The sequence below is a fragment of the Emys orbicularis genome, chromosome 13 (genome assembly GCF_028017835.1).
Source record: "Emys orbicularis isolate rEmyOrb1 chromosome 13, rEmyOrb1.hap1, whole genome shotgun sequence".
Lineage (NCBI taxonomy): Eukaryota > Metazoa > Chordata > Testudines > Emydidae > Emys > Emys orbicularis.
This window is the reverse complement of record NC_088695.1, coordinates 45,462,715-45,534,803: the sequence shown is the minus strand read 5'-3', so window position 1 is coordinate 45,534,803 and position 72,089 is coordinate 45,462,715. Positions and strand designations below refer to the sequence as shown.

The window sequence follows — 72,089 nt, the reverse complement described above, 5'->3', positions numbered from 1 at the left end:
AACAGGTTTCTAAAAGCCTAAAATTTCTCAGGCAGAAGTGCGCGCTGCTGATGTGTTTGAGGATTTTCAGAGAGCAGCACTAAGGTGTATTTTATTATAATGGCTACAGGTGGGACTTTCTTTTGTCTCAGGTGTCTTTCTTTTAAATAGACTCAAATGCAACATAAATGGAAAGAAAATGCACGCACGCACACACACACACACCCCTCTATGCACCTATCCAAGAAAACAAATGGAAGAGCTACAGTCCAGTGAGTTTCTAGGTGCCTAAAAGTTAGGCGTTGCAACACCTGAATGTGAATGCTGGCCAGGTTGAATCCTGGATTCGGATTTACCAAGCCATAATGAAATTGGAATAGCAGATAATAGTTTAAAATAGCCAAATAAATATAGGAGAAGCAGTATCATTGCTGCGTGGCTATTTCATCCTGGAGGTGGAGTCTGCAATGGCATGCCCCTCCTCATTAGACACAGACACCCAGGAAATAACATTGGGGGAACATGTCACCACCAGTATCCCGGTATTTGGGGTAAGGAGGTAAGTTTTCCCAGTTCAGTGGCAGCCTAAGCGATAGCCTACAAATGATGTGCTCCTTATTCCTGCACTCATCTTTGTTCAGAATGAAGGTCAGGCATATTTCTTCTAACAAATGGCTTTTGGTGACCACAGTGAAATTGGATGCAGATTTAGCCAGCTATATACCTAATTTTTTCACTGTTCCATTTACCATGAAGGAAGGAAGTGGTGAGAAAGTGTGTCCAGCATATAAACTCTGTGCCCAGCCGCACAGTCCCAACGGTTTTACAGCATTCTCTATCATGAGCGGATACTTGGCAGACAGCTGTGTGTCAAGCCACTGCTGGTGGCAGTCCCACTGCAAAGTGCTCTGACTGCAGTCAAGCCCTTCATCATATGGTAGATTGCATCAAAGAGGCCAGAGTATCCACAAACAATATGCAATGTCTGACTGCAAAATTGACCAGCCTGTAACCATATAATCCTCATCAACAGTTTCACTCTCCGTGGGCATGTGAATCCAATGCTTTTTGGCTCTTCCATGTTGTGCATGGCCAGACCTCAAAGTGACCTGAAGTAACAACTCCTTGTTTGTCTTCCTCCTTCACGTCCCTTTCCAACAACAACAATAATAATAATTTTGGGCCTGATTCCTGACTCCATTTCACTAGTTCCATGCCAGTATAAATCTGGTGCAGTGGAGGAGAGGACCAGATCCTCTGCTTATTAATAGTGCCCCACTGAAGTGGTCACATCTGCTCAGATGTACATCTGGGTCTACATCTATTTTATTTTTAAGCGGGAAGCCAGATTTTTAAAAGAGAGCAAATTCCACGCCCTGGAATCGCTCCATCACCCACTGACTAGCACCTTGCCAATTTGTTTCATTGTATTTTGAAACCACTCACACATCGTGGGTTTGAAAGTTGGATGCTCCCAAGTCACTGAAGGGCTGTTGAGAATCCCACCCTCGACCGTTATGGGGTTATTGCATTCTGTGAAAAATAGGTGAGAGAACTGGTAGAATGGGGAATGTACATAGAGATGTTGGGGAATAAAGGAGCAGAGGGTGAGAAGAATTTCCAGTGAAAAGATAAACAGTGTATTTAACATACAGAGAGTTCCCACAGCTCAAACTAGCTTCAACTCCACCACACTCAGCTAAACCTACTGCTAATCTAATGTGCCATGATAGGATTCTCCAAGGGGGTGGTCGGGTACACTCTAGGATGAGGCTCCAGGAAAACAGTTCTCTTCCCATTGAGGGCCGAATTATATGATGAATGCACAGCTCCATGTTGCAGGTGGAGTGGAAGTATGCCTTCCCCATTCCCCAGGGATTGTCTCCTGGACCCGGAGGAGATAGCAGAATGCCATAACATTTGCAGGTGACACACCGATTGGTGGAATGGTCAGTACTGGTGAGGACAGGGCAGTCATACTGAGCAATCTGGATCAGTTGGGAAGCTGGGCCCATTCAAACAAAATGCATTTTAATACAGCTAAAGGCAAAATTATACAGCTAGGAACAAGGGTTCTTCATAGCTTGATGCCTTGAAATCAAGACTGCCTTTCTGGAAATTATGTTTTAGCCAAATACAAGTTTTGGACTCAATAGAGGAGTATCTGGGTGAAATGTAATGACCTGTGCTATACAGGAGGTCAGACTAAATAATCGAATGGTCCCTTCTGGCCCTAAACTCTGTGAATGACTCTATGAAAACTTTCTGGTTCCTATGGACCTTAAAACCAGTAAATCCCAGACACCACTTTATCGGCAGCCAACTTATAAAGAATGCAGGGTAAGCATAGTGTGATCAAGAGAATGCATTTCAGTGAAGAGACATGCTTCTGCGCTCTACACAAGCGGTAGTCCTGCTCTGCTGGGAGAACTACAGATAAGAGAGTGAAGCTTTGTGTTTCATTCAGCTCTGTCCAATTCAGTGCCTTATTCTTCACCATCACCACCCCCCATAGGAGTAAATATGAAAGAAGTTGGGTTATAAGCAGAGATGGGGAAGTGGCAGAAGTCAGATCAAGATACAGATTTTGACCCCTTGCCCACCTCCCATCACATTACCCCTCAATATTTCAGAAGACTTGTGATCTGGGCCTGATTCACAGCTGGTACACCAACATAACCCTAGTGACATCAGTGGAAAGAGAATGGAGACAATGAAAGATGCATTCAGCTCATGGGCTGCTGGTCATTAGCCAAGATCACTAGGTTTGTTGCTTCAACAATAGAAGAGGAAGCAAAATAAAATGACTTTGCTATGATTTCAAGAGATAAATACTACATAAAACCATAAGAACAGCCATACTGGGTCAGATCAATGGTCCATCTAGCTCAGTAGCCCATCTTCTGACAATGGCCAGTGCCAGATACTTCTCAGGGAATGAATAGAACAGGGCATTTATTGAGTGATCCACCTCCTGTGGTCCAGTCCCAGCTTCTGGCAATTAGAGATTTAGGGACATCTAGAGCACTGGATTGCTTCCCTGACCATCTTGGCTAATAGTCACTGATGGAACGATCCTCCATGACTTTATCTAATTCCTTTTTGAACACAGGTCTACTTTTGGACTTCAGACATCCCCTGGCAATGAGTTCCACAGGTTGACCATAAGTTGCATGAAGAAGTACTTCCTTATGTTTTTTTTAAACCTGCTAGCTATTAATATCGTTGGGTGACTCCTGGTTTTTGTTTTACGTGAAGGGGTAAATAACTCTTCCTTATTCACTTTCTCCACACTATGTCCTATTGATTAGTGCAGGCAGCCTGGCAGGGGAAAAAGAACACACAGATGTCCATTCCCATCTGCAATCTTCAAATTTTGGGGCAGGCTTAGAAGGGTAAAATGGAGAGTGCTCAGGTTCCACTACCTTATCTGGTATGTGGATTTAATTTTTAATATTTTATTGATCCTATTGACAAGTGTTGCACTGCATGCATTCTCAGTGCAAATTATAGATGGGCAAGACGTAATTGGTCATCGAGTCCCCCCTCCTCACCCTCCCCACTCTGGCAGAATGTGAGATAGTCCCTCCAGTTGATTATTTGCAAGAGTTTTGAGTAGAGAGATGGGTGTCAGCTGTCACATTTACTGGATTAACTGCCCCTGCCCCCTCTTGGACTCTGTCTCAGGTTTCAGGCCTCCCCATCACCTGTCTCAGGGTGGAATCATGTGATTCACCCACTCTCAGAGCAGCCCCAGGCAGCAGTCCCCTGTGATCAACCATGATTACCTCAGCAGGCCTGACTTGTCTTCAATGCCTCCAGTTCTGTTCCCTCTGGGAGCAATGACATTGGTATCCAGCAGCCAGACAGCCTTCTTCAAGCAAAATATGATTTTTCTCTTAAATGCTTTGGTTCTAAATAACAGATCCTAAAAACAATAAGCCGGACTATACACACATCTCTCTGTCTAGAGCTTACCACCCCTTAGTGTTAGTCTGGGAGGTCCAATTTCTTTAGTGTCCTCTGCAGAGTCTCTCTTTGTGTCACTCTGTCTCCATGGACAGCCCCTGACAACTGACATCCCCTCCTTTCCTTAGCTGTTTAGTGTCCTTAGAGCCCAGCATTGGCAAAATAGCAGTGTCACTTCAGCCGGGGGCCTGGATGTATGCCATTATCTTGTAATTGCCTCCCCAATGTTTGCTGGGAGGTTGCTTACCTATAAGTATTGAGTCGCTTCCCTTCTTGTTTTCCCCACAATCCCCTATTAAGTTAGATCAACACAGTCATGCAAGAAAGACTTACAGGCCAATATACAATACGTTCACGTCATTGACCAGGTCACATACAATGCTCATAAAAGTATTACACCTCAATATTCTTAGGTTACGCCTACACTATGAGCTAGGGGGTTGATTCCCAGCTCACGCGGACATACATATGCTTGCTCCCATCTGAGCCAGTATGCTAAAAACAGTAGTGTAGCTGTAGTACCCTGGGCAGCAGCAAGCGGCAGCATGAGCTAGCTATCCTGAGTATAAATCCGGCTGAGTCCCCTGGGTACGTACTCCAGGCTGCTAGCACGTGCTGCTACTGTCCGCACTAGCATGGCTCCGCTACTCTTTTTAGCACACTCACTCAGAGAAGAGCAAGTACTCGGCTCATAGTGTAGACGTAGGTTATTAGGTTATTACATAGCACCTCCACGGCTTTTGCAAAAGCCACAAAACTGGGATTTAGATATTGTGCTTCTCCCCCCGGCCTGCCCCCGTCTTTGGAAGTATTTGGAATTGAGGTTTTGGTTTGGATCCGTCTGGATTCCAGAAATTCAGAGCAAAGCTCAGCTTGAACTCTAGGATTTGGTTTGGTGTCACATAGAAACCACGCAGCAGCACCAGTTTGACATGTTTTCCACCCAACCCCTATAAATCAGTCCATGTTCTGTTGAAACTCAGCCCAATTTTGCCATGCGGCTCATAAACCATGGAGGCTGTGAATCCAAGTTTCATCACAAAAGACTCACACAGCTCTAGCCAGGACTCCTACTTGCAATTCCTGGCTCTGCTACTGACTTGCTGCATGTTCCTGTCAAGTCGCTTAACCTCACTTTGTCACAAATTAGTCATCATTCATGTGGCTATAAAAAAATCTTGCCTATCTCTCTGGGGTGTTTTGAAGTCTAATTCATGTTTATAAAGCTTGGCATTCTCATGTCAAAGGTGCCACATAGCTGCAAAGGACAGAATCATTCACATTCTTTGCGCCAATCTGAGCCATCCTTTCCTCCTTGTATTATTTTAGAGTCTGTTCTGGGAAAATGGGGAATGGGGTGATCATGCAGCATGCACCACATCTCCAGAGCTTGGGGAGAGTCATAGCAAAAATAAAAGCCGAGAGAAGGAAGAATTTAGGAAGCACTAAATACCACACAAGCGATGGGCCAAACTCTGGTGCAGCTCCATGAGCTCTGGTGATGTTATACCACCAGAGATAATACTCAGCTGCTCCTCTAATTGTCAGCAGGTAATGAGTCAAATCTGTCAGCACTTACAGTTAATAAGCGATGGGGTTTTTTTCTATTCACAGCACTCCAATGAGTATGATCACACATTCCCCAAAGGAATATAAGGAAATAACACAACACTTCAACAATGAGGGTAATTAACCATTGGAACTATTTACCAAGGGTCGTGGTGGATAATCACTGGCAATTTTTAAATCAAGACTGAATGTTTGCTCTACAAGATCTGTTCTAATTCAAACAGGATTAATTCAGGGAATTCCTACGGCCTGCGTTATACAGGTCAGACTCGATGTTCTCTGGGGTCTCTTTGGGGCTGGTGATCTGTGAATCTATGAATAATGAACTCATCCCAGCTGACCCTACAAAGAAAGTTTTGGCTCTCTTTACAATCATTGGTCAGCAAGTGCTCACTTATCAGAGCCCTTGCAGAATTCCCTGCTGATGCTCATCTTTGTCTTGCACTGGTTACCCACAAGAATTTCCACACAGATGAATGTACAGTATTATACCTGGTATATGATGCTGTTTTTCCACAGCTCTGTTCCACAGACACATGACACTGTGTATGTATGCCAGTATTGTAAAGCCTTAAAATCATCCAGCTACTTTGGATCTAGGGATCAGTAATTACCCATTGTCTGGGGAGCAAATTCAAAATTTACTCTGGATCCGTGGAGCTGTAATTACGCAATAGACTGTATGACTAACTGATTACTACCAGGCTTTTTTTTTTCAGTCAGAAGGTGTAATGTAATCCTCACTGCCACTGAATGTTTTGCTATGTTCAGGAAGCGGCTGTGATAATTTGGGGGCTGGACATCAGTCAGTCACGGTAACTTCAGGTAGTGCAAGAGAGACTAGGCCAAATTCTCTGCTGGAGTAAATTAGTGGAGCTCTATTGACTACAGTGGAGCTGAGCCAGTTTATACTAGAAGAGAATTTGGCCAATTTTCTTTAGGCAAAATTGAGTACAGGAGAGAGAGTTTCAAACAGCCGTCACTCTTGCAACCACAATGCCCAGATTCACTTCCTTTGCTCCAACTAATCTCTCATATTAAGTATAGAGTGTATCACAAAAGAGAGAGGGCTCCATCACAAAGTGTGTCATTTCCCTCCGCAGACTGAGGGATTTTTGCAGATTTGGGGTGACTTTCTTTTCTGATGGTAGGTCCCAGATTCCATGGTAGGGACCAAATTTTTGGACTAACCCACAACAAACCCCAACAACTACCGGTGTTCCTCTGCAGCCTCAACCCTGTCTAAAAAAGAAAAGTAGCAGGGGTGGAAGGATAAGCAGGCTTACAACCAGCACTAGTGCGAGAAACTTTCTGAGGAGAGAAAATAATTTATCCTGATTTAACTGAATGCCACAGCACGTAAGCAAAATAGATGCAATTTTTAGCTATGGTAGCTGAAGCCTAGCTAAAATTCTGATCTTGGAGGCTACCAGTCAAATCTCACATTGGGTAAGATTTCTACACGCTGTCTTTCAAAACATCAAGAGTTAATTCAGCAAAACAGCTGACTGCACTGCTGTTTCACTGGCAGAAGATCCACCTTGAGAAGTGATGAGAGAGAGAGTTCGGAGTATTCTGTTTGAGCATATGCACACAATGTCCTTGGCAAAACCGTTAGATCCCTATTTTAATTTTCTTTTGTGTAACTTCAACCATGCTAATAATTTGCAAAATGTGCAAGGATAACAAAATACACAAGAGGGAAGAACTTCACTATAAAATGAACTGCGGAAGATAGAACAGTAGAGGATGCCGGCAAGGAGAAGAAAGGAGAGCGTAATGAATAGAAAGTCCTACATTTGACGAGGATACAAACAGCATAACAGGAAGACATAACCAAGCAGCTAAATAAATACACTACATTAATTTTCATTTTATCTCCTTCAGATTATCTGATGACTACCTTGTTTATGGAGCAAAGAAAATTCATTGCTGCAGGGAAGTTGTGGAATTGAGATTGACAATTTAGATGAGCAGACAATCTCTAGCTTAAGTAATAGTCCATAACTTGAGAACCACTGTTGAAGGAAGAATATTGGCTTAAGTATTAGTGCAATGAGTGAGAAAACAATTATATTTTTTTGGCTGGTTGAGGTGTGAGTGGATGGGTGATTGCTTGTTTGTTGTTTGTTGTTTTGGTTTGTTTATTTTGTTTGAAAGAAGATGAGGATATTGTGACTTGATATGCACCACTCGTCAGATTTCTCTAACCAGCCATGACAACTACATTGAAAGGAAAACTTTAGTTGATCATCCCTGCAATGAAATTCAAAGGTGTTGAGGGCAGGACATTGCCAGTAGTGAAAGACTTTGCCTCTGAAATTGATTCCTTTTTGTAATACCTTAGAGCCCAAATCTGGACATATTCTTAACAAGATGCATGATACATTCATATCAAGCCTTGAACAAATATCTGCAGATTCTAGAATCCCCTATTAGATAGATTTTCCTAGTGTTTAGCTAGTTCAATGGTACAGGGTCTCTCAGATTATACATTCCAGATTTGGGGCAATATTGTTTCATATGGTTCTGAAAATTTGTAATATACACCAAGTTGGATGCTCTATCGAGTGCTTGTAACAATAATTATAATTAATTTAATTGCCCAATATATCTAGCCTGCATACAGAGTATAATTGCAGGCTATATAGTCCTGAATTAATTTGCTATGGTAAATATATCTAGTGTGAAATAGTTGTTATGCCTGGAAATGAATTCTGAGCATTTTCCAGACAATTTGCAAGGGCCTGTATCATACCAGTTGTCACTCTAACTCTAAACTTGAGATAAACCTTGCTCGCTGGCATCAGTTCATAATAGGATGGTTAGGCTTATCCTTATTAGAACTTTTCCTGGAAAAACTACAATAGAAATGGCGTTGAAGGTGGAATAAGATTGCTAAATTCCTGTCCAGTGTCCAGTTGAGATACAGTCAAGATTTTCAAAGCAAGCTCAAGTGTTTTGATACATTTTCCATACATTTTAATAAAAATATGTGCCTAAAGATCCTCTAGACAGTTTTGGAAATCTCAACGTTCATTCGCAATTTATCATAACTCAGCTCCAGTTCTTCCTGTGCTGATCATGCCTACTAGAACACAAGCCAAGGGAGCACTGAAGAATTATGTTCTTTTCACTAATCAGATAGAGCAATTTGAACAAGACTGTTTACAGTGCAAACCCAACCACCATTGCATGAGGAAGCAGTTATAACATTAGACTGAGTGTGGCTTACATATTTTTACTATAAATTTATGGCATATTTTAATTTTTGTTTTATTTACACTAGCTTTATCTTCAGTGGGGCATAACACCCACAGAAAGCAAGAAGATGGGAAGATGCACCAGTGGTGCAAGGGAATGTCAAATTTCACAGTAAATGTCTGTGTTTTTCCTATGATCACTTATTGCAAATTGAATTTGTTCCTTCTCTCTCTCTTTTTTAGTCTTTGGTGTGTTTTTTTAGATTTCAGCAGTGATGCAACCCCAAACCTGCAAAATTTCTCCAAGGCTTTCTCATGCTGTCTTCAGCTTTACTGGGCCCATACATCATGAGAAAGGAAAGCCATTCATACATCTTAATAAGGGAATGAAATTTCACTACTGCCAGGCCAAATTATATACAAATCTACAAGCTTCACTTCAGGATTCCAGCATTGTATATATCCCCGAATCTCTGATTTTTAAGGACAGTTTTTGCAAGGGTCTCACTTATTGGAATAATCAAGATGACTTTGAGTTGTTTTTTTCTGCTTGATGGAATGCACTGCCAGATGCAGTCCAGGCATAGGTGCTGGAACTAGGGGTGCTACTGCACCCCCTGGCTTGAAATGGGGTTTACAGTTTGATTCGATGGCTCTCAGCACCCCCACTATACAAATTGTTCCAGCACCCCTGAGTCCAGGTTCTTTTCTTCAGCCTCTCTCCTTACAACATTCTAGTCTCACTTCCCAGGCCAGCAAAAACTGGGAGGGGTTGCAGAGACATCCTTTTCCTCTGTCATTACTGTCACTGGCTGTATTCGAGCCGGAGTTGCAGTGTCAAACAGTTCTATGTGCCATTCTTACTGTCCTAAACATTATACAGTTTTCCAAATGTATGCTTCTTTATATGATACACAAATAGTAAAAAAGAAACAAAAGCATGCATGCATAAATAAATAAATAAATAAATACATTGTGTCACTAACAAATTTTATCATGGGTCCATGTGCATATGGAAAGTGTGATCTTGGCATAAGAACAGACATGAACACCTTCATGACATTCATTCATATTGGTCTTTACCTGTGGCCCACTGAAAGCAAAGGAAAGATTCCGGTGGCATTCAAAGAGGTTTGGATAGGGCCCATTGTGCATGCTATATATTTATATTTTGCTGATGAAAAGAGCATATGTGCCTTAGTTTTATATATATGTGTATTTAAGGCACTGATGCTCTTTTCATCAGCAAAATATAGATAGATAGATAGATAGATAGATAGATGTAATGTGAACAGGGTTCTTTTCTATGTTGTTGGTGGGATTAGGAAAACATTTTCTATTTCTAATTTTGGAAAGGAAATAAGTAATTATTGTCTTAAAAAATGAATGTCTTGAGGTTCCAAACTCCATTAGTTTCTGATAAATATCTTGCAACTTCTGACAGAGGTTGCTGGAAATCTTTCTTACTAGCAGTGCCATGTTGGCCAAGAAATGGTTAATCTGAGCTTTTGACTTTCCGTGGTGTGGGTTGGAGAGGTCTATAGTCAGACACAAATCATCTGTTTGTTTGTTTGTTTGTTTCAATTTTTTTTTTCAATGACTTTGAGCCAGTCGGTTTGAACTTTACAACAGCTACCCCAGCTATGCAAAGAAGTCGTTACAACTAAAAATGGGCCTGGATTAGAATGCCATATCTGCCCATTACTGAACATTGTGGTGCACGTTTGCAATCTTGAGCTACACCTGGGTCTTATATCTGTGGCTTGGACCCAATTCTACTTAATACACAAGAAGGCTTGGGTGTACAGTATGTACTGAGCTGTATGCATGTAAGTTGAGGCAGATCAGTGCTATTTCTATACTTTACTGGGGCTTTCATTGAGACACCTCAAGGCCAAACTGTGAATAGGCTTGGCCCTTTTTTTTTTTTAACTAAAATAATAAATGCAGAGTTTAAGGCCATAAGGGACCACCAGAACTTCAAGTCTGACTTCCTATATATCACCAGCCACCAACACCACCAAGCACGCACACATTACACCCAACAACTGAAATTAGACCAAAGTATTACAGCCCATAAGAGACCAGACCATTGTGTGCTATGGGTAGAGAATAGAAGAGACCAAGGTGCACCAGTGCCCGAGACCCCTGCAATGGCAGGGAATTGATTAAATGAGATATACCCAGATGACCCCAGCAAGTGACTCGCACTCCATGCATAAATGTGAGTACAAAGAACATCAACGTGGCTATAGTGGATCCATCTATCTTAAGAAATCTGTCTTGAATACTTATGTTGGTCATAATTCTATGGCATGTGAGAGCTTCACAATCTTTAATATATTTATTCTCATAGAATCTCTGTGAGGGATAGCGCTATTATTGACACTTTATAGATGGGGGACTGATGCACAGAGAGACTCATGGGTAACATTTTCCAAAGTGCCTAAGTAACTTAGGAGCCTAGGTCTAATTTTGAAAAGTGACTTAAGAGTCTAAAATAGGTCTAGTGAGACCTATCCAGTTTTTGGATATAGGAATAAGGGGACTTTATTCTTCAACTTCTCAGTTGAGAAGTGGGAAGAAGTTCCAGCCCACCTTACTCTTAGCAATCCAGCCTTGAGGTCTAAAGATGTGGTTGGGAACAGCTAATGGGCTTATCTGGAAGCACCATATTACTACCCATTCCAGCACTCTTAGGGCTGGTCTAAACTACCGTGGTAAATTGATCTAACTTACACAACTTCAGTTACGTGAATAACGTAACTGAAGTTGATGTAGTTAGATCCACTTACCATGGTGGCTACACTGCACTGTGTTGATGGGAGAGCATCTCCCGTCAACTTCCCTTACGCTTCTTGGGGAGGCGGCGTACTCTCCTATCAATTTAGCGTGTCTTCACCAGACCCGCTAAATCGACCAGCAGTGCTGATGTACCAGTAAATGTAGACATGCCCTGAGTCATTCACCTCAGTCACGATGCGTCCTTCTACATGCAGCTTGGGACACATCCTTGCCCCTACTCTTTGCAGTATGCACTAGCATAGAAGATCCCAGACACAGCAGAACAACAAGCAGGTGAATTCTAAGGGCCAGGGCAGGATTTCTAGAATCCACCCAGGAAGTATGTATCCTGGCTAGTGCTTGTGACTGCCGCTGCAGCTTGCCTGAGGCAACTAGACTTAATTACGCATCATAAGAAGATAATTTGATAATAGAATTGAAAATATTCCCATCCATCTCCCTTCTGTTGGATTGCACAGAAAATGTCTACTGTTCATAAAGTACTATGCAATCTGAGATTACACAGTAATTAGAGGGACATTGCTTCAGGACTCTGTAGCGTAGGCTTCATGAGGTCATGTATGAACTGGCTTCAAGGGGAAAAAAAGCAAGACCCAAGGTATTAATGTGGTTGGCTTTCTTATCCAGATTTCATTCTGTTCAGTGTGTTCTGGTATGTCATTACAGGATGTGTAAGTGCTAGCACAGCAGATTTTTTTTTTATTTTTTTTTGCTCCAAAGTCCCTGTGAAAGATGACTGCAGAAAATATTGGCAATTGTCACTGGTTCTTGAGAAACAGCGGACAAGGGGGACAATGTGACCCCTTTTATTGCACCATAAAATAAGGAATAATGCGCAATCATAGGTCTAAAACCTTACCTTGGTGGATATGCTCTCTTGTTGTTCCCAGAGGAGTGAAGTCATGTAAGTGCAAGCTTCAGCATGGACTAGCCTTGCAAGTAATTACCCAGGGGTCCAGACAGGTTTGTACAGCCCACGCTGAAGAATGCACTGCCATCGCTTCAACTCTTCTGGGACCTGAGCAAGCTAGATTGAAGTTAGCTTGAATACGTCGGCTTGAGCTGAAATCATACCCCGTGATAGCAGTCTAGACACATCCATAGTTGACATCACAACTGGGTGTGAGCTAGAATCGACGTACCAAGCACTTGTTATAATCCTGAAAGCCCACCCTAACTGTGAAGCCCTCGTACTCAGAGACCTTATCTATACTAGGCTTCTATTGCCCCAAATTTCCCACCACTGCTACTCCAGATCCTGCTCCAAAAGTAGTAGCAATGGTAAGTACACTCATTTAGATACAGGCCAGTGACTGCTGGCATTTTTAGACCTGTGTCATTTAGCCTCTCTCTGCTAGGAAAGTCAAGTGGCTGCCTAGAACCCAGTTTATACAAGAGCTTCCATTGATGGAGCAAGTAATTTGATTCCTTTGAACCTCAGTTACCTGACTGTAAAATGGAGATAAGAATCTTTCCTTTGCCTACCTTGTCTATTTTGGGTGTAAGCAATTCAAGGCGGGAATTGTCTCTTATTATGTGTTTTTATTATGTGTACAGTTATGTGTACAGTTACTAACACAATAGAACCCTGATCTCAGTTGTGTCTTCTAGGCACTAACGTAATTCAAAAACTACTACTAATAAATGTGTCTGGCCTAACAGTTCCTACTTCTTAAACATACCCCTCTGTTCATGTAAATATATTAATTACTCAAAGGCATGTTCAGATGGATGAACTAGACAAATAGTTGAAGTTCCGACCTGAATCACCACCTTATTTTAAGCCATTGGGATATGAAGGGATATGTGTTCTACAGGAATTAATATGTTTTATAGATACATGTTTGCTAGAAAAACCTGAGTGGTGAAAAATCTTTCCTTCAGAATGTAGGGACTACATTTTAGTTTTACTGCAGAATAGAGCCATCACAGTTTACAAAGCAGTTTTCATGCAGGTTTATGGATGTTTTGCCTGGAAGTGCACATCATTCTCTTACTGCTTAAGCAGCTTTAGATAAGAAACTATGGTTTCAGAAAGATTAAGAGCATAAGAAAGCTCTCAGGGCTAAGAGGAAGTCAAGGGAGTCAGCAGGCATTTGGGAAGAAATGCAGCCACATGGGAAGGCTGGAGAGTCATCAGAATAGTTTTAGGGGTTCAGAAGAGAGAGTGATTTGGGGGATTACTGTACTTTCAGATGGTAATCATGAAGCCAGGATAAGTGTACAAACTTTCAGCTGAAGAGTTTAATGGCTTGAGACTGCTGTCTGGAAATAAATCAGGGATTATGTTCCTACTGTTATTATATTACAGTAGGTTTGAATTGAGAATTAGATGCTGTACAAACACATAGAGAGAGGCAGTCCCTATCTTAAAGAGCTTACAAGCAAAATAGGCAAGCCAGACAAAGGATGGGAGGGAAAACAGAAGCATAAAGAGGTGATGTGACTTACCCATGGTCAGACAGCAGAGCTGGCTTTCAAACCTGTCTTACACCCTAGCTCTTTCTACCAGAGTTCTTTCTTCTCCCACGTCCCTTATTTTCTGGATAGAATGTAATGCTCCAATGAGTCGGCAGTAATGAACCTAAAATCCCGGCTCACAGAATGGTGTAACAGGAAAAGCCTGCCCTTGTTGCAATGTGGTCAGATGGGGAATATTTCACACACATTCCTGGGCTGTAAAATGGCCTGGAACAAAATTGTGATAATTTTTTTAATTTTTGTTCATCACAGAGACACTACAGCCAAAAATCACCAAGGTCAAGGCATGTTACTATTTGAGTGCTAACATCTGGGGAGGGAAGGGGGTATTAGAGAGATTTGCATTTTTAAGGTGCAAAAGTAACATTATAGCCATAGTTTATTTAGAAGGTGTTTTTGCTTGTTTACTATTTTGTTCCTTGCTTTCAAGTAATTTTAAATCTCTCTGCTTTGATTACCACAATTGTGTGATGTTTTACCACCACCAATCCCTTTCCTTGCTTGATTTTTTAAGGGAAAAAATATTTCCTTAGGAATCTTTTTTTTTATTATTTTAATAACAAGTGTTGTTACTATGACCTGATGTGATGTAGAGATGCATAGACAGTAGAAAACTAGTCAGTGGAAACTCCTGTATTTGAATGACATGGAAAAATCCCTCAGGCTTTCAGTCAGCTAAAAGTAGAAGAAGGTCAAATGCAGTCAGGGCTATAATCCTGTCAATGGATCTTAAATCCAGTATTTAATATCGATCTTCACCTTCATAAATAGTGTATCGATACCAGTGACATAAGTATTGACATCAACATGATGAAATATAGCCAGTAAATATAAAGGTGACTGGTGCAGTCAAACTTCATCCCAGCAAACCACTGGAATGAAACTGAGTGACAGAAATGGACCTTTGGTAAATTGTATTAATTGTTATTAATGACGAACTGCAGGAGGGAGGTCTACATGTAAGCTGGAAGATTCTTCTTTGCTCTCCATCTCTCTGGCAAACTTATCTTACATTATGTGCTTATGGAGCAGTGGACATGTTTTATTTTCTAATAGGGAGGTATTGTTAATATTAACCATATTTTTCAGTAGTTATGGTAGGGCAGTTCTGGCCTCATTTAGTGCCTCTCCCACCTTTCCCCCTCACCAGGACTGTACAATATCGGTTTCTCAAAGCTTTTTTCACCATGTGGCCCACATGATATCTGGTGCACAACCTTCTCACTCATGCATGATTGCATAGCAGCCCCGTGGCACCTCAACAAATTGCCTACCTGAAAAAAAAACAAAATTAGGAAAGTACTGAATGTGTTTCAAGATGTATTTTAATACAGATTAACCACTAGAGATGAGGAAGAGAGCCAGTAACACATGGCCAGACAGCTGCCTGCTAACAATCAGGAATGTTCCATGGGCCACCAATAAGCCAGGGGTGACATTTCGAGAACCTCTGCCATATGGTCTGAAGTTCCCCTATCAATGGGGAAAAAACCACTATAGAAGGGGTACTGTGACAATCTTCTTGAAGGTATTTTCTCAGAATGTTCCACTGAATTGGCAGGGTTTCACTGTGAAGGGCCCGTGCGTCCAAATGTTTCATGCCCCCATACAATATTGTAATATAATACTATACAAACACACATACACATCTATGCACAGAACGAGAGCTGGCCAAGAATTTTTTGATGAAATAATTATTTGGCAGAAAATTGAGATTTGCTGAAACTGGAATTTTTTGTGGGAATGTATCATTTTTGACAAAATTTTTGTTGGGAAGTTTTCTCGGGTCCAAGATTGAATTTCTGGACAAAACCAGAGAGTGAGAGAAAAAACCACAGAATAGTCAGTAGTCAATAAATACCCTGGTGGTTAGGGCATTCACCTGGCTCTCCCACATTCCAGGTGAGAGACGTGCCAATGGACTAGTGGTTATTCAGGTTTTACACAGAAAATTTTGAAAGGTCTTGGTTTCCTCCCAAAGCAGAATGGGAATTCTATTATTTAAATTTCCATAGGACAAGAAAACTACTCCTGCCCAGCTATGTATATATAAATTAAAATCAAGGAACAGTTCTATTAAATCACATAAAGACCACTGGAAAATGTTGCAAAACCTGTTGTAAAAGTTTGCAAATGTCCCCAGTAACATTTAGGGAAACAACCATGAATTGGCAAAATTTCACATCCCAATTATTTTCAATAAATTTGTTGTTGAGGGAGAAGGGTTTAGTCTTGCCCTGAAAATTTTACAAAACTGGTTTTTAAAGAGCTCAGTTAATTGTCACTGGGTTCATGATGTTTACTGAAAATCTATGCCTGCAAAAAGATTCCATAAGAGCCAATAAAATTATAATGGCATAGCTCTTCGCGGCGCTGACTTACACCGGCTGATGATCTGACACCCAAGTAGAGGATATCTCTTTTTATGCTGTGATTTATGGTCACCCATTATAGCCTGTTCAGGAATAGGCCCTTTGTTATAGACAATTGGGCAGCAAAGGAGAGAATTGTGCCTTAAAGTGAAGATAGTTCAAAGCACTGCCCTGTTACTTTGACCCTTGTATAGATCAGAAACTCTCCTTGATTTAATTACATTATCAGTCTCCAGACTAGACAGCTCCTAAACTCATTTATGTCCTAATCTATTTTCTGGTGCACTTTGTGATGATTTACAATACAACCAACGGATTCTTCAAGCAACAGATGAGAATTGTTCAGAGAAACTTGCAGTGTGTGTGCAATTACGTGTTCCTTTGAAACAAAATCAAAGTTCATTTCTGAGACTACAAAAGTCTCTTCTTTCTTCCCCAGCACAAAGAATAAACAACTTGCTCTTTTAAGTCTGGAGGAGCAAAAGCTTCAGGCATAGAATTAAGGGAATTTAAATTATTATAGACAATACACAGCACATGTCTAAAAAAAATTTCTATTTAAAAGTGGAGGCTTGAATGTTACACAGCATACAGCAGAAGAATGTCTTTTCGTTCTGTATTTGTACAACATCCAGCACAATGGGATTCTGGTCCATGACTGGGACTTCTAGGCACTATAATCATACAAATAAATAATAATAACAATAAATGACAGAATTGTCCTGGTACAAATATCTCATCTTGATGGGGCTTGTTTTTGTTAACCCAGGTGCTAAAATAATGGTAACGATAGAATATTCCCTTGCACTTACAAATATCACCTTTCATCTGAGTATCTCAAGCTGTCTTACAATCAGTGGATAATTAAGGGTCAGAACACCCCATAAACTAATGATATACCTTGCCAGCAAATATTCATTTTTACTGGGGCAACCTTGTGACTGGGTGCACAGAAGAGGGGCTTTTCTCACTTAATCATCTTTGGGCTCCATAAACATTGATGGAAAATCTGCATGTGGATAGCTTCGGGATGACTGGAACAATGGCAGCACAAGTGGAAGGGGCGGGTGGGAGGAAGAAGTCATTAATTCATGTATCAATACAAGCCACTGAAGGAAAATGATCCTTGGTAACTGGCTTCTGAATATGAAACACTGGTTTATTAGCCTTTAAATAAAGCATATAATGCTCTTTTCCCCATCCAGTACAGCATAAGCATTCTTAAGAATGTAGCCCTCTGTTAGCAGGCTCTATAAATGCATTTTATTGTGAGGTAAGATTTAGAGACACGTTTAGAAGAATTCGCTGCAATACACTTGACTTGGGGCGGCTCTTGGACAATACCCAGGAGCTCCAGCTAGCGCAGAGTACAGCAGCCCGGTCCTTAAGCAGGTAGAAGTGTTATGATCACACAACACCAGTGCTGCGTGCTACGGAGTGGACCACCTATTTGCTTTTGAGTGCAACTCAAGAAGCTGGTTGGGAATTTTCTGACAAAAGGGGGTTTGGATGGATAATAGCAATTCATCAAAACCAAACTGTTTTGCGGAAATGTTTCGGTTTCAACAAACATGCTGAAAGACAGGAGTCAGGGGAGCCCAGGAATCCCCATGAGATAAGGCAGCTTGCTGCTCTGTTGTATTAAAAAATATCAAACCAGAACACTTTGATTTTTCCAAAACAAAAATAATCAACATTTCTCACCTTTTTTTTTAACCGTAACATTTTGGTCAAACGTTTGGAATTTCCCATGGAACGAATATTCCAAGTTTCAGACAGCTCTACTGGTTACACACGCTAGAAAGTCCTACACTGTGTGGGAGTCAGGCCCTGAGATATTGCCTTTCCCTCCATTCCCTAATGGAGTTATGACCCACTAGATCTCTTCTTGCTGTGTGTTCCTGGGAGCTAAATTCTCTATACTTAATGGGAAGGCGTTCTCCATGGAGAGGCTATATCTCTGGAACTCCAGCAGACCAAGTTTAGCAGTCTTCATGGTCTATCATAAGAGTTTTCTTCGTTTCCTCAACACACTCAGAGATGGTCAGAGGCCACCTGCCTACCCTTTATGCCTTTGAAAATTTCCCCCTTAGGCCTCTAACTGTACTCTAAGGTTATGTCTACACTGCTTGTGCTAGTGACCTACCAACACATGTGCAGACATGGCTTTGATATTGCAGTTTTGGGCTCCAGTTTGGGGCTGGAGCTTTTTCCTCTACTTCAGGACCTCTTTTGCCTTTTCTCTTCCCATTTCATGTGCCCGCTTCCTGTTCCTCCTCTCAATCTTTTTTCTGTATTATTTTTTTGCAGTGGGTACTTGTTGAGAATCTTCCTTTCCCCTTTTGGTCACTTTTTGCTGTCCTCTGCCCTCAGGACAAAACCACATGACATCTCTCCATTCGGTAGCACTGTTCAGATGCTATGATCTGACTGAATTCATGTCAAGAATCACAAATATATATTTGCTCTTTTTTGGGGTGCTTCTGCTTCACAGATTTAAAAATATACTCCTCCATGAAGTTAAACCTTTTATTTGTCACTTTTAATATATGCTATAAATAAATTTGCACACTGAACTTAAAAGAAACTTTTTCTATCCAAATACAATATTACAGTTCTCTAAACTGAAAATACATTTAAATGGCACATCAATCAGCCTTAACTGCTTCATCCAATGAATTACAAAAAATACCCCTAATTGAACTGCAGTTAAAGTTGTTAGAAAAATTCTGTTTTGCTGGTGATAGAACAGATCTCTAAAATACTTTCAATCTCAAAAGTCTCTTTTAATAAGACACCAAAGCATTGCATTGACATATAAGATTGCTTTATAATGAATCAAGTGCCTTACTAGAGCTAATTAATATATATCTCAACATATACACATACATGCATGCTATTGGGGCAGTATAACAAGGGAACTGACTCAAGGGTAAAGTGAAACACTGAGGATATGGGCCAAGATTTTCAAAAGGTAATTTGGGGTGTTTCTATTTGTTGGTACATTGCTTGAGAGACCTTAAAGGGCTGGCTTTTCAGAAGGTAGATGCTCAGCACTTTCTTCTCATTCAGACCGCTTTAAAATGGCTCGGCATGGCCAGGCAAAGTCACTAGTCCCTTTGGAAAATGTTGGCCACATATCGTTTCCAAAATAGGACTTTACAAATTCCGTTAATGTTTTGTACCCAAGATTTTCCACAGCAAGTGCCCAAAGTTAGGATCCTAAGTCCCCATTTAGGGACCTCAATAAATGGCCTGATTTTCAAATGCACTGAGTAAAAATGGTTTAAAAAAAAAAGGATTTGTTTTTAATGTAAGGGACAAAAATTTCATCACACAATTACAATACAATGTGTCCTTTTTTCAGCAAGCTCGTTGACTTGGGATATATGAGGTGCACGATGCTTTAGATGCAGGCCAATGATTTAGGCACTTTAATGTAGTCTGAGGAGCTGAAATTTAGGCTCATCTTTTTTAAAATATTGGCCTGAGAGGATAATGATAGCTCTAAAGTCTTTTTTCCTAGTATCTAAAGAATTTAATTAGATGACATTATAGTCTAATTTGACAGTACCTATGCAATTTAATTAAAGTACATCACATTGCTCTTTATGTGAGCGTTCACCCTTGGAAAAGCAGGGTCCTTAAAGAAGTTTCAATTTGGACAGCAAAATGCGGAGACATCCAAAATTCCCCACACTACTTTTGAAAATGGAAGCCTTTATTTTAAGTAATGAAAGGAGTGAGGTAGAACACAGGATTTTTTTTTTTTTTTTGCCCATTAAAATTATTTGTCTCCACTAATAGGCTCATGAAAGAAAAGAAAGAATAATTTGGAGATTGTAATGATTCTGCTGTTTCATAAAATTGATATGTTAAGAAGGAAATAAAATGACGGAGCCATAAGATCACTCCGACAGCTAAATTAAGTTAAAAGAGATAAAATACAAAGTCCTGCAGCACTGCAAATTGGGTATCTGCCTACTGATATGATCATCATGTTGAGTCACACTACAGATGTATTAAATAAATAAAACAAAGGCCCAATTCTGATCTTACACTGGCTTTACAAACTCCATTGATGGGGTGTGTGTAAAACTGGCATTAACATCAGGCCCTAAATGCTTGAAATAAATCAGTGCTCTTCAAAGACAAATCTGCTTCTGCAATTTAGAAGGAGGGATTCAGTTCTGAGGCAAATTTCCCACTGAAGCTGGGATTGGTGCCAATAGATATTGTTATGAAAGTTTTCACCTCCACCTGATGGTTCAAATAGAGTTCCAATTCTCTGTTCCAGTCACGAACAACCAGAGTGTAGAAGCACTCTCTGATCTTATATGTTACACAGACAGAACAGTGTAGAGTTGTTATGCCAGCTCCATGCCACCTGGACATAAGGGGCTGATTCTCCACTCTTTTATAAAGTACCTACTCTGGTGTAACTCTACTGACTTCAGTGAAGTTTAGGACACTCAGCAGCTGGCAAGATTGAATGGTGTAAAAGTGGTGTAAGCAAAAGGAGAATTATGCCCATCGTCTTATGTTTCCTCTTTTGAATGAAATAGGTCTTGCCCCACCCAGGAAACAGACCGTCCGTGTCCCCAAAACCTCTTGTTCTAATACTTTCTATTTGTTCAACACCTAACATGATGGGGTACTGGTTCATGACTATGGCTCATAGACACTACTGTAATGCAAGTAATAAAATAATAATGATAATGAGGAGGTACAATTAGCATGCAGGGAAGGCTATACACAAATAGTACATCTAGAAAAGCATTCAATATTAATAGATTATTTTACTGTCAATTGATTTCAAACACCTTCTCTGTTGTACTCCATTCTGGTCTCCTGATTCAACTGGCAGTTAGTCAGCTCATGGGCTTTGCATTTCTCCCAAACAACAGAGATCAACACCCATTACTTGATATTTTCCTGAAAGGAAAAATCAAAATGATTTTTGTTTGAACAGATACTAATTATTAAACTATGTTAGGAACAAATTCCAAGAAAATATTGCATTTCTGAAAAGTCTCTCACAGAAGACGGGCCCAGCCCTTCAAGCATTCACATCAAATTGCCGTTTATTAGGTTATAGCCCAAAGCCGGTTATTGACCCAGGGAAGGACCTATTGATAACACAATTACTACAGTAGCCAGATGGGAAATAGGTTGTTGTTTGAAAAAAGACAGATCCTCAACATTAATGGCATGGAGAAATATAAAGTATGGGAGATCTTTTCAATAGAAAAAATGGCAGAGAGCCGTATGTTATTATCAAGTTGATAATCTAATATAGGGTTACCAATTTTTTTGGAATTTGAACAAAAATTAAATAAACAGTTAATGATATGGGGTTGATCAAGCACCATTGGGTCTTTTAAAGGTAACAATTCAGGTTATAATTAAGATTCGCTAATGTATCCTAATAATGATAAAAAATGACATTGAAATGAATGGGAGCACTAGACTACACACAACTGGATAAAGCCAGAACAAGATCTACACATCATGTAAGTCCCACTGAAGCCCTCAAAATCAACATAAGTCGAGTGTAGGTTTGTTGGAGCGATTGGAACACCTGAGCTCTTCTAGCTATGAAGAAAAGCCACCTTGAGTCTGAACAGACATAACACACTGATATTTGTTTTACCACTAAGAACCAGATCCTCAGCTGGTGTGACACTCTACTGAAGTCAGTGGAGTGACACTGATTTACATCACCCGAGGATCTGGCTCCAGATTTTAATTGGAAATGAACCTTAGCCACACAGCCCCCTGGGGAATACAGCATAACAGCAAAATAACTCAATAAGAAAAGAAAAAAAGACCCCCACCCCAACAACACTATTAAACCCTCTGAAGTATCAAATGGCTGAAAATGTTTCAGGCAAATCCAATGTATTAGCTGGAAAATATGATTAAAATTATATCCATAAGCCTCTTAAGAAAACAGATATTCTCTGTATGGAAGTTGTGTGTGTTCAAGAGCTTCCCTGCATCTCTTAGCTGGAGTTTGCCATTTTCTTTCACAAACAACTTTAATCGTGTGTAATCATGATCAGAGCTAGGCTAGCTTTGCGCTGCTGTATTCCCCCATTCCCTGGGCTACCCACTTGTAATCTAAATGAGTGACAATTTCAACATTTTATTTAAGCTTGAGCTCCAATCCATTTGGCAAAGCTTCTCTTTAGAGATTAAAGGGACTGATTTTGCAGCTGCTCAGGGTACAGAACTCCCTCTGAAGTCCGCAGGAGTTCCATGCATGGAGCAGCTATAGAAACAGGCCAAAATCATGAAAATATTCATACATATTAATCAAATACATCCCAACTAATGCTAAAAAACCTGTACTCCTCAGGAAAAGAGAGACAATACAATGTAACTGAAAAGAATTCAAAACAAAGATGCCACAACAAATTTGCACTTAAACTCCAAATTGTTGATGGCTTTCTCTTGAGCTTCCCCAGTCTAAAACACATTCTCTTTGACGTGACCTATTTATTACAGGTCAAGTCAGGACCTTTTTGGTGGGGGAGTGTCTCTAAAGTGTTGCTGATGAACAGAAAGTTTCCTGCTGTTCCCCAAAGGAAAAATCTAAAGGTGACATTGCATCTGCCAAAAACTGTGCTAGAGGCCATGAAGACTTTGTCATTTTCATATATTTGTCTTCTTCTACTTGCACATCAAACCTCCATCTAGTCACTCACTTTAAAGAGAAAAAACATGCTCTCCACAACACTGCAGTTTCCTTAACCTGAGGGCACCTAACACTAGACATCTCAAAAACCATTTATTTTGTAATGTTTCTGTCCCTCATTTTGGATAAAATAAAATTTGGTAGGCAACTGTGATCGTTTGCAACGATGTCTTAGCACCTGCTTGTGGAAAGACTTAATACTTATAACAGATCTTACTGTTGTGAGTAGTCTTGTTGACTCAGTGAATTTTCTCATTGTAGAAGGCACTATGCTTGACTGTAAGTCTTTAACTCTCAACATGAGATCCTACAGAGTTGGATCTTCAATGGGTATAAGTCAGCATAACCCCTTTGAAGTCAAATCTGTGCTGATTATACCAGGTAAGGCTCTAGCATAAAAAGAGAGTTCTGCAAAACAGGGACAAGGATAAACCTGCTGAAGTAAACTTGGCTTACATCATTGCCTGTAAGTAAAGGCAGGTAGCCCGCGGATCCAGGTTCTGATCTCACGTACATGGGTGTAAATGAGGAATCACTGAAGCTACTCCATATTTACTCCTGTGTGAGATCAGGATAGGGCCAAGGAATCTGGTGAGCCTACCTCCAGGAGAGATCTCCATGATAACAATAAGGCTGAGTACTTATATAGCGCTTTCATCTCCAAGGAGCTTTATAAGCAGTAACTAATTAAGCCCAATTGCCTATTAAACCTAAGATATGAATGAACTTTTTTAAAAAAACAGAATTCTTGCCCAGGTCAAGTCCATTTCAGCTCTTCTGCACGGAGGGCAGAATCCCACAGGCAATCTGGTCCTTCACAACAGCAGTTCAGCTAAGACAGCTATTATGATTTTGCTTGGTGCCAAGTCAAACGACTGGCGGCGGTATTTGTTCAGTCTCTGAAGCCTGTTGATCATAAGGGAAGGAAGCATTGCAAGGAGAGCATTACTGTGGTCCATGTGCCAAGAGGCCAGCGCTCACAGCTCAGCTTCCGCCTCAGCCTGAGAAAGGTACGGGCAAACATTCCCAATACGTTACAGTGGAGGATAAATGGTACTCAGGGGGGACAGGAGCAAGACTGTCCAAACAAAGGCCCTCTCTCAACTCCGGTTAGCCAGCTTGCAGTGCTAGGAGGTGAAGGGACAGACCTGCTGTTGAACACCACAGCACGGAAGCTGGTGTTCAGAGGTGGCAGCCAAGCTCAATGACAAGTTACCCCAGTACCAATACATCAGAGGGGCCCCACACGTATCTTGGAAAATATAAATGATGTCTTTCCTTCCTTGAGCTGAAAGGAGTCTCAGGAGACACCCACAAGCAAAGGCTACCCAGACATGCAGACAAGCACAGAGTACACACAAGGGAGCCAAATTTAAAATACACTTGTAAAGCACCAGTAGCTCTGTTCCTATGACTAACGTATCCCAAAGGTGCCATAACATATGCCAATGCCGTACGCATTCTAACCACTGAATTCTGGAGCACTAGAATAAGTACAGTGAGAGGAGAAGTGGGGGGGAGAGCCCAGGGGATATTTTTCCACAATTTATCATGCTACTTTTATGCTGCATGTTATCCTTTCCTTAGAGTCCAGAGATGAAAAGTTGCACAATTCCAAAATGAATTAAGCCTGCCAAGAAAAAGAGAAGCAGCTTTCTCTGCTCCCTGTGATATAAATTATGTCTGTATGTTACCATTTTTGAAATGTGTAGCTGCTTAACCTCAAGGAAAGAACATGAAATTCTCAAGGCTGCATCTAAGTCTCCCATTTTGGATAGGGACAAACGTGTGTCCAGTTAGACAAGTGCATGGATGATAATCCCCTAAAGCATGGTTTTAGGATTATTCCACATTCAGGATGAATAATAAATAATGTCCTATCCTTGCTAAGGAAAATTCCCTGGCTGACTGTTGTAATCAGTAGATTGTGGAGGTGATAGGTAGCAGGTCCATACTCAGGGTCTCCTCACAGTATGGAAACACCCCTACGAAGTAGAAGATTTGTGCCTGTACAAAGTCCATATCTGATGGCGTCAATGAAACCTTGTCACCAGGAAGGTGTCACTGATAGTTTTAAAAGCCCAGAGAAATCATGATAAAGCTGGACGGGAATGTTTTGATGAACTCTTCATTCACCAAAAAAATACCAATTTGTCAAAACCAAAACCGTTTGCAAAACATGGTCAATTTTTATGAGTCTCCACTGCAAAAAAATTTGAAATTGTTTTGATTGAAATTATCTAAAAGTTCCATTTTGACATTTTCAAATCAGCAAGTGTTGGGTTTTTTAAGCTGAAACGACCTTTCATTTAGAAATTTTAGTAAATTAAGACTAATAAAGGGTTTAAAAAAAGAAAAGATCAAAATCAAAACATTCTGAAATTATTGAAATGAAATGTTTTGATTCTGAGGATTTTCAATTCAAGTCAATGTCCATGGGATGGGAAAACTGTTTCTTATCCAGCTATAATATGTTATCAGTTTACAGAGCAAAACATGGACTCCCTTGGTGAGATTTCTAATTGTCCTGAGTTGGGTTGAATTTTTATGATATGCACAATCACATCCATAGGTACACACAGAGGAGATGAAGGGTGTCTGGGAAATTCGACTTACCAGGGTCTCCCATCAGGAGGAGAGCTAGACTCTAGATAAGATAGACAGGTGTGCAGACCTTTTTTTAATGTTAACAATTCTTTTCCTTTTATGTTATGCTTTCTTTCTACTGTTAAGATTAAACAATATTTTGGTTTGAAAAGGCTGTCTGGTCACTGTACTTACTAATAGTCATAGCTCCCAAAGGAAAGAACTGCAGGTACCAAATCCAGTAGGATCTGCTACATAAGCTTAGTTAATGCACAGGACCCAGTCTAAGGATGGGAGAATCACAAGATTTCATCCCAAGAGCAGTAAAAGCACAGGACCTGTGAAGGTGCACTCAGAGGGTATGTATACACGGTTTGAGCCTAGCCCCTTCTGTGTACACTAACCCAGTGCTTCAACCCAGGGTCCCAGGACCCCACAGGGATGGAGGTTCTGAGCCTGAGTCAAGCCAAGACCTAAGGTTCAAGCTCCATTGCTTTGCAGTGTAGATGCAGCCCCACTGGACGCGTGCTCTGGGAGTCCGCCAAATATATCACACAATTCCAAGGATCAACTTTCTTTGTCCTCTGGACGGTCAAGTTTTCCCACATTGCACCACAAACAAAAGACTAGAGTGGCCACATCTGGAAGGGCACTAGGAAGTCTGGGATATGAGTGGTTGGAGTTGGGCCTGCATAATGCAATATAGATGCTGGAGCTTTAGGTTGGGACCCAGTGTTCAACAATTCCTAACCTGGGGTTACAAATAAGGCCTACTTTAACAAACCCAGGATCTGCTAACTCTAATTCTATTAACCGTGGGCTTACATTGCAGTGTAGACATATCCAGAGAGACCAAAGAAGGGTTCAGATATGCAGCTACTCCTATAACTGTGACAACCGTGCAATCATTTCAACTTTGAACCGGAGTGCATTTAAAGGTCATAAACTAATGGAGAAAGGTTTTGTATCATGACCAGTTACCTCCCCAATTCTGCCTCGCAGCTGTATACCAAAATAGCCCTAAACTAAACTGCCATGGAAATTCTCCGCTAGGTTAAACAGTTACAATTTTAAAATCCAACCAAAAGGCCATGAATCCCCATGAATGCTTGAGATCTGAACCCATGTCAGAATTGTGGAATTATTTATTTATGTATTTATTTTTTACTGGGGAGGGTGAGGGGAAATAGATCTCAGATTTGTGGTGAACTGCTTCTGAAAACACAAGCGAAATGGCTCCAGTCCTGGGATAGATAAGGGTGGAATTTTCAAACTCCCACTGCCCTCAGTCCCTTAGACTCCTTTGTAAATTTGAGCCTCTGTGCACAAGCTCTAAAGCAGTAGTTCTCAATCTTTTGTACTGGTGACCCCTTTCACATAGCAAACCTCTGAGTGCGACCCCCCTTAAATATATAAAAAAATGTTTTTAATGTATAACACCATTATAAATGCTGGAGGCAAAGCGGGGTTTAGGGTAGAGGCTGACAGCTCGCGACCCCCGGAGGGGTCCCGACCCCCAGTTTTGAGAACCCCTGCTCTAAAGGCATAGCTCAGCATGCCCGGCACAACTAAGCAAATCCTTGAAAGGTGATATCAGCCAGAAGTGTTTTTAGTGTGTTGTACCTTTGGTGCACAATCTTAATGCAATACCAGATTTGCTTGTGGGCCAGGTATAAAAGAACCAGGAAGTGTTCCTGGTCCTTGATAGCACCTATTACAATCAATGTAGATTCAGCAAAACAAGATGCAGATGACGCAGGGTTTCTTCTCTTTAATTAAAATCTTTTCCTTCTCCAGCTGTTGCTATAGCAATTGTCCCTAATATATGCAGCAATATACAGGTAGTCTGTCTGTGGGTGGAGCACTTGATCAGCATGTAGGTTTCTTAGCCTCTCCAGCATGTCCCTTTGCCTAATCTATGCAAATAGGGATTTTACTTTGAACTGTGTTACATACATTTCATCTGTTCCATAATTTCAGTCATATTTGTTTAGCCTTCCCATCTGGAATTCTTTACTGGGGTGATTAATGGGGGAGGATCCACCAATTTAGATGTGAAAATAAAGAGATGCATCTGTCCTTTTCCATTTTTTTAGAGCACAGCAGTACCTTAAATAAAAGTGGTGTAGCCAAAGCGTTTTTGCCTAAGGTGTAAATAGAGACAATACTAACTTTTGAACTACTTGTTCTGCCTTCCCTGTAAAGGTACAGTCACTACAGGTATCAACATGAAAAAGTGATTTACTGGCCCGGTCTCTTTACTTCTCCTTGGATGTTTGTGTGTATGCTGTTACCCAAATCATACAAAGGAATCATAAATGTATACCGCTGCAAAGACTTGAAGGTATGAATTACATCTGGCTATAGGTTGAACTTCACCCCTGCCACAGGACTAAGACCTGAACATCACTTGAGAGAATGACTAAAGCCCACAAAATAAGGCTTAAACACTGCATTGGCCATGGGTGATTTTAATCCATGAACATAAAGGTCCCATGTCACTAACCTGTAGCCTTCAAACCCAGCCTTTGCTGGTACCAGCCTATTGTATAACAATTTAATAAAAGCCTGGATAAGGCCTAATAATGATTTAAGTTGAAGAGAGATATTTCAATTTATGGTTAGACTCAGAGGCAAGTAAAAACTGCACATTTTTATAGCTGTTTAATCATGAAAACACAGCTTGTTAGATAGCTATCTCTAAGCATCCTGGTTTAGTTTTTTTCTTTATTTTCATTTGACTAACTATTTAAAACTTGATAGCAATGTTCGTGGTGCTTCCTGGTTTCCATGGTAACCATAAAAGGCGTGCACTTCACTATTCCAGTAAACTGTGCTGCCAGGGACTCTGGCCACCAAGAACCTCACCCCACCCTTCCCAGAGCGTGTATGAAACACCGGCATGACTGTGCAGCACCATGCATGACATATTACGCAAAATATTTAATAAACCAATTTGTGTATTCAAATATGATTGGCACATAACCATATGTTTCACCTTAAGAAAATTGCATGTTGGTGAAGGCCTATTTGACAGCCCTGAAGAATAAAGCCCTCTGGTTTTCTCCAGGGCAGCAGTAAAACGAGCTTCATGCACACTCTGTCCAAACAGCATGGATTGATTTATTTAGGGCGACCAGATAGAAAATGTGAAAAAATCGGGACAGGAGATGAAGGGTAATAGGAGTCGATATAAGGAAAAGCCCCAAATATCGGGACTGTCCCTATAAAATCGGGATATCTGGTCACCCTAGACTTATTTGACTTATGCCTCTTTATTCCATTCAAAATACAGGTCACTGTATTCACCACTGCCTTCCATCTTGGCCGATCTCTTGCTGCAGTCTTAGCTTCTTCCCAGGTCCTTTTGATGACTTTCAGTTCTGCTTCTGTTGTGCATTTCCAAATTGTCCTTAGTCTATCTCGTCACCTCTTGCCCCGGGGATTCCAGTCCAGCGCCTGTCTTGTTATGTTGTTCAGTTCTTTCCTCCATTTGTGTCCTAGCCACCTCCATTTTCATTCCATAATTAGCTGTCCTATCAGTTTCTGTTTTGGCCTCTACCAAAGCTCTTCTTCTGGCTATCTGAGGTTAAGGATTTGTCTACGGCTGCTGTTTATTTAAACTTGGAGTTTAGACAGTAGGATGCCCTAGCAGCATGCTTTGCTCCTAATCTGGGAGAGGGCAAGGGGCAATTCCCTCTAGGAGTAACAGGGACAGGGTAGCAAGAGACTTGGGGCAAGTGGGGGTTGTTTAGGATATGAGTTGGCAGACTCTATTTTTCCCCATCCCTCATTAGTTTCCCCTATTCCTATCTGTTTCTGATCCTGCTCGTTCTCAACTCCCTCTTCAGTCCCATGCCAGGGGATCTGGAGAGATAGCGCAAGCCCTTCCCCTCAACAGATTCAATACTGTATGTTACATTTCTATAGCATGCTTCAGCCCAAGGGATCCTGTACTGCATATAGTGGAATCACGTCCCCACAATGATGTAGACACTTCTCCACACCTTTGGGGAAGGAGGAGGAGGAGGATCACTGCCCAGCCAGAGCAAACCAAACACCTGCTATTCATAGAGAGGCCTGTATGCATGACAGCAGTTCCCCAGAGAGACATTATCTCCGCCAGGACTGCTCCTTGCCCTATTGGTCCCCTTTGATGCACCAGTCTGTGCAGAGGTGGGGCAGGACAGGGCTATAGCCCTGCCTCTTCCCCACTCTTCATCAACCCCTTTTCCACATCCTGTTTCCTGGGGGAAGAAGAAGACTATTGTGTGACCAGCTGTCAGAGGTAAAGGGAGCTTCTTGCTCACCCCTCTGGCGCCATACAATGGTCTTACCTCATCTGGCCCTAAGTAACTTGCTCAAGGCTACAGAGGAGAGTGCAACTCAAAAAGAAAATTGTGGAACTGGAAAAGGTTCTGAAAAGGGCAACAAAGATGATGAAGGGTATTGAATGGCTTCCATATGAGGAGAGACTTAAAAGATTAGGTCTGTTAGCTTAGAAAAGAGACAACTCATGGCGGGGGGTGGGGGTGGGAGGGAGAGAGGTATGATAGGGTTCTATAAAACCATGACAGGTGTGGAGAAAGTGAATAGAGAAGCGATATTTACCCTTTCAAACAGTACAAAAACCAGGTGTCATCCAATGAAATTAATAGGCAGCAGGTTTAATACAAACAAGAGGAAGTACCTTTTCACACAATGCACAAATAACCTGTGGAACTCATTGCCATGGGATGTTGTGATGGCTAAAAGGGTTCAAAGAAGAACTAGATAAGTTCAGGCAGGATAGGTCTATCAATGTCTATTAGCCAAGATGGTCAGGGGGGCAACCCCATGCTCGAGGCGACCCTAAACCTCTGATAACCAGAAGCCAGGAGTGGAAGACAGGAGTGGATCGCTCCATAATTGCCCTATTCTTTACACCCCCTGGTGTAAGGAAGCTCCCATGTGGATCACTGTAGAGGAGAGGATAGTGGGCAAATTGAACCATGGTTTGACCCAGAACGGCAGCTCTTATGGTCTTATATTCTTATGTCAGAGCCGGGATTAGAGATCATGACTTTCTTCTGCACAGGCTACATTGAAACCAGAAGATCCCACCTCTTTTCCTAAGGGCCTGATTCTCCAGTTCTTTCTCAGCCCAGAATCACGCTGAAGCCAAACCCACTTTGTTTTGCCTGAGTCATTCAGGGTCAGGCCTTAAGTGTGGTTTTTGTCTCTCCAGAAAGAAAGCAGAAGGAGCATGAAATGAGCAATAAAATGCCCACCATCCCAGTAACCATTTCATAATTCACTGCGTCTAACTTGTATGAGTCTCCACGAGGCTCTTTAAAAAGCGTATTGCTTTACCTCTGTCCTTCCTCATTGACTGCATTTCAGCCCACAAGCTTAGGGAACTTATTTTTTAAAGAATAAAATAAAACTTATGAGCTGCTTAAAGAGGTGGGTTTTCCCCAGGCTGCCCAGCCCTACAAAATACATTTGCTTGCCAGGCGATATGTTGGATTTGTACCTTTGGTAAGACTATAAACTGCATTGCTGGAATGAAGCCTATAGTTAGGGAAACCCTTGAAAGAATTGCCATTGCCTTCAAGGCTTGTATTTTATTTTTATACTATTGAGCTTTCTGTAATATTCATTTTCTTTACTTTTGTGTTCTCCTCTTCCTCCCCCCCCCCCCACCCATGCGCACACACACCAACATCTGCAAATAACTATCCAAATTTCAAGATAAAGTGTTATTACAAGTCCACTGCAGAAAAGGAAAAAGCCAAAGGAAGGCATCAAAACTTGTCTAGTCGTAAGCTAAAGTGCAAATGGGAGGAATTGCAAATTCTCACTCCTCAAGAACTTGCATTAAGGTGAACGTGCTGGATTTTAGGTAACAGCGAGGGTTTACAAAAGAAAATCTACCCTGCATACAAGAGAAATGTAGGGATTTAGGAATGGATTTGGGCGCCTATTGGAGACTTGCCAAATGCACTGAAAACGCTTGCCCATGGTCTTTGGTCACAGTTCTGGCCTATGTTGCATGTCTCTTTTCTGACTGCCATGCTGGAAGTGATATGAATAGTTCACAAAATATCCCTGGTGTTCCCCTGGCAGCATTATATCCATTACAACATTCCTTCCTGTTTTCCTAATGGGAAACAATATAGATATGCCATCATCTGTGATCTACCCTAGTGAATCTCCCACCTCTCATAAGGTGTAGTTCTCAATACATAAAGGGGAACTGCCCTAAGTATTTTATAGGAGATTCCTCCTGCTCCTTCACCCCAAGCCAAATTCTGATTTCAACCGCCTTCTATAAATCAAGAGTAACTCTATTGATTTTACTTATCTCCTGATTTCAACTGAGTTACTTTGGATTTGTACCCATGTGGGTGAGATGAGAATTTGGTCTTCTGGCTGTAAATATTTTGTTGATTAATAAGCACTGAAAGATTCTTACTCTCGTTTTTGGGGTGACTTCTCCAGCTAGAATGCCTGGCTTTCATGTTCTGTAGCACTGGCAGTTTTGTCTAGACCCACATTGCTAGGTTTTTTAACTAAATACAGGTCTAAAATTCAGCATAAGTGCAATTAACTGGAAAAGTTTGAAATGCTTTCAAATGCCATCCAACCTACCCGTCACTGGAGACAGATCTTCAGCAAGTCAGGTACTTTTGATTCTTCTGAGCAAGAAATTCTCCAGCTATTAAATAAACAATAGCATCTTAGAGATTGTAGATAACCCCTTATGCACTGATGGCCAAATTCAGAGGTGAATTGAAGTAAGACTTGAGAGACAGTTATTGTAACTCAACTGTTGTTCCTCCCCTCAACTTCTCAAAAATATATGTTATGCCCCTCCCCTTCTCAAAACGTATATGTTATTTCAACTTAGACTCCAATTCACTGTATACTAGGGTTTATATTGCAGTGCAAATCCTCGTTGTAGATATGCTTCACTGTTGTAAGACCAGGCGCACCCTGATGTGATTTAAACCAGTATATTACCAGGAAAGTGTCCCCACTGTAGTGCATCTACAATATGATTTGTGCTGTTCTAGCCACATCAATGTATTATTACTAATATTTATTATTGGCATTGCAATAGCACCTAGGAGCCTCAGGCACGGACCAAGACCCCATTGCGCTAGGCGCTGTACAAAACCAAGAAGACCATCCTTGCCCCAAAGAGCTTACTGTCTAAATAGTTACACCAGTGCAAACTCGTTATTCTAGACAAGCCCTTTTAAAATGCTCTGACCCACTTGCTAATATGAAACTGACCCCAACACTGCCACCCTTAAAATGTTCAAAAGTCATGACTCCGACCCTCCACAATCATTAGACTGGCTGAAAAATGCTATGTTTTTTTAAAAAAAATAAGTTTAAATTCTTTTTAGTGTTTTTCTGGCTTTTGAGCCTTTAGGTTACAGTCAGGTCACATGTTCAGGCTTTACTCCGCAACCATGAAGTCTCTATATTTTTTTTTTTAAATAAAAGCTGAGATCCTCACATCATTACATTACTCTAGGAACTCATGATTAAAATGAAAAAAAGGATTGTGAGACATTCACTACAATCATGAGAGTTTGGAATACTGGTGCTGTTACTTCCACATTTCCTCTCTGAATGTGGCCTACAGAGTCTCACTTAACTTAACCTATGGGAGGCTGCACCAGGATAATGCATGCAGAGGGACCAGAAGAGGGCAGCACAGTAAGAGAAGCCAATAACAGGAAGGCAGGCTAAAGTGTCATTTAAAATAAGCCTCTCCATACTTTGAGCCAGATTCTCAGCTAATGTATTTCAGAATGTCTCCATTGTCTGGCTTTTTCACATACACTTTCTGCTGACCTTCTCTGCATAAATAACACTGATTAGAGAAATCAGTAAGTTCTAGTTCTAAAAGAGTTTAACTTTGGGTAAGGCAGTCTGATTGCAAGGTGGTCCCTTATGCGTTAGCTCTGAATTTGACCCTGTTTAAAAACAAAACCGTGGATATGCATGAGTTTCAATGCATCACGTAAACTACCTTTCTAAGAAACAGATTTTGGAAAGGGAAGCTGAATTTACAACAGGGGTCCTTACAGAGGACAAGGTTCTGTCTTGAAGCATCATACTAGAGATTCATTTATATACCATTAAGGACCTGTAAAAGCCAGAAATCCAGTGCAAAACACAATTTGAAACTCTTCATACCGTGCTTGGATATCACAATATATTTAAATCTTGATTACGTTGGCCTAATCTTCTTGAGCCGAGTAGGAGTTCTGCAGTGCTTATGCTGGCAATATTGGATAGTTGGTAAAATCTTCCACTTTTTCCAGCTCCTTGTATATGAAGGCACAAAACCTGAAATCTGTTTGCTATTGTGTCTTTGTCAGTCATAGCATTATAGCAAAACTAGCGGGTATCACTATAGTGGTATGGATTAGACATCCACTTGTACCATTGAATTTAAGTTTTCAAATCAGTGGGGGGGGGGGCACACCTCTCAACCCTAAATGATCAAATGCAGGACAGAGACCAGATCAGAGCTTGTACCTTGCTTTACAAAAAGGGACACGCATTTTGGTCTTCATATCATGGACAGGAGAACTGATGCATGGAGAGTTGAAGCTACTTGCCCAAGGTCACATAGGGAGTTGAGTGGCAAAGCCCAGAATAGAAGTCAGATTGAAGGACACACACACACAATGGTGCAAGAAGTGCATTCGGGTCTTCAGTCTATTTATTCGAGGCACAGATTCTATTCCCAGATACTCAAACATACCTCCAGCTGACATCCAGAGGCACACATCAGAGTATCCTGAGGACAGAATTTGGCCTATTGTGACATCAGGTTCATGATTCAGAATGATCTAAGAAGTTCATGATCATTAAACCAAGTCTATTTGGAATAGAGGTAAATGTGGAACATCCCTTTGGGATGATACATGGGCATTTGGCATTGTGGCTCCCATTTTATTTTGAAATCCGTGCCCAAACCTCAGTTTATGCCCTGAATGTCCATTTTCCCACCTGCTACGCTATATTTCTTGGTGAATACATGCACACTTTTTTCAAGGCCCCTTGTAATCCGTTATCTCATCACCATTTTGATTAATGTGATCTCTATTTTGTGTACAAACACTTTGTACTTAAGAGAAGAAGGATAGTCACGTGCAATGCTTAATTTGTGCCGGAGTTTGCCAGGGCCGAGCCCCGGCACCTCTAGAGTTGGTAGTTCATAGCCCCAGCACCTCTGGGCTTGATGCATCAGTTATGAAAGTAAAAAAATAGCTTGAGTCCCAGCCCCTAATTGCTTGAGGCCCGACACCTCTTTCATTACAAATTAAGCACTGGTCATGGCTCTGGAGTAGGACTCTGAAGGGTTGAGTTTAATTCTCAGTTCTACCACAGTCTTCCTGGGTGACTTTAAGAAAGTCACTTAATCACTCTGGGGCAGATCCTCATCTGGTGTAAATTGCCATAGGAGACAATGAGGCTCTCTGCCTCAGTCCCTAATCTGCAAAATGAGAACAATATCACCTGTCCTCCTACCCTTTGTCTACTAATATTACAAGCTTTTGAGGGAAGGGGCTGTCTCTTAGCATGTGTTCCTGTGGGAGGCACTTCAGATGGTCCCCTATCTTGGCTGCAGGCACTAATGCAATACAGTTAAAGAGTGATGTTCTGACCCCCCTCCTCCCCCCGCACGCAGAAGATACAGACAGAAGATCGTTGTTGTTTTTTTATTATTATTATTATTATTTAGAAATAATAAAATAAGACATAATATATAAAAATCTGTACAATCCATGATTTGTGCAGTACATTAGGAAGACTTTGATACAAAAAGGCTGCAAACAGGAAAATAGTAATGGACAATTGTCAAATGTCTCGATTGTTCACCTTACAACAGCTGCAGACCAAGAGTCATTGCAAAATAAATTTCTGGTTGGCGGTGGGATGGCAACTCTGCAGCACCCTTCTGCCTTAAAATGGTCAAGAGCAGCCATAGTTTAAAGACATTACAGTACTTCTCGGTTTTACCTTGTAATCCAATATGGAAAAAAAAAGGACCTAAGAGACCAGATAAAAACATACAAACCCTTTGTCTTTGCCAAAAGAGAACAAGTGCTAAGTTAACACCACAGAAATTTATCATGATTGGGAGAATGTATCATTAAACACAACTAAAATGTAGTGATTTCCACCCTTGCTACTTATCCGAAAAACAAGTTGCACCTAAGAGACAGAGGAGAGAAACAACACAGCCCAACCTGTCTCACAAATGCCTTTTGTCATTGTAGGCGGTATTATGTTTCAGACATTAAGTCTTATTCAAGTATTTTCAGGGAAGGGCAGAAATAACTAAATCCTCCCCAATTCCCCAAGCAAAATACATAAAACCACCTGTGCCAGACTCTAAAGACACTGAGCCAACTTCACCCTTGGGGTCATGCCATAGACTAAGGACCAGATCCAAAACTTGTAAAGCCAATGGAAAGACTCCCATCTGCTTCAACAGGCATTTGGATCAGGCCATAAATGAGGGATTAATTTGGCCCAGTATCACTAAGTATGAACGCTGTCAGTCACTATGCATGCCTTTAAAAAAAAAAAGAAAGAAAAAAAAAGAATTAACCAACCCTACAATAGTCTGACCTGTATTGGGCTTACCAAGGCATGTTCAGAAATGTATTTAAACCATTTGAGATATGAACAAGGGGTGGGGAGGGTACCATGTAATATACATTGCAGGTCAGGTCTCTTTCCTAGCAGCTTTCACAAGCCAGAGGCTGAGTGCAAATCTGCAATGCTAGATTCAGTCGGTAGAGACAAAGGGTTATTTAAAAATAAAATAAATCCAGCAGAGAGTGCAATGAATTACCTAAGTATCCACTCTCAACAAGACTAGCAATCTGAAAGCTTGTAACTTTTAAAAATGCCAGTAACTAGAAAATATTTTCAAATTAAAAGTCCATGCTTAAATAAATAACAGAAGTTCATAGCATTAGGAACCCTATAAGGCTTGCAAGTATTTGCTAAAACCATGCTAACCGGTAGCATCTAGGTACTAGCTAGCAGAAACTGCTAAACTGAATTTATACTTCCTATGGATTTATTTAATTTTTCATTTTTCTTCTTCTCCTTTACAGACTTCTATTTACATTTGGCTTTAAATATGAAAATACTTGATAAACTTTATAAAATGTACATTTTAAAAACATTTCTGAAAAACTGTGACTCGAAAAAAACTGTGCACCAGAAATTTCAGATTTTTTTCCTTTTTTTTTTTGTTTTGTTTTGTTTATTTTTTCTTAAAGAAACAAACTGAAGCTTTTTATTTTCCCTTATCTCCTGTCCCTTGCTCAGATTTTTCAAGTCTCCTAAGAGGGGCACTGTATATTTTGGAGTGATCTAATTAGGGAAAAGGTTCCCTTTTCTCCATCTCATTCCCCCATTTCCTTCCTTCCCCCATTGCATCTTCATTTGTTTTACATTTCACTGAATACTCTTTGGTTTAGTTGTTTTCCTTTACAAGAATATCACAATAGCAGCACAAGTAGCGTTCAGTTGCATTCACTGGCTATGACCCAGAACTGTGTTCAAGTTGCCGTGTGGGTTTAATTCCCTTCCCCCATCCCCCCCATAAATAGTTTTAGAACTTGTATTTAAATAACATCTGCCCTCTTTAGAATATCCAGAGCTACCTTTACAATGTAAAATTTCCACAGTTTTAGAACCCACCTACTCAGGTTAGTGTAAATACCATTGTATCAGAAACCACCATGTCATTGCAGGCATTTCCTTCAGGCAGGGCTGTAAGGGGCCAGAGGCCTTCACAGATGTCCATTTGCAGAAGACATTAGACCTAGAACAAGCTGTTTTTTAATGGCATACAGTGATTCAATACTGTAAAAGAGTTGACTAGAATCTATTGTCCCCACCACCACCATTACCTATTCCTTGAGGAAGATTCACAGGCAAGGAACCTTCAAGTACAGCTAAGTTATATGCTTGATCTTAGAGGCACAGAAAATATTAAAGCATTCTTGGCAAGGGGGCCAAAATACCATTAGAGCCATGGCTTTACAAAAGGTCACATATTTCATCCACAGATAGCTCAGTCGATGTTTACAGGTAAAAAGGAGGTGGGAGAGGGAACTCTTTTACAGCATTATCTGCAAATAATCCTTTTTCAAATGATCCAGAGCACACTATTACACCTGGTCTGACACCTGTGCCCTGCCAAAGGGAAGCATTTTTCCAAAACGTTCACATCCCTATGCTCTTTCAGATTGCTCTGTTACAACTTCCCTCCCTTTTCCCCCCCCCCCTCCTCCTCCTCCCCAGGGATTTACGTGTTGCTCGGCTCACCTACGCCTAAATGCCTGCTCCAGCCGAGTTAGCCTAGCGCAGATCAGCAGCTTTGCATGGCTCTAGCCTAGTTTAACTGGAAATGTGATGACCGCCTGCAGCATGTCTGATGGCTCAGTTCTCAGAACGCTGGGTCAGCTCTAAAAGGGCCCTCTAAGTTCTAGAAGCAGTTTTGGAATGTGTGTAGAACAACACTTGACCTTCTGCTGTAGCCCTGCTGGTGTTTTGCTAACAGGAAAGAACAGATGTTTGCTTCCCCCCCCCCTTTTCCTTCTTATAAAAAGAAAGAAAGGGAGCTCGTTTTCCCACAGAGGGGGGGAAAATGTCTTGCTTACTTAGATCTGAGTCTTACACTCTATTTTCTGAATAAGGTGCGAAATGAGGCCCTTTAAAAAAAAAAAGTCTGAGGTTCAAATTTTGTTTGTTTAAAGCAGCCTGTTTCATTTAAATAAACTCCACTGTGCAAAACTGTGCATTTTCTTTGGTATCCATTTAGGTAGTTTTAACTTAATTTTTAGATAGAGAATTAAACTCAGCCCCCTCCCATCCCCCCCTGAAAAAAAAATTTGCTGGAGGCTACCAATTGGCCTTATGTTACATAATGCCCCTTATGTAACTGAAAAGAGAGAAAAATTGATTCTAGCTATCAAACTACTGGCCTCAAACGAAGTTCAGACTATACGGCCACATTGGCCTCTTTGAAGTGTGATCACGAGCTTTTCAACCCACAAAATTCAATGTTGACTTTTTTTTTAAATTACACAAAAGAAAAAACTACACTGCCACAAAAAAATTACAATTTATGTCCATGTAGTTAGCAGCAGCTTTCTTAAAATAATAACAATAATAATAATAATAAGGCAGATTCTTGCCTTTGTTATGCCATTAAAAACATTCTTGTTCCCTAGAGAGAAGCATTCTGGAAAAAGTTGAAAAAAAAATAATAATAACCCAACCAAAGCTCGCCTGCAAGTTCAAGTTTTGTAAAAAAATATATACATAATTTATTCTACAATATATATGTGCCTTCTGGTCATGCTTAGACATTGTTTAGTGCTTCGTGTTTAGAGTTCATTTTCAGCTCTCTCTCCTCTAAAGACAGCCCTAAAACTGGCTTAGTTTCCTCAGGACCGCTTGTCTTCACGCCTTTCTTCAACAGTACCATCGTCTGAAAACTGCTTTGGGCCAACTCTCAGCTCATTGTGCCTTTGACCGACGTATTTTTCTTTTAAACCAAAAGATAACAGAGAAAAAGTCAGTCAGTCATATTTCCGATTCCCGCCTTAACGGCCTAGGTTCTAGTGGCACCCCAGCTTGGTTATGATGGTCCATGTCTGGGAGGGTGTCTGTGCTTATGCTTTCAGGCACCCCATTGTCACTCTCGTCCTCTTCTTTGCTGGTGAGGGCCACTTCATTCTCGTAGCAAAAGGAATTTGCATTAGAGAGAATGTATTTCTTTTCTGCTAAGTCTCTGGCACTACAAAGGGGTGTGTTGGGCACTTCGTACGTTTTGTGGAACCTAGAGTAGTCCACTTTGTAGTAGTTTTTCTCTTCAAAGAGCACAGGCTCATAACGGTGGCCCCAGAGGATTTCGTTTGCCAGATATGAACTACGGCACTGGGTAGTCATGGCGGTAGCTTCCACCATGCCCTCTAATATTACTACAATTTCAAAGTCTGCATTGTCCATGTCTTGCTTACTGTAGTCATACAAGGGACTTTGTTCATCTATTTCATGGACTATTGTAATTGGGGAGACCAGGAATATGCGGTCTATCCCACTATCAAACCCAACATTGATGTCTATTTGGTCCAAAGGGATGTATTCTCCTTCGGAGGTGACCCTGGATTTAAGAAGCTGGGCTCTCACGTGTGCCTCTACCAAATGGCTTTTCCGTAGGTTTCCAACACGCCACATTAAACACAGCTTCCCATCCCTCAGGCCCACAACAGCATTGTGGCTGAAGACTAGAGTTTCGTTTCTCTTTTTTGGTTTAGCCATCTTTGCCATGACAGCCCCAATGATGAAGGCATCAATGATGCAGCCTACAATAGACTGGAAAACCACCATGAAGACTGCAATGGGGCACTCGTCCGTGACGCACCTAAAACCATACCCAATCGTTGTCTGAGTTTCGATGGAGAAGAGGAAGGCTGCAGTGAAGCTGTTCACATTGGAGACACAAGATTTGTAGTTTGCTGGCTCCTCCAGATCCCCATGCAACAGAGCAATCAGCCAAAACACACAGCCAAAAAAAAGCCAGGAAAGGATGAAAGCCAGGCAGAAGATAACTAGCATCCACCTCCAGCGAATATCCACGCAGGTGGTAAAGATGTCTGCCAGGTAACGTTGTCCTTTCTCGCCCACATTAATGAATTGGACGTTGCAGTGTCCATCTTTCTTGACGAAGCGGCTCCTGCACTGCTGCCTAGTGTGTACCTTGCTCTTCCCGTTCCCGAAGCCATTGGCAACTGCCATGGTTGCCAGCTTCATGCCATCCTCTTCTGAGGAAACGATGCTATAGCGGTTGGTTCGCACGCTGCCCATCACTACAGCTGTGGACTGAGGTGCTTCTGCTTTAGAAAACAGTCTGAGTTTCTGCAAAACCCTTTGGAGAAACAGGTTTGAAAGTTCTAGAGGAACACACACACAGAAAAAAATAAGAGGGCTAGGTTGGAGTTTCCAACAACCCTTGGCTCTACCAAGGAGAGTCTTCGGACATGCAGCGTTAGCTTAGCAATCGAACATCCGTCATGGAGAGCACATGGTCTGCAAGAGAAAGACAAACTGCATGTTAGAACTCAAAGGGACAGAACAATGAATCAAAGCTATATAAAGACCCCAGCCTCCAAATCCACACGGTTCGTTTTTCAATCTATTCACTTCTATTCATGGAATTGTCCTGGGGCACAGAGATTCTCTGTTTATGGTTATGGATCGACAAAACTGACATTGTTAATGCAAAGAAGTCATCACTCTTTCTGTAGCAAGCACTAAAGTGAACATGTCTTAAAGAAATATTCACTTAAAAGCAGAAAATACACGTATCTATCTAATACATACACCTGCACCTTTGGAATGGTGAATTAGCTTGAACACATGCATGTCTGTTCAAGTCTCAAGTTGATTTACAATGACATAGACCCTGAAACACAGACTTCTATTCCAGCCAAGATACAGGTGTGCGTTAATTAAAGGAACAAGTGCATTATGAGGGTTATATGCTCCTTGGGCCAAATTTAGCTCTAGTGATACTCCACTAACTTCCATTAAATTACACTTGTGCAGAATTTAGCCCTTTACTAGTCCATTAAAGCAAAAGTTGTGCAGTCTTTGCCAGCTATAGGAATAAAGCCATACAGACTACGTTGGGCAACTATTTAAACCAAAGCCACAACAATTTGATGGGATCCTTACAATCATTAAATTCACAGTAGGAAATCATCACACAAACCAAATGAGGCCCCATCCTGCTCTCGCTCAAGTTCTTGGTAAATGGCTTTAACAGACGCAGGATTGGCCTAACATCTCTGTGATGCCTTTGATGGTGGCTACAAGGCAATTTCCTCTCTGGAGATAAAGGGGATTCTGCCTTCAAAAGGAAAATGGTCCTGAGTTTCCCTTGTGTCGTGAATGTCAATGGTTAGGGCTTAGCATAGTGGATACAAGATGTGTTTGCTGAGACTGGAGGGCACCAAACTCATTTGATGGAGGTCTGGCTTAGACCCAGTGTTCGCTTTTAACAAGCGCATCATCCATTAAGTCACCTACTGTATTGCAGGAGATTTAATTGAAATACTGCAGAGGAGGCAAAATGCATGAATTGTAATAATCCCCCCTGCACACACACAACCAAAGGAAAAAAGAAAGTCATAACTGATTTTAAAATAATGGGTTTGCCACAGCAGGAGATCCAAGTACCAATCACATTAGTGGAAGAGTACACTAAGGTGTCTTTTGTTAACAGATATTAACAAAATTAATCCAACTCATTTCTAAGAACTGACACAATTGTGTCAACCAAAGAATAAGACTTCTGCATGTGAAATAGTTTGCACACATTCTAGCTGTTCTTCCTGACCTGTGTAGAGCAAGGTTAAAAAGTAATACTGTGGATAGGAACTACCCCTGGTCCAATAACAGGGTTAAAATCCTAGACAGATTTGGAATCTCTAGAGTTCAGTATATGATCTCTTAATTCCTCCGTCCCCTACACCTCGCAGCTGCATCACAAGGACACAGGTAAGCAGATGTGTGTAAGAAAACAGCCGGTGACAAGCAAAAAGAATAAGTGATCTTTATAGATGTGCATAAGACATTTCTTCCCGAAGAGCTACTTCATGATGGTTTGCTTTAAACACACACACACACACACACACACACACACACACACACACACACACACACACACACACACACACACTTTAAATTACTCTACAAGAAATGTGGCCCAACACATATTTCCTGAGATTAGTCATCTGTGACTCCTGCAGTGCGTGATACATTTTGGCAGCTTTCAACTTTCAAAATACCCAGTGTGAATGTAGCTTTCAGATTAATGTATAAAGATGATAATGGTGCTGTTAAGCTTACACCTGTCTGAATATTTTGTTTGCATTGTGTAAAGTTCCCTTTATATGTTTTTTTTTTAATGTGGGGGACGGGTGATAAGAACGGAGATTCTCATTCCTGCCAATATATAGCTCTCTAAAGCGAAGGAATGCATCTAACGTTCAGTTTGAGATATTTTCTGTTGGCTTGAAAATGCATCTAAAACCAAATACAAGTGGAAAAGCCAAATTACTATTTATATGTTCCATGAAAAAGAATAGCTCATTGCAAAATCATTGCATTGGTTTGCAGATTAATCACTTTTATAAACCACATCCTAAAAGCATGATCATGTTGAACTTCCATGTTCTAAGCAGGTTTTGCTCCAAGTTGATGGAAATATGTAGCCTTAGAACTAATTTAGTCATTTTTCTGCATTGTCTCTTGGATTTCAAGGGGGAAGGGGCCTGGGGAGGGGACAGCTGTGAAATCTGAGGGACCTGAATGTGCAACTTTATACCAAAAAAAAAAAAAAAAAATTTTTTTGACCCACAAATCACGGAAACCACAATGCCAGGTTCCTACAAATAGCTTGCCATATTTAGAACCCTGAAAATAGCGATCGGCACCTACTGTTGTCATATTTCCATTGCTAATGATAGCATTTGTTCCACCTACTGTACATCTGCACAGTATTATTAGTTAATAGTTGTGCCACTGCACGTGTTACGCCTTTGGAAGCAAAAACTGCACCTACTTTGGCTTAAATATTCCTGAAACATTGAAATGCAGCCTTGTGAGAACTCTGGCACACACATGTTACAGTGCTGGTCATAGGATAGCTGTCTACGGTCTTTTAACAGCACAAATTGCCTCTCATCCTTGTGTGTGCTTTGAGTAGCTAGGATACCGGGGGGGGGGGGGGGCGGGATTTGCAATACTTCAGCAGTCAGACTCACAGCTAGTGAAACACAATGGGCCTGATCCTGCCCCCAGTCAAGTAGGTGGCAAAATTCCCATTGACTTCAAGGATCAGGACCTTGTGTATGGGGGGGGGGAAGGGAAATCAAATAGCTCCACCAGTGTTGGGATCTGAACCTTGTGCATCCTAAACTCTTCCAGTTGGCTGCAGTGGGAGTTTGGGGACTGCAAGGAATACAGGGTCAGGCCCGACACAAAAAGTGTGTACAAAGCTAAAAATGCACAGACCTGGGCTAAAAATCTGATATGATGCCTTACTTTGATAATCCACCTGCTGCTCAGTTGTAATACAAGTTTAATTTTTCCAAAGATTCTCATGTTATCACTGAGTACAAAGAGCAGACAAAACCTACAGCCCTCACGGGGAGGAGGGGGGAGGAAGAGGGAGAATTGCATAATGACATGTAGTCAGACATAAACTAAATTATCTTATTTTATTCACCCCATTATCTCTCCACAGAAAAACAACACCGTTTTGACTGTAGGGAAGTACTAAAACCAGTTGCTGGCACGTGTACAGATTCACTACAGTGAGGTAGATCAGAATTTCGAATGTTGCAAGGGGAGGCTTGGAAAGGGGGAATAGAAGGGGACTTCACTATTAATGAAGCATTTCTGGACAAACACTGATTCAACAACAAAATCTTTAAGAGCTCCCAAGGAAAAATAATTACATCCGATGGCTGTAATTTGCACTGAGCGAGTGGAAGAGAAACGTGCAGGAGAGTTTCAGACTGATCACAGATAGAGATGTTACAAGAGTTGAGAGAGAGATTGCTAATGAGCGATCCGGGCAGTTATTCCCAAGCTGACGCCACATTACCCTGCGTTGTGTGTGCAGGGCACATGTTGCTAAGTGAGCACAACTGCTACCTTCCTCTCTCTTCAGTAAACAGAACACTGCCAAGATATATAGCAAAACCAAAAGCCCATGCTCTCTTATTTTATTGGTCAGAGATCTTCAGGTGTAAAGGCTCAGTGACCTTTCCCCAGTCCCATATATTATTTAAAAGTTGTTAGCCCAGCCTCTCCTCATTTCCCTACTTGCTTTGGCTAGGGGATTTGAGGCATATTATGTATTTAATGCTAAGCTAGCTTGGATCATGACAGATTTTCTTTAATAAAACAATGAAGACATTCGAGAAAAGAAAAGTAGGTGATGCAGGAAAAAGTGTACAGAGAAAAAGGGGAAAGATAAGTGGCACTGTCATCTGAGATCCTGCTCCTTTGCAGATCTCAGGATATTTCTAGATGATGACAAAGTAACTACAAATGAAATATTCATCACCAGGGGGTGTAGTTGATGTGCTGGCCAGCAGGATGGAAAAGCAAACAAGTGTAAAGGTAAGGCAGAGAACACAGAAAAGTATACATAACTAGATACAGCCTGATGAGTAGTGATGTGGCAGTGAACATATCTTTTTAACACCCAGAATAGACTTCAAGTGTGTTCTGCAACTACTGTCTACAGACAATCTCCAAAGTTCATGTGAAGCACTTGCCTGGTTAAAATGGAAAAGCTTGTACAATACAGCCACAAATAAGTCTGCCATTTCCTATATGTATTTTTTTTAACTGTCATGAATCAAGTTAAAATGACGCAATCTCTCCACAGTCACTCAAACCACAATGGCTTTTTTCTTACTTCTTCTTTTTGCCAGACCCATTAAGAAAGAATTCCACAAGTTGCTTTGATGCATCTTTCATAGACTACAGTCGATCTGCAGTGTTATGAATAAATGTCCTGGTGTTGTGCAAGAGGTGATAGATTTTTTTAAAATTTTTAAAAAATAATGTTCTAAACTCTGTAATTCTGTGTGCTTTGACCTTTTCCCTCTGTTCTAAAATCCCTGAAATAATAGGCAAAAAGAAAAGGATGCATCCTACAGAGGAAAGGAGAGTTTTGATGCTAACTGCCAATCCTCCCCCAAAATACAACATCCTTCATTGGCAGCTGGTGACTCGAAAAAAAAAAAAAAGGAGCACAGATGCTCAAGTGTTCCAAGCATACCTAGCTAATTATTTGCGCTAGTGAGATTAATTAGACTGTTTGTATGGTGTATGAGAAATGGTAAAGCTCTCCCTTCGTATGACCATGCAGAAAAGTGCAATCAATAACCCTGATAGTAAAACACACACATATAGACTGATTCCCCCCCCACACACACCCCGGTACCCCTTAGGCACAAACATTCGAGGGTGGCATTTCAGAGGTGACTGTGTTGCAGACTTCACTACAGAAAGATGTAGGTTAAAATAAAGTGCTCCTTACCTGGTAGTGGATTTAAGCTGGGGATGGATATACATAAAAGAGTGTAAGATCCAGTGGCTAGGGGGAATCAGCAAACCAATCCCAAGCTCCCTACCCCGCTGCACTGTTTGCAACTCAAACACTCCATGAGCTACTGCCTCTTTTTTGAGGGCGGCCATGTGATTTTTAATACCGGCTCGGCTGTCCCCGCCCTCCAGGGCTGCCCCAGACCAATGGGAGAAGGGAGGCCGGCCCAGCCTTGCCTGGGTCTCCGCTGGAGCGCCCGGCTCTGCCCAGAGCAAGGGATCCCCGGAGCTGGGTACCGAGGCGTTTGCAGCGAGCGCCGAGCTTGCCCTGCCCCGGCCGGCGCGCCGCGGGGACCGGCTCGCGTCTTGCCCCGGGGAGGGCGGCACCTGGCGGGGAGCAGCGGCTGGGACTGGCTGGGGCGCGGTTCACCGGCGCAGCGCTCCGACAGCCCCAGGGCGCGCCTCGCCCCGCCGCGGGGCTGCCCCGGTCCGTGCCAGGAGGGAGAGCAGCCGGGAACCCCTGGCGCTTGGTGGGGGCGAGCGGTGCGCAGAGGGAGGACGCACCTTGCAAGGGGAGCAGGAGGTGGGGGCAGATTGAAAGGAGTGGGGGGGGGGTATGTGCTGGGTCTTGGGGAGGAGAAGCTTTTCAGGGGCTGGAGAGACTAAAGGGAGGGGTGGGGGCAGAGAAGGCGAGGGAGGGGTTTGAAGGGGGGGGGTCAGAGAAGATAGGGCGATTGGAGAGGGATCTGCTGGGGAATGGGGGGAGTGGGCTATGAAGGGAGGGAGAGCCGCAGATCACACGGACGTGTTGGTGCAAAGTCAGGGGTGGTCATTCCCTCTGCGTGCAAGAGCCCGGCGCTTAGGGTCACCAGATGTCCCGATTTTATAGGGACAGGCCCGATATTTGGGGCTTTATCTTATATAGGCTCCTATTACCCCCCCCCCCACACACACACACACCCCTTGTCCCGATTTTTCACACTTGCTATCTGGTCACTAGCTTTTTTGCCGCCCCAAGCACGGCAGGCAGGCTGCCTTCGGCGGCGTGCCTGCGGGAGGTCCCCGGTCCCGCGGATTCGGGGGCGTGCCTGCAGGAGGTCCGCCGGTCCCGCGGCTTCAGCGTACCCGCCGCCGAATTTGCAGGACCCGCGGACCTCCCGCAGGCACGCCCCCGAATCCGCGGGATCGGGGACCTCCCGCAGGCACGCCGCCGAAGGGAGCCTGACTGCCGCCCTCGCAGGGACCGGCAGGCCGCCCCCCACCGCTTGCTGCCCCAGGCATGCGCTTGGAGCGCTGGTGCCTGGAGCCGCTGCTGGTGGTCACCCTACTGGCTGTATGTACAGCTGATCTGCAAGTTGGCCTTGAGGGGGATCTTGGGGCTTGAATTTCTATCCAGTGCAAATGAGAACATGCTGTCCAGGGGTATGTCTACACTGCACAGTAAGCTCAGGTTCCAACTCAGGTTTGAGCCCAAGCCCGCCTTCCGTCCACATACAAATCGGGCTGATGCGGGTCAGCGAGCACTCAGGACCTGGGATCCTGCTAGGGGGGTGGGTGAGAGCCCAAGTCCTGCTGGGACTTGGGTCTGAGCCCTATCATTTTGCAGTGTGAACACAGATCAAGCCATAGACCCGAGACAAAAGGTCTCCGTGGCGCAGTATGGACACGTTCGCACAACTGTGAGGCCTGGGTCTAGCAATTGTAAACCCGGGCTTACAATGCAGCATGGACTCTCAAGTGCAGGCTTGGAAACATTGAGTCCAGAAGTCCGGGTCCCAGGGACCTGGGCTTATCATAGTGTAGAAATATGCTATGCTTCCAGCCCGGCTGGCTGTAAAACCCTTCCCAAATTAATTCCTAGGCTGAAGGGCACTGGCTCTCATGCTCTTCGGCTGGACCCAAGAGTATCATTATTATTTGTATTGCTCCAGTTATAGCCTGGGACCTCATTGTACTAAGTTATAGCAACACAATCCAGAAAAGACTCTCCATGCTAGAGATAGCACGTGCATATAGCAGTGTGCGTAAAGAGGTTAGTAAATTGTACTCTCCAGATAGGAAGAGATTTATTTCAGTCTAGGACCTTGTACCTCTGACTTCTTCATGTGGAGCTAGACAGGAATGGAGAACACCTGTTAACCATATTCCCTGTGTCCATAAATAAATAAATCACTTGTTCCATACATAACAGGGTGAGATGTTAGAGAGACAAGGTGGGTGAGGCAATCTATTTTATTGGACCAACATCTGTTGTTGAGAGAGACGTGTTTTCAAGCCATACAGAGCTCTTCTTCAGGTCTAGGATATTACCTCACCTACCTTGTCTCTCTAATATCCTGGGGCCGACACAGCTACATTACATACAACTGTGTTAGATGTAACATATCAAAGCAACTTTCCTACGTTTATGGGAACCCACAGGATTCATCTTCCATTAAGAGCCATCCTGAGAAGAGGAAATTAATTTCCGTTTAATTTTTCTGGGAAATCTGCCAAACTTTATTGGGAAATCTGCAGGACGTTTTGGTCTGGTCAATCTAATCTTGCTCTCTTCAGTACCCCTGTCACTCTTAAAAACATAACCACACTTAGATACAAGTCCCACATAGTACTGAAAAAAGTCTTTTATTTCTATCTACTTTAACAATATCCAGTATTTATTTATTTATGTTGATAGGTACCCTTTCTTAGTATTTCTAAATGGACACTCTAATCACCAATGGTATAACCTTAAAAAGACATCACAAATACTACCCCGAATGCCACAATGCAATTCAATATAACATTCCCAAAATGAGGTTTGCAAATAAAGGCTATTTTATATCAAAGGGGGAAGCAATGGGTGTTTCCCCATCACCATAATAACTCGGCCTCATTTATTTGTTTTACATACCACCGATGGCAGAGGGACCAAGGTGCTGTCCCTTTTCTTTAAAAATATGCAAATATCAAAAATTATTCCAAAATATTCTGCCATTCCTAAAGCTCCTCCGGTCTAAACTACCCAATAAAGAAAATGATGAAGAAGTTTGCAGCCAAAAAACCCAATAGGAATAAAATAAAAGGCTTTGTAATCATGATCTGAAGTTTGCTGAACTCTGGCTGTGATGGACAGTCAGGGGGTGTTGGTTTCAGAGGCAGGTGCCCTCAGAAAGCTGAGTTCTTGGCACTAACAGCTGAAATGCATCAGAGAGCCTCCTATGTTGTGATGGAAAAATATGGAAGAAAGTAGCCTGTTAAATGAAAGGGGTCACACAGACCACACTGGGCTTTAGAGGCTTTAGAGATTATCACTAGCACCTTGAATTGCACCCAGGACTGAAATGGTAGCCATTGCAACATATGGTGAACAGGTGCTGTGAGCACTGAGGGGCAAACAGATCCTTTGCCCAGCAACTGGGCCATCTGCTGGTCTGATATGGGAGGAGTGGAGCTCTCCACACAAGGTAGCGTGGAGAACTATGGAGGCTATGCCATCCAATTGCTAGAGTAGGTCCCCAGCATATGTACCCCCCCCCCCAAACTCCATGGAAGGGTGCATGCTCCATTCCTGCTCCCACTCACGAGGATTGTAGCCATGATGTCAGCCTGTTTTAAGCAGCTATTTGGAAATGTTTTACAAATCCCATCTCTCTTAGAGTCCAGGCTTTGCACAAGTCTCAGTTCATAGTGGAATGTTGTGATCATAGAATGAAATTGGGTTATAATGGTAACACTGATAAAGCAGTAAGCCTAGAGACTCTAACTTGTCCTATATTTATGTGTGTGAGTGCACTTTAAAAACTGCCACTTACCACTTCTACTGTTATCTGTAGTATCTGAAGTGTTCCCTGTTCTCAGAATGGGGAAGTACCACAGATATTACAACAACCAGTAAAATAGTCAAATGCAGGGAATGGAAGTTTTTAAAAAACCCCACCCTATGTGTTACTGTTTTTAGTTTATACAAGGTACACATTACATAGGGGTGAGAGGGAGAGACAGAACATAAGAACGGCCACAGTGGGTCAGATCAATGGTCCATCTAGCCCAGTATCCTGTCTTCCAACAGTGACTGGTGCCAGATGCTTTAGGGGGAATGAACAGAACAGGACAATTTATCAAGTAATCCATCCCTTGTCACCTAGTCCCTGCTTCTGGCAGTCAGAGGCTTAGGGACACCCAGAGCATGGGGTTGTGTCACTGACTATCTTCGCTAATAGTCATTGATGGACCAGTCCTCCATGACCTTATCTAATTCTTTTTTTAACCCAGTTATACTTTTGGCCTTCACAACTCCCCCGGCAATGAGTTCCACAGGTTGACTGTGTGTCGTATAAAGAAGTACTTCCTTTTGTTTGTTTTAAACCTGCAGTCTCTTAATTTCATTTGGAGATCCCTGGTTCTTGTTTTATGCGAAGGAGTGAAAAACACTTCCTAATTCACTTTCTCTACACCAGTCATAATTTTATAGACCTCTCTCGTATCCCCCCCCCCTTAGTTATCTCTCTTCATAAGGAAGCTGTTCCATACTCCTGATCATTTTTGTAGCCCTTCTCTGTACTTTTCCCAATTCTCTTTTTTTTTTTTTTTTTTTTTTTTGAGATGGGGCAACCAGAACTCCACTTAGTATTCAAGGTTGTGGGCATACCATAGATTTATATAAAGGCATTATGATATTTTCTGTCTTATTCGTGATCCCTTTTCTAAGAGTTCCTAACATTCTGTTCACTTTTTTGACGGCTGCTGCACATTGAGCAGATGTTTTCAGAGAACTATCCACAGTGACTCCAAAGTCTCTTTCTTGCGTGGTAACAGCTAATTTTGGTCCCGTCCTTTTGTATGTATACTTGGGATTATTTTTCCAATGTGCATTTCTTTGCATTTATCAACTTTGAATTTCATCTGCCATTTTCTTGCTCAGGCACCCAGTTTAAGAGATCCCTTTGCAACTCTTCACAGTCAGCTTTGGACTTAACTATCTTGAGTAATTTGGTATCGTCTGCAGACTTTGCCACCTCATTGATTACCCCTTTTCTAGATAATTTATGAATATGTGTATATGTCATGCAGATGTATATCTTATGAATCATAAAAACCTTGCGTCACTTTCTATCTAATACTTCTTTAATAAGAAAATAAAAAGTGGTCGCTCCATTAATTAGATACACATTTCCTTTGCATGGTAAATCTAGTAAAAATCAAATTCTCTAGTAAGAATAATTGATTTTAGTGATTTATTATGATTTTGAAATAATTGATTATCAGTGATTAGAGAAAAATACTACCAAGCTTCTGCACCTATATTAGCATTTGGGGGGGGGAGGAACCCTTATTAGTTCTTCAAAGTCCCTGTTTATTTTTATTATGAAAATAAGCATAACAGTCAAAATAGATAAACCTGCAAACTGGGAATGGTAACATGATGATCTGTGTTGATGAAAATATATTTCAAGTGGGCGTAATTATATGCAACTGAATGAAACACTGGTGGAACGTTGTTTAGAAGACCATACTGTGAGTTCTACAATGCATTGCACAATGTACCCAATACATTACAGAATAAGCTTGACCCTGCAAACTCTTACATAAAGACTCCTCACTTATGCAAACAGACCCAGTGAACTCTGGGATGTCTGTCATGAATAAGAATTACTCACAGGGAGCAAAGCTTTGCAGGATCAGGCCATGTAGTGTTATATATTGAACAAGGTATTAGAGAAAAGCAGAAAATGACATTCTACTGCTGCTAGATTTTTTGCAGTGCTCTTAAGGTAGTGGCCACTATGCTCAGAAAACCCTTCCTAACAATGAAACATCAATTTCAAACAGGTTGTTTGATTCTGCTATTCTTAAGAAATTCATCTCTGGCCTGTGTGAGTGGCAGAAAGACAAATGCTTCCTAAACAACCTACGTACTGGGAAGTTGAAGTTACATGAAATGTTTCTAAAAAAACCCTTTCCTGTTGCAAATCTCTTCTCGAAAGACGGGATGAAGAGGGTTAGATGCCGTTGAAAATTTAACCCTTGAGAGCAAGCAAGGCTTGTTTCCTTCCTAGCCGTGAATGGTTCTCTGACATGGTGTTCTCTTTCTCTCTCGCATTGGTTGTCCATAGCACGCATCTGAGCACTATCTCCATTGTACTTAATGTCCGTTTTTCCATTCCATGAGTTAATTTTGCTTTTAAAATATGTTTTATAAATATAAGCTATAAATAGTTGCCACTATAAATATCTCCTACTTTGCTTTTCCCCTTTCCTAGCCCTTATGGGGTCTGGACCCCAGGGACTGCACAGTGGGAGACAATGGAATGGTTGAGTGGGGAGAATAGTCAGTTCTTGCAGCATATTATCTGCCCTCAAGGAAGAAAATTTTCTTTCTTTCTTTCTTTCTTTCTTTCTTTCTTTCTTTCTTTCTTTCTTTCTTTCTTTCTTTCTTTCTTTCTTTCTTTAGCATAGCATCTGAGAACTGCTTTCTCCCTTGCAATGGGGAATCTCCCCAATGCCCTATCTGCAGGAGCAATTCTACCAAAGGCCAGAGGGGGCAGTGGGGAGCCAAGGCCTAACACAGCATCATCAGTCACATGACCAGTGCATCCGAAATCGTGCATGCACTGAGAGAGGAGCAGCAAGCACAAGGGTCTCACTCCTTATAGAAACAAAATTTCAGTCATACACATGAAACCACACTGGCATAAAGAAAGGGTACTCTTCGTCCCTATGCAAGTAAGCCGTTCCCCAGCCCTGCTCTCACCTTCCTCACTCCAGGGCTCCTCCCTACCCATTCCTTCTCCCAAACTTGGCAGAACACAGCAGAGCCCTTGTGGAGAGAAACGTCCCTGGGGAAGGATGGGATCCAGAAACACATTGCATTGGAGATGCTTTCTATGTCTGAGTGGTGGAATGCCCTAATTCTATAGCATCTCCTTTTTCTTGAATTGGCCAAATACATTTTAATTCCCAAAGTTTTTATTTCCAGCTGAAAATATCTTGACTCTAACATTACATTTACAACGGAATCCTAGTCTTTTATCCACTTGGTCCAATTGGTTCAATGGGTTCATGCAAGACCAGAAGTAATGCTTTGCATGCAGGGAAATGGAGATGCAAGCAAAACGCAATATATAAACTGGTATAAGTTAGCCTTTCTCCTCTAGCTGTTAGGTCATCTAAAAAAAAATCCATCAGATAAAGGTGTTTATCTCATTCACAATAAAATCTTGAGGTTGAGATGTTCTTAGATGTTAACAGGTCTGATGCCTAGGTTCTGTTCGAAAAACAAAGCCACATTTGCAATAGAAGACGCAATATATAAATCAATGATGCATTCTGTAAGGAGAGGCAATTAAATATATTGAATTTTGATTAAGGACCTAAAAGAGCAAACAAATGTGTTACATATTTTGCAAGCAGATAGGATGTGCACCTGTACAGCCAGTGACACAGTGATAATGAGTTTAAAACCTGATTGTTCATAAGAGGGGGAAGAAATATGACATAGGAAATGTAGTAGTTTTACATTCCTGACACTAGGGAGTTTTCTCTGTCTTTCCTATTCACTATTCTGATTTGTTGGGGCTGCAAAGATTGCTGAAGACTGCAGAGTGTCATATTACCTAATACTGGATGGAAAAATCCCACCAAGCAACATCTTTATTTCATAGTTTTAAAAATGAATCTGCATTTCTGCTCCCTACACACCAAACCTGGGCACAACAGACGGTGAATGTAACAAGGAAGGCGAAGAAAGGGTGAAATGATGAGTCAAAACTAACAATCCAACAGTGAAGGCAAGAGAGACCCTCAACGACAGACAAAGAGAAACTTCCTTTCCACAACATATTGAATATGTACATCTACCTAATTGGGATCATTCTCTTGCATGCCTTTTGCACCTAACATTTTAGGCCCTGACCTTGCAAGAAATAAGCATGGAGCACCCTCAACTGTCAGCAGATGCTCACCACTTCACAGGCTCAAGCCCACAGAAATTGTGTTGTTCAGTGTGCAGCTTGAATTTTTACAGTGCTACAGACTGCATCATCTCTGGGAATAAGTAACCATGCCTGCACCTGTTCATTATGCTCTGCAGTGATTTAAGAGTAGGTTAGATAAATGTGTATCAGGGATGGTCTAGACAGTATTTGGTCCTGCCATGCGGGCAGGGGACTGGACTCGATGACCTCTTGAGGTCCCTTCCAGTCCTAGAATCTATGAATCTACCTTAATGCCATCTTGACAACCTTCAGACTTTAGAATCATGGATAATCATTTGGGTTGGAACTTAAGTGGACCTCTTGGATCATCTAGTTTATCTCCCTGTGTCATGACAGGATTGGATAATTTTTTTGATCCAGTTTTGAAGGATATACTCCTAAATACTTGTTATAGATGCCTGGGTTCTGATCTGAGTTCCCAAATGCAGAACTGAGCTCCCTAATTGGGTTGAGTCCTCAGTTACAATGTAGGACCCTTAATTCACCATAGTCTCAGCTCCACCAATAGTAGCAATGGTGAAGTTTGTTGTACAGATAGGATCCAGGTGTTTTTCATTTTATTTTTATTTTTTACCACTATGTTGTCCAACACTATTGTGAGCACGGCTAGGTGATATGGAGAAAAAAACCCGGAATCCTCTCTACACTAAAACCTGCACTCTTGCTGCAAAGGATAGAATAGACACAGTGATGGAATTTGCAGGTTTGAGGTCCCTGTGTAAAGAGGTGTCTCTGACGATTATACAAAGGGGCCCTAATTCTCATTAATACTGTGGGGAAAAAGAACTAGGTAGCCTTCTTAATGACAACCAAAGTAACACCGAAGGCCCAAATTCAGGCCCTCTGACAGAAGCTGACTACACAGACGGCCTTTACGTAAGGCAGAACCTGAACTAAACTAGGCTGTGCAATCCCCTGCCAAATACGGTCATGGGCCATGACCAGAGGAGGGAGGGGAAGGAAGCCATGCGAAAGGCCTTAGCAACATGATAACCACTGGTTGATGGAAAAACATGATAACTGCTCATTGATGAAACATAGTAACGACTTATATGAAGAAATTGCTTCTAGTAAAGGCCAGCTCCGCCTATAGTTCCAAGCTACCTGCCACCAGCCAATCATATATCATCTTTGGGCGTCCTGTAATAAACCCCCCCCCGGAAAACAATATGTACCCTGACGAAAAACAACACCCCCGCTGGGGCCAAGTACCACCCATGTCAAAACCACCAAGAAATCCCCCCACCCAATAGGCACCCAATTCTCGTAAATAATGAGGAAGCTACGGGGAAAAAGGAACAGACCCCTACTCTTATTTCGCATAAATGACGTATTATTTGTAATATGCTTGTGGTTTGATGGAATAAAGCAGCCTGCGAGCTGCTGCTAGTAGTAGTAGTTTTCGGACTGCTACCCCAACGCGTTGGTATGTATTGCAATAAACTGGCCTCAGGCTTGAGTCTGTGAACTAAAATCAATGCGTGGCTGACTTTTTCCACAACAATACTAAGGTTACTGCTCTGGAAATGTGAAGGGACTTTAGTGTATGTAAAAAACCAGGCCTTGAATGTTAATAGTTAATAAGAATAAGACTTTTCTGTATGTCTGAAAGACAGTTAATTATCTTCCATAATCTCCATTCTTCATATATATCAAGAGAAAGGGAGTTAATGGTTAATATAATGTGCCAGAGTAGTGAGAACATACCCATGGAGGTGACATAGGACAACTTGACAATTCTTGGAAAGAAAAGGGTTAAGAGCCATCAATTTACACATGACCCACTTTCATTCTCTTCCATAGGACCTCAATTGTTAGTGATACTGGCTTAATAGTTTTCATAAAATAACGACAGGTTCATGCTGCGTCAAACAGGACAGGGTAAGAGACATCTTTGCATTTTCCGTGTTTGCAGGCTTTTTCTCATGTAAATGTTGAACACAGACAGAAGGGTCATGAAGTGAATAGAAATTCACATCCATGCTGGTGACCCGTTTACTGAGGGATCCTGCTAGCTAGTTAAGTCAAAACAGCACCGTGATGGCTCAGTGAGCTGATGAACTGGCATGTGGACCGTATTGGACTTGAGAGACAGTTGTTAGATTCCTGCATTTTTGTCAGGATTGAGAACTTCAGCAACTGTGTAGTAAACTCTCGATTAAGCAGAGAAGTGGTTGATCTTTATAAACAATTGTCTAGTCTTTAAGTGTGGGAAGACGTTTCTCTCCCTGGACTATATTACTTGTCAAAGGCTCTAACTTTGTTCCGGATAGAAAAGATCTGAAGCACCAGTACTCGCCCTGCTCTCTGTCATTGTGCGTGTGTGTGTTATTGTGGGCAGGCAGGCAACCCGAGTTCAAATGGGAAAGGGAGTGGCTGGGGTGAGAATGAAGAGCAAACTGTGTGGGAACTATCTAGCATGCTCTAGTTTAAGGCATGCTAGATATATTTCATGCTCTAGTTTAAGGCATGCTAGATATATTTCCCATGTGTGGGAAATATATCTAGCATGCTCAAGTTTAAGGCAAATTTACAGGGCCTTTTGCATCCTTGTACCATTCGTACTGCATTCTTCTCAGCTTCATTTAGATGCCTCATATTGGGCTCACTTGCCTGTGACATTTGGCAGTCCTCAACAGAAAGATGATGTGAAATCCCTTCACTGAAGTTAATGGCAAAACACTCACTGATTTCAGTAGGACCAGGACCATTGTGAGTCCAGAAGTGAAATGAAGCACATTGAAAATCCCACAGGACATTGCAGTTCTGCTTATAGGCAAACAATTCCCCTGTATACCAAATCCCATCTGAAATTTTAGAAAATAACCGACCAGTCTGACTCGTGATCCCTGATTTTTAAGTCACCCAATCGTCTGCAGAATGATATTGATGCCTGTCAGAACTGTGCTGAAAAACCCAATGGTTTAAACAGAAAAAGAGGTGGGTTACCCATAGTTGCATCCTGAATAAATTAGGTCAAATCTTCCTCAGTGCCCTATATCCAATCTGTACCAGAATAATACTATACTAAGAAATTGTTTGTAGGTGATGGTCATAAAGCAAATTAAAATATCCAGTACTGTGTTGTTTCTTTCCTAGAAAGCAAAGCAGCCTACTATGAATAAAAGTCATTAGGATTCTTAATCTTGCCTTGTTCCTATAAAGGAATCTCTTCTTTCTTTATACTCCCACATCCTCAGGTGCATAGGGCGTACACCAGTTTCCACCATTTATTTTGGTCTTGTGCGGGTCTTTTCAGGCTTCTGATTGCCATGCTGATGGATTGAGCTTCTTTCTCTATTGTTCTGTGTAATGTTTCTATAGGTCACCATCATTGTCTCTTCCCAGCTGGTGTCCATATTATTACTTGAGGTGAAAGTCATGTTAGTGGCATCCTGGAAGCGTATCCTAAATATGTCCATCACCATCTTCTTACCATATTTAATGCTTTCGCTTGGTTTGCTCTACTTAGAATGTCTCACGTTGCAAGAAACTCTTTCCAGTGGACTCTGAAGATTTACTTTGGAATGAGTTGATGTTCTTATCAATTTCTGATGTCGATTTCCACAACTCTGCCCCGTAAAGGAGGACAGACATGGTGCCTGTGTTAAAAATTCATTATTTTTGTATCAGTGCAAAGCATGCTACTTTTCCAATTTGTTTCAAGTTTATGAAAGTCGTTTGCTGCTCTTGATATTGCAGAAAATAATCGGCAGCTTCTTTGACCCTGCACCTTTTAGCATCAAAGGCAAAATTCCCCATTGACTTCAGTGACATGATCAGGACAGTGCTTAATTTGTGCCAGGGCAGAGCCCCAGCACCTCTAGCTTGGCAGTTCATAGCCCCAGCACCTCTGGGCTTGCTGCATCAATTATGAAAGGGGGGGGGAAATTGCTTGAGTCCCGGCACCTCTTTCATTACAAATTAAGCACTGGATAAGGATCAAAATCCATGGTAGTTTTCTAAGCCAAATAACATGTCAGTAGCTGTTTTTATTTCACAGGATTTAAAGGAGCGTATGTTCAAACAGGCAGTATTGAGATGGGCCCAGGACAAGACCAGTGAACAAGAAAGCCAAATTGTTTTACCATGGCTGATTTTTTAGATGTTGTACAGTCTGATCAAACTAAGCTCCTGAGTAGTGGGGAGGGGCCAAATGGATGAAATAAACAGGTCCCTTCTTGAATTTCCCTCAAAATTCAAACCAAATCAATGGGTCAAAGTAGTCCAGTGAATTTCTTGACACTGTTTCTGATGGATTATCCAGAGCAGTTCACCCACTCAGTGAACCAACTCTGTGGTTAGCAAAATATATGGATGGAGACACAACGATCATCAATAAATAATATGTCACCTTTTCCTTTCCTCCGCTCTCATATTTCTGTGTTGCTTAGCTTCCTTTCTGGGGCCACTTAGGACCTGGGGGCAGATCCTGCTTGCTCTTCATGTGGGCACAGCGTGGGGACACGAAGCACCCTTCACACACCCTTATGCTTCTTGTAGACTCCAGCGGAGCAGCAGCCCTGGTACTGAAAGGAGCTCTGACCCTACTCCACTAAGCATGCATAGGCAGAGGGGAGGAGATTGCTCCTTATGAAAAGCTAGAATAACAGGCTCTCTCCCCTTAGCACAGGGAATGCCTCTCCTGGGGCCACTGCACTCTACTCTGGCTGTTCCTAGCAGGCGCAATCCAGCCTTTACTTTATAATCTCCCTAATACTTTTAAAAGTTGGCTTTGATCTTCTAATATTATTTGAGCCAATGTCCAAATCCTATTAAGCAAACACCATTGGGAAGGTCAGAGAGAAAAAGATTATGCCACTTTCTTATCAAGCGCGTGCGCACACACACAAATCAAAAAGGAAATTCTCAGAAAGTTACACTCCTTCAAGCCCACAGCTGGTTGTGGCAGCATGAGGCAATTCAGTGCACTGCTTTCTGCACAGGTCCTGCATAGAACCTGGTCCCAAAAATGGCGTGTCTCATTTGCAGAGAGCTGGTGTTTGTGCTTTCCAGCTGTGAGCGAGTCCTTCAGAGAGAAGAATCTTAGCGGGCAAATTTCCTCTCTTTTGCTGCTTGTGGACTAGATGTGAACAGGTCGTGATTTTCCCCAGTTACTTTTCATTCACAACAATCCCATGAAAAACTTCTGCAAATAATTCTCAGTCTGTAATTCATTCATGAGTGAAGATCTTTGCAAGTATTGAAGAGTTGTGTTAATTTGAAAAAAACGGGTCAAATTCCAATTTTCTGTTCGTTATCGGGGCCTTGTTTCAGGAAACCATCCTTATTCAGCACAGCACTTAAACACCTGGGTTAAGCACTGTCCTGAATTGGGATGGACTTACGCACATGCTTAAGGGTTTTCCTGTATTGAGGCCTGGAAGAGTGAATATGCAGAACTCTGAAATGCACGCTATTCTGATTTAACAAATATTGTAGGACAGGGGTTCTCAACCAGGGGTACACAGACCCCTGGGGGTTTGCAGAGGACTTCCAGGGGGTGCATCAACTCATCTAGATATTTGCCCAGTTTTACAACAGGCTACATAAAAAGCATGGGCGAAGTCAGTACAAATGAAAATTTCATGCAGATAATGACTTGTTTATACTGCTGTGTATACTATACACTGAAATGTAAGTACAGTATTTATATTCCAATGGATTTATTTTATAATTATATGGTACAAAGGAGAAAGTCAGCAATTTTTCAGTAATAGTGTGGCTGTGACACTTCTGTGTTTTTATGTCTGATTTTATAAGTAAGTAATTTTTAAGTGAGGTGAAACTTGGGGATCCGCAAGACAAATCAGACTCCTGAAAGGGGGACAGTCTAGAAAGGTTGAGAGCTGCTGCTGTAGAACACCTGATAGTGGCCCCAACCATAGACAAAGGAGAAAGGATGAGAGACACATTAGTCACATCCATACTGTGGGCTGGGTAAAGCATCATTAGGCTGGTGGGGGTGGCCACCACTCTTCATTTAGGATGGCTGTGGGAAACAGGCTCCTTTATAGCAGGACCACCTAGGACAAGGGGGTATGTGAGCCCAGACAGAAATTAGAAGTATGTGGGTAGAGGGCTTTGCTGGGTATTGGTTCACCAGGGGTGAGGGTGGTTGAAAGAGAAGCAGGAAACACAGCACAAAGAGGGACTCGGGCCTGGTCTACACTTAAAAATTAGATCAACCTAGCCACATCGCTCAGGAATGTGAAAAACTCTCACCCCGGAGGGTACGTCTACACTACCTGCCGGATTGGCAGGTAGTGATCGATCTATCAGGGATCGATTTATCGCGTGTAGTGTAGACGCGATAAATCGATCCCCGATCGCTCTCCCGTCAACTGCTGAACTCCAGCTCGGCGAGAGGCAGAAGCAAAGTCGACGGGGGAGCCGCAGCCGTCGATTCTGCGCCGTGAGGATGCGAAGTAAGTAATTTTAATTCGATCTAAGATACGTCGACTTCAGCTACGCTATTCTCGTAGCTGAAGTTGCGTATCTTAGATCTATTCCCCCCCCCCCCCCAGTGTAGACCAGCCCTGAGTGTCATAGTTACAGCGAGGTAACCGCATGATAGATGCAGCCAGGACAACAGAGCTGTTTTTCTGTTCTTCCTGCGCTTAAAAAAGGGATCCATAATTACAGATCAGCTGTGTGTGACTCTTCCCTTTATATGGTCATGTTGTTCCCATGCTCTCATCAGCTCTGGTAAAATTAGCAGTACAGTAATTACACTGGACCAAATTCACTGCTGGTGAAATAGCAAATCTTTCATGGGAGTGAAACTTGAGGTTAATTTAGCCCTCTCTGTTCCATTTTAATAAAGCCAACTTAAATAGGGCAGAGGGGCTATTTATTCTCTCTCTCTCTCTCTCTCTCTCTCTCTCACACACACACACACACACACACACACACACACACACACACACACACCTTCCACTCTGAGATGATTGCATCTTCTTCAGCATTGTACCTGCATCCTGAAATGGCAGATATGATGCAGGTTTCAAAGTGATCCTGGTGCATCTCTTGCATTGGCCCTCCTAATGGAAGACTGTTCCCTTCAGTGCCAGTGCCTTTCTTATGACTTCCCTCAGAAGAAGAAGAAGAGAGAGGGAGGAGAAAGCGCTTGCTGGGCCCTTCGAGAGTGGATGCTGCTGTCCTGAGTGTTAGTGGGGCTCAACACACTGTGACACCCACAAACATATACAGCAAAACCCAGTGGGGAGGGGATTCATGTCTTTGTGAACAGGCTGGTAACTAGCCAAACAGAGAGAGGGGCTTTTAACCTATAGCCATGGTGATTAACTGGTGAGGTGTTTACCAGAATCTGCCTCCCTAGTCACATACTACTGTGCTGTGCTTTACCCTGGGAGCAGTCCCATTGAAATCAGTGGGACTACTGTTACTCAGTATGAATAAGGAGAGCAGAATCTAGCTCTAAATTTGGGCTGAGAAGGAAGTTTTCCCCTAAGGTATATTGCGAAGAGTCTTTTCCAGCTTTCTACCCTGAGCAAGGACTTATCCATTTATTTGCATTTTCTGGTGTTGGTGCCCATCCTAGGCTGTGGAAGCTTTTACACCCATTAAAACTAACCATATTTCTTACAAAACTTAAAATCCTATAGCCCAGTGGTTCTCCACCAGGGAGGTCTTCCTGGGGGAACATCGACTCATCTAGATCAATTTTTCTCAACCTGGGTGTTGCGACCCCGAGGGAGGTCACAGGAGAGGTTTAGAGGGGTTGCAAGCGCCAGGCGAACATTAAAGGGTGGCAAGCAGGCAGTTGCCCAAGGGCCCCCAAAGCTAAGTTAAGCCCTGGGCAGCGGGGATCGGGGTTCAGACTCCTGAAAGGGTTGCAATAGTCTGGAAAGGTTGAGAACCACTGCTATAGCATGCCCCGAACAGGCTGCCTATATACATAACAATGCAGGGAATGAGTGCTGGTCATATCTGCCATGATCAGTGTAGGTTGGTGACCTTACTGGGACTTTGGCCTGCCTGTCTTTGTGCGGTTGTTCATTTTTGTATTGTAGTCGCACCTGGAGATATTAGTTATAGACCCAAGGCCCCCATTGTGTTAGGTGCTGTACAAATGCATAACAAAAAGACGATCCCTGCCCCAAGGAGCTTACAATCAAAATATAAGATGAGAGACAACAGACAGAGGGTACACAAGGAAACAATGAGACAATACAGCTCAGCATGTAAAACAGTGACTCCAGCTGCCTGACCATTGTCAAGTTTTCTGTGGGCACCGTGGTACAGGAGAGTTTTAAGGAGGGACATGAAGGAAGACAAGAGGGTTGCACTGCAGATGTTTAAAGGGAGCTCCTCCCATGCAGCATGGAAGAAAGCGCAAAGGTGCTTGTTTGAAAATTTGTGTTCAGCTATGCCCAGTGAAGGGAGCATTGAGTGTGAAGTGATTATAAGGGCATTTCCATTTTAGAGTCTGCCTATTCCTCTGTATTATTTACAGTTATAGGCATATAGTGATATTTCGTAGTTGTAGTTAATGAATTAGCTTTATAGCCCTTGGGCTCACACATGCAGAGCCAAACAGACTGGCAGCATTTAACTTCTTGTCACTGATACCCATTGAAGTAAATATCTTTGACCGTAAATAGATTGTTGTTCTATTGGAAAGGTCCCTGGTGGAATGTAGCCAGTTTTTGGCTGGTTATATAAACCTACAGTGGCAAATCAAGCAACACTTCAGTTCTGCTTCTATATATAAGAGGAATGATACAGTATAAATCAGAGGGACTGAACATGTGTAGAATCAGTATTTATAGCAACATTATTTATTCACTGAGTTTTGATTTATTGCAATGAGATGGTGATGTCTAATGGATTGAGCATAAGGGTCAGATTTAGGAAGTCTTGAGTTCTAATCCTGTATTTGGGCAATGCCATATAATTGCTCTGTCATAGCTTCCCCATTTGTGATGTGTTATAACAACACTTTTTAATGTAGTGCATCGGCATATCAGGACAATACATTGGTTGATGCTTGTACAGTGCTTTGAATATTTGGAGCATTCCATGTATCCTAAATGTTATTGGCAAACAGATGCTACTGTGGTGCTCAGATTTTGTAGAGATGGGCAGGGGGGAAATAGCTAAGATGAATGGAAAGAGAAGGGATGGATTCTCTGGGATGAGCTTTAGGAATTATTTTTAGTCTATAGCCCTTTTCTGCTAGTAGGTGCTTTCCAGAAATGTTTCATTAAATACCTCGGCATCAGTCACGAAGCAAAGTGGGGCCAGCATGCTTAATGACTGCTCAGGCCTGTATCCTGTTATGGCCACAAGGTGGCGCACAGATGACCAAAAATATACCTCAGGGGCTATGACTGAGCTAATGTCAGATGATTTTATTTTTGTGTGTGTCAAACCCTTCATCTTTACAGTGTGCCAGTGCCAAAGAGCAAACCCAAGGGATTTGATTTCTTACCCTCCTTGTCTGTAAATGGAAACCAAGGTCTACCAGCCCTGCATGTCTGCCATCCACTAACAACCTACCTAATTTTCAGTAGTTGTATGAAGTCCAACTAGAGCTCTATGAAACTCAGTTGTATTCCTTCATATAGGTTGGGGCAAAACGTTGGTTCTGTTCCAGTCTACATGGAGTTTTCCTTTGCGAGGGAAAGTGAAGGGACTGATTTATGTCAGAATCTCAGTCATCCCAGTTTGATTCCATTCTGGGCCCACGTGCGGCCTGAAGGCTTGGGAACCTTTTGAGAAGCTGAGAGTGAGATTTGGGTTTGAAATGGAACCTGAATGAGTTTTGAGGTGTTTTGGGGTTTCATTGCAAGCGTTGTGCAAGAAGTGAGCATGGGTGGCAACATAAATATCACATTTGCAAAAAAAAAGATGAACACTCCTAGAGATATGCAAGAATCAGAAATCAGTTCTGAATTTGGCAGTGGTCAAAGTCCAGATCTGAATTTTCCAATTTAGTACCAACTCTACATGCTGCTTCTTTGATTCACTTCCATTCAACTCCAGTAGAACTAGGATTTGACCTTAGAAGCAGGCTTCAACTTGTTGGAACCAGATTCTGGATCAATTTTTGAAGGGGATGGGGGCAGAGAATGAGCGGAGTTGAACAAAATCCAGATCCAAATTTTCTATCTTGGCCCTAATCTCTATACAATGATTGCTTTGCTCCTTTAGTCGCTGGACTTGTTCTTACCCTACATCAGGGGTAGGCAATCTAAGGCACGCGAGCTGATTTTCAGTGGCACGCACACAGCCCAGGTCTTGGCCACCGGTCCGGGGGGCTCTGCATTTTAATTTAAGTTTAAATGAATCTTCTTAAACATTTTAAAAACCTTATTTACTTTACATACAATAGTTTCGTTATATATTATAGACTTATAGAAAGAGACCTTCTAAAAACGTTCAAATATATGACTGGCACACGAAACCTTAAATCAGAGTGAATAAATGAAGACTCGGCACACCGCTTCTGAAAGGTTGCCGACCCCTGCCCTACATGTTATTTCGCTTGCTTTCTTGATGATTTGAAAATGAGAGAGCTGCTAAAATGTAGCCTAATTGGGCTGCCTAAAATCGTCACCCTGCTCCCAACCCCCTTCTATCTGCATTCTCCCAGATTAAAAACAGCCAAAACTTTTTTTTAAATGTCTGTAAAGTGTTTACAGGCAGGTTTTGTTCCTACAAATACGCCTTCAGTGCACAGTACTGCACCTGTGATTTGCTGAAATGACTGTGCAGCTTAATGCTTCATGTTAGGTAGAGAGCCAAAGTGAGACCTCCTGCGCAGTGTTTAGAAATGAGGAGTAAACAAAGGGATTATACATTATGTTCCCCATGTGAAAACTGACTTCACAGAAAACATGCGCTCAATGATATATGATAATGGGGAAGGAAATGCCAACTGGCTGAATGAATGGTGGGGGCGGATCTGGAAAAAAAAATTTTTTTTAAATAATAAGGTCTTATTATATTCCCTGTATCATAAACTAACCTTGACTTCAGAACAATAGTTCTGAGCTTGTGGAGAAAATAACTGAGATGCAGCCTGTACTAATGATACGTGGGGCCACTGCAAAGAGACTTTTACTTTATAGTCAACAATTCGCATTATCAGGCATGTTCTGCTGAAATAAAAGAAATAAAATAAGCTGGATAAAGGGAAGAGGCAAACTGGTTGTTCAGTTCAGAGCCCAGTCTGCTTCTCTGCTAGTGCAGTCAGTCTCTCCTAGTCCTAGTCTCTCTCTGGTGGGCAGCAAAGGGATGAGCTACACACCGTTCTTTGCCCTTCTGCCCTAAGCTTCAGATCTGCCTCTGTACAAGGAGCATGTGCTGCAACCTTGCTACATTCCCCACCACCCCAACCCTTTCTCCAGAACTCTGCAAAAGTCAGGCAAATTGCCTTGGGGAGTTCCCGTTGAGCAAATAATTCCACCTGCCCCCAACGCCGGGCCATATCTGAAAGGCACAGCCTCGCCATTTGTGGGCCCGTGATCACTGGGTGAAAAGATTCCCATTCATTTCAATAGGTTTTGGTGCAAACCCTCTGCCCATTTTTCTGCTGCGGATGTGCATATTTTTTTGCACAGCGGTGAGTGAGGAAAAGCTGCATGCTTTTCAGGGGCAAATTCTCCATCTAGTTCCCAGCCTGGCACGGGGATGATACCCAGAGCCGGTGGGAGGCGAAAAGCCCTCTTTCTCACCCGCCACCAGGCTGCGGTGCCATTCAGACTGAAGCAGCCACTGCAGGAGTTTGCAAAGTCCGGTTATAGGAGAGAGGATGGAAGATTCAAACAGGAGCCAGCCATGCTCCGCCCACTGCATGACATCATACAGGAAGTTTGTGTGAAATGGGACTCCATGCTGGACAGAGGTTCTGTATCCCATTCACACCTTTAGCTAGTCCCCTAGCTTACACAGTGGAACCACACGAGTTCCACTATCAAAGGGCCCTCAACAGCGAAGGAAGCCGGGGCTCAATATGCTTCTTTGATTAACAGCCCATGATCAAATAAAGGTCAGATGTTAACCTTGGATGGTCACTTTAGATGAGGGGGATACCTAGTGGAAGTCACCTATAGCATAGGGTTGTGGATGGATTGTTCTGTGAAATGAGCTGACTTCTTGATAAGAGGCTTCCCTTGAATGTATTTATAATGTTGAGGGCTTCACTTTTGTTTTTAAATTCTCATCCTGCAGCCGTACCACCTTGCGCCCTGAAAATCTTTCCGTGACATCTTCAGTGCACAAGACATGGAAGCTGCAAACACTCTGACCCAGAGAGGATGTGGGTTACAATATGCCATCATGGGGTGTATGTGGCAGTAGCATACACTGTCCCTTAATGCATTTCTTTATTCCTGTGTCTTCATTAATGAAAAGCCAATGCATGCATTCCCAGGCTTAATTATACAACATTTTATATACTCTGACAAATGCAATAAAAACAGCAAACGCAGGAATGTAGGAATTGCCAAACTGGATCAGACCAGTAATTCATTCAGTGGTTCTCAAACTTTTTTTTCTGGGCCCCCCTTTGAAAATATTTCAGCCCCCTGCCCCCCAAAAGTGATAGCAAATTACTGTACATACTCATAGGGATGAACACCCTGGTATTGCCACTACTTCTGTGGTGGCGGCATTTCCTTCAGAGCTGGGTGGCTGGAGAGCTGTGGCTGGTGGCCAGGTGCCAAGCTCTGAAGGCAGCGTCACTGCCAGCAGCAGCACAGAAGTAAAGGTGGCATGATACAGGGCGTCGGCTGCTGTATCCCTCTCCCACTCCCCCCAGCAATATTTTTTGTGATCTTGCGACCCCTCTATAATAGCCTTGCGACTCCCATTTGGGTCAGGACCCCTAGTTTGAGAAACACTGATCTATAGTCCTGTCTCCAACAATGGCTAGCCTTAGATGCTTCAGATAAATCTATAAGAATTCTGGTAGTGGACTGTTATGACTTAACCTGCCCACAGAAGAAGTTTCTTCCTAACCCACACCAGTTGGCTTATGCCCCAAACCATACATTCTTGTACAGACACACACATCTATATCTGTACTTACAGCAGGAAACATATGACTGTACTCTGGATTTGACTAGCAGTAGGCGTTTCCAGAAAAGGGCAACCTGCTTATTGTGAACTTGTATACAATGAAACTCTATTTATAAAACCCTCTTCCACAAACACTTACTCACACATGTTGCTTTATTACATGAGTAAATCTGCTCAGGTAGGTGTTTGCCAGACTGACCATTGGTGATAGAGAATGAAAAATCCCCAAATGGTTTTAATGCATTTGCTACGTGCATAGTTCAATAGTTCACCAAGTTTTTTGTTTATCAAGCCATTAGTCTCCCAACACTGTTGTATGGCACCAAAACTTGGACAACCTATAGACACCACTTGAAAGTCCTTGAGAGGCAACATCAACGCCGCCTTCGTAAGATTCTGAAGATCAAATGGGAAGACAGGTGCACCAATATTAGTGTTCTGGAAGAGGCAAAGACCACCAGTATCGAGGCAATGATCATCCGTCAGCAATTTCGCTGGACTGGTCACGTTGTCCGGATGCCAGACCATCGCCTCCCAAAACAGGTCCTGTTCTCTCCGCTGAAAGAGGGGCAGCGTAACGTGGGTGGACAATGGAAGCGTTATAAGGACTTGCTGAAGGACAACCTAAAAAAGTGTAATATTGACCTTAACACTTGGGAGACACTTGCCCAGGATCGCTTAAAATGGAGTGAAGTCCTATGTGATGGTCCTCTGCATTTTGAACTTGCTCACTGAGCGGACAAGCGGTGCAGGAGGAAGGAGAGACTGGCTTCCAGTTGTGGTCAACAGCCTCCTGCTGAGCCTGAAAACATCTGCCCTCATTGTAATAGAACTTGTGGTTCAAGGATTGGCCTTATTAGCCACCTGAGGACCCATAACTCCCATGGAAGATGATCAGCCTCGGTAACGAGTGATCGCCCATCATCATCAGTTCAATAGTTCTGTTTCCAGAGACACCTTTTCTTGTTGGAAAAGTGTTCCATGCGAGGAACTGTATTAATTGTAACAGGCGTGCACTGTAGATAATGCAGAGGAGATTACAGGTAGACTGCTGTGAAAACCAGATTAACAAGGGAATCTGTGTTAAAGGTTTAAATTAGGATCCAGAATACAAAAAGGGATCAGATAAAGCGGGGACAAATAACAAAAGGCCGCAATACTGTTTTATGGTACAGCTCCTGGGTTTCACTTCCTGAGCATTGCAAAGAATCTTGAGAGAGTTCATCACTATGACCATATTACAGATCTGTTCTCACCACCATATTATGGATTTTTCTTCAAAAACATGAATTTTCAAAAGATTCTACCACGGTATATGCTGATTTCAAAACAATCAAATTTCCCAAACATTTTCAAAAAGCATCTTTACAAAAAAAATTTCATCTAAAATTCTGAGATTCAAAATACAATATGTGTTCAGGTTTTGAGTAGAGAAATTTTGAGGGATTTTCAAAGCCACAGTGAGATTATGGATACCCAAATCCCATTAATTTGGGAATTGGCCATCCAAATAAATTAGGTAGCTTTGAAAAATCTACCTACAGGATATATTATATTGTTTTCATTCTCTGATTGGATGAGTATACACTTAGAATTAGATTTATTATGTAAATACTTGTGTGTATGGAGTTTAACACTGCTTATATTTTGCAGGCTGCTTAGGGAACAGCTGGGGCAGTAATTTTAATTGCAATGAATAGCTACATCTTGGAGATTCTATTTAAGGTCAGTGGATCTTTCTGATAAGGCAGTTCTCTAGAATCTTGGTTGACGGCTTTCATTAGATCTTCTGGATCTTCAGAACTGCTGATGAGGGCAACTGCCTTAAATGATGTATCTCTGACCTCCAGTGTTGATGTACTTGTTCCTCTGTCCAATGTTTTCTTAGTTCTGTTCCATTCATGTTCCTTCCTATCCAGTTGCTTTGCGCTGCAATAGGGAGCGTAAACCTCTGTGGTTTCCTCAAACTGTAGGCAATCCACGTTGTAGTATTTTTTCCTCACCTGCAAGACATTGTTGAACCTGTGTCCCCAAAGGATTTCTCGGGGGACGTATGAACTTCTCGACTGGTGTGAAGTTCCAGTTGAATCTCCAGTGTAGACAAATGTAACCAAGATTTCAAAACTGTCTTTGGCCAAAGCTTTCCGATCTAGACCGTATAAAGGGCTGTCATGGTCAATTTCATGTACGATGGTCACTGGTGTAACAAGTATGACCTGGTCATTTAGTAACTTCAAGTCCTTGTATTCCATTGTCATTCTCCCTTCCTTATCTTCCATGTAGCGCAGAAGCTGAGCTCTTACTGTGCCTTCAACCATGTGGTTTGGCCGGAAATCACCAATGCGCCACATGAGGCAAAGTTTATCATCTCTTAGGCCTACGGTGGCATAGTAGCTGAAGCGGATGGTCTGAGCTCTCTTTCGAGCTGTGGCCATTTTAGCCAAGGCAGCTCCAATAATGAATGTGTCAATAATACAGCTTAATACCGACTGTAGAACCATCATGAGGATTGCTACAGAGCACTCTTCAGTGACACAACGAAAGCCATAGCCTATGGTCGTCTGGGTTTCAAGTGAGAATAAGAATGCTCCCGTGAAGCTATGCACCTTAGCAACACAAGGGGTTATTTCTTCATCATGTACTAAATCTCCATGTTGGATTGCTATAAGCCAAAAGACCAAGCCGAAGAACAGCCAAGAAAGAATGTAAGATAAAGAGAATATCACAAACATATGGCGCCATTTGATGTCCACTAATGTGGTGAAAATATCAGCCACGTAGCTCTCCCATTCTCCGAAGATGTGTTTGAAATACACATTGCAGCTGCCATCCTTGTGGAGAAATCTCTTCTGCATTTTTTTTGCCCTCACTGTGGTGCATTCTTGAGAAGAATTTTGGTAGCTGAGCTTATTTCCTTGCATTTTTACAAGCCTCTAGTGATCACAGCGCTCAGTCATCCGTCTTGTGTCAGCTCAGTGGCCTCAGCTCACTGGACACGTCCGTGGTTCCAATGGCTAATTGTACTCTCTCCTCATTTGAAATCTACAAAAGAAAAAGAAGAGAAGAAAGTTTACTTTTGATTTCCTATGCTGGACTTTCCATGACACCTAAACTATGCACATTACCTCGATGGTTTCAGTAACTCCTGTTAAGTTGTACAGATATTGATTATTGATTATGCCGCTCACCTCAGAAAACATCATTAACTTGGGACTGTACTTGTAAAATAAAACTTGCTGACAATTTTCTGAACTTTTTAAAGATTTTGTAGCTAGTCAAAATGGACAACAAAGAACATTTGTTTTTTTCTATTTTATATATTATATTTCTAATGTTTCTCACAAGTCGCATTTGGTCAGGATGGATTACCATGAAGCCTTAATAGGAACGACAAGCACCTGCAGATGGACCTTTTGAACAAAGAGCTGGAATGAATGAACTAGAAGAGAGATATTCTTGAAACGACGGACCCAGTTGCCAAGCTTGGAAACCTAAATCTGGTTGCCCCATTACAGATTAAGGCACTCAGGGGAGCTCGCAGACACACTGGTACCTGACTGAAGTGTTAAGTGTCAATTGAAACAGTCCATTGAAAATGAACGTAAGCACCTACATTTCAAAATTTGGTTCTGAGGGCCAATTTGGTTCTGCTCTCAGTGACACGGCTGCAAATTCCGAGAAACTCAGTTGACGTCAATAGACGTACTTTGGATTTGTAACTGCATAACTGAAAAAAAACCCTTAGACTTGAATCATCATTCCCAGTATCATACCAACATGGGAGAGTATTTCACACATGCACAGTCTTCTAAGCTCTTGATTGCCCACTGAGCTCCAGAAGGACTAAGCTAGGATTGCTAAAGTTTTTCTTCCACAGTTTTGCAAAGTTCTGCTAATTATATTGCTAAAAGGGCTAAACCTCTTTTCTACCTAGAGCTAAGCAGATGATGTCATATACATGACATCAGTGGACAAGATTCTCCTCTCACATTGCTGTAAATCAGGGGTAACTCCATTGACTTTAGTGGGGTTTGACTGGTGTAAAACTGGTTTAAGTCAGAGGAGAATAGGGGCCACTGCAACATGTAATAAAAGAGAGACTGAGGTACTGACTAACCAATGCCTGGCACATTTCATGGTCATTTATACTCATGCCTAGGGGGGTTGAAACACTGACAAATCAGAAAATTTTCAGCAAGCCCTACAATCAACTCTGTCATAACTTTTTTGACAGAAAACTGAGTTTTCAACGGAACAACATTCTTTGTTGAAAGTGCTTGCTCTCCTCAAAAAAATTAAATTTTTCAACCAAAAACCAATGTTCCTTCTCCCCTCTCCCCCTGTTTTTCAAGTTTTTAGCTGAACATTTTTAGCTTTCGGTTTTCCAATGAAAAATCAAACTTCCCCATGGAAAGAAAAAAAAAACATTGGCCAACCAGCCTGAGTATTTTGCACCAAATGTAGACATTTTGCATGGGTGTAAATGACCACACAAGATTCAAGGTACTGGAGGAGCTGTCCCATGGAGAGCAATACTGGATGAGCTAAATTAACAGGCCAAAAATTCTTGTTACATCTGAGGAACAACGATAGGCATGCTTAGACACTATTCCAAAAACACTTAAAAGCCAAACATACTTTCCTTTTCTTTCTTTTTCTTCTCCCCCCCCCCTTTTTGGGGGGTACAAGAATGAATGTGTGACATATGGTGCTGTAGCTTCAGAATGTGGCCTTCATTAAAAAACACAACATGAATGTTTCCAAAAATACTCCTTGGAACACAGTCTTTGGAAACATTTGTATGATTTGCTTTACTCATAGCTTTAAATAACCATTGTAGTGTCGTCCATTGCAGACTCTTGACCTACCATTTAATAAGTTGCCTTTGAACAACAACAAAAAATTGGGAACAGTTTTATTATTTGAAAAAACTCCATGATGTGAGATGTGAAAAAGAGGCAAAATTTGATCAAAGGCCAATATGATTTCAAATAAAAAAACATGCTTAGGGTTATAATTGTTTTTCTTGTTGACTGGTTCAAACAATAGTTCCTTAAGAAACCACAAACATCATGGGATTCTGGGAGCAACAAAACAGTTCATAAATCAAGGGCTACTGAGTTGACTCTGCTCTCTACTGCTTCCAACAGAAAATCATCATGTTTTAAAAATGGCATTCCATTGGAACCATCTTAAATTCTAATGGTGCTGGCAACAGTTTTCTTCT

The 72,089-nt window shown here is 41.9% G+C and overlaps 2 protein-coding genes across 2 annotated transcripts; both read right to left on the bottom strand.

Annotated features, from left to right (window-relative positions):
• Window positions 1–39,290: 39,290 nt before the first annotated feature.
• On the bottom strand, window positions 39,291–40,574 carry KCNJ2 (potassium inwardly rectifying channel subfamily J member 2). The gene has a single exon (XM_065415461.1). The coding sequence runs from the start codon at window positions 40,572–40,574 to the stop codon at window positions 39,291–39,293; it is 1,284 nt and encodes a 427-aa protein (XP_065271533.1).
• Window positions 40,575–68,562: 27,988 nt separating this feature from the next.
• Window positions 68,563–69,783, bottom strand: KCNJ16 (potassium inwardly rectifying channel subfamily J member 16). The gene has a single exon (XM_065415752.1). The coding sequence runs from the start codon at window positions 69,781–69,783 to the stop codon at window positions 68,563–68,565; it is 1,221 nt and encodes a 406-aa protein (XP_065271824.1).
• Between the last annotated feature and the right edge of the window lie 2,306 nt (window positions 69,784–72,089).

Bases quoted from the DNA above. Each gene is read 5' to 3' on its own strand.
- KCNJ16 (XM_065415752.1), bottom strand. From the start codon at position 69,783: ATGCAAGGAAATAAGCTCAGCTACCAAAATTCTTCTCAAGAATGCACC.
- KCNJ2 (XM_065415461.1), bottom strand. From the start codon at position 40,574: ATGGGCAGCGTGCGAACCAACCGCTATAGCATCGTTTCCTCAGAAGAG.